The sequence below is a fragment of the Borostomias antarcticus genome (genome assembly GCF_949987555.1).
Source record: "Borostomias antarcticus genome assembly, chromosome: 5".
Lineage (NCBI taxonomy): Eukaryota > Metazoa > Chordata > Actinopteri > Stomiiformes > Stomiidae > Borostomias > Borostomias antarcticus.
In genome coordinates this window covers 21,528,419-21,600,507 of record NC_140238.1, presented here as the reverse complement: position 1 = coordinate 21,600,507, position 72,089 = coordinate 21,528,419, and the positions used below count along the sequence as shown (strand labels likewise).

Here is a 72,089-nt window from a genome sequence, read left to right as displayed (position 1 = left end):
TACCCTTGTACTCAGAGACACACTGAGACCCAGGGGACTGGGTGGAGGCTCCTCTGTCACAGGAAAGAGAGAGAGAGAGAGAGGGAGAGAGAGAGAGAGAGAGAGGGGGAGAGAGAGAGAGAGAGGGAGAGAGAGAGAGGAAGAGAGAGAGAGGAGTCAATTTCAGCAAATTACTGGGAGAAACTGGAGAGTGATAAAGAGGGTGAAAGAGAGAGGAAGAGGGGGCAGAGTGAGGAACCGAGAGAGGGAGGGAGGGAGATGAGAGAGAGAGGGGGAGAGAGAGAGAGAGGGAGGGAGGGAGAGAGGGAGATGAGAGAGAGAGAGAGAGAAAGAGAGAGAGAGGGAGGGAGGGAGATGAGAGAGGGAGGGAGGGAGGGAGGGAGATGAGAGAGAGAGGGGGAGAGAGAGAGAGGGAGGGAGAGGGAGGGAGATGAGAGAGAGAGAGAGAGGGGGAGGGAGATGAGAGAGAGAGAGAGGGAGGGGAGAGGGGGATGAAAGGGAGAGAAAGCGCGGGAGCCGACGGCGTGAGAAACAGCGAGCGAGGGAGAGGTGAGCAGAGAGGAGCAGACGAGGAGAGAGGGAGAACTAGGGGAGGAGGGCGGGGAAGGTGGGTATATTTAGGCTGGTAAAGGGGGAGGCTGGGGGTGGGGGCGGCCACTTCTCCAGGGGTTTTTCCAGGGGAGTAAAATTAGACCGGGGCGTGTAAAAAAACACAGGGAAAGTGAGTGATGTGTCTACTGTATAGGAGTATCAGTCTGATGTAACACTGTGCAAGAAGGCCACGCGCCCGCGCACACACACATGCACAGATACGCTGACACAAAAACACACACACACCCCGATACCGACACACACACACTGGCACCAACACAGATACATACCGATACCAACACACAGACACTGACGCCAACACACACAAAGTCATCCTGACACACACACACACACGCTTGCCCTACTTTTCACAGGGGACACACGCCATTCAAGACTGGAAGCGCGAAACACTGCGACGGACACCGGGGGGGGGGGGGGGGAAGGCGGGGGGGAGGGGATCTCTCGAAGCTTTCAGCGACACCCGGGGCCTCAGACGCCACCGCGTGTGGAAGTGGCGACGCGCACGGACTCAACCGGGAGCTCAGTGTTTTCCCCAAACACTAACGTAGCTAGCTAGCTACCATGGATAGAGTGGAGGAGAGGGGGAGGGGGGTACAGCTGAAAAAGCAACGCTAATAATAATAATAATAATAATAATAAGCCCCAAAAAGAGGTCGGTCGGCCAGTCGGTTGGTCTGCGCCGGTCGCGGCAGCGCTGAGGATAATAGCCGGCCGCGGAGACAGCGAGAGCCGAGCCGCAGTGACGCCATTGTGGTTCTGCGGCACTTCCTGTCTGCAAAGCCGCAGTGTTTGTGTGTCTTGTCTCCATGGCGACTGCCAACACATAAATACCAGAGTGGGAGAGAGAGAGAGAGAGAGAGAGAGAGGGGAGAGAAAGAAAGGGGGAGGTAGAGAGAAAGAGAGAGAGAAAAAAAGGACAAACCCATTACCAGTCAGGATCAAGTGAACCCTGCCTAGGCCTCCCTAGACTGAGCCACAATGGGCCTGACTGTGACTGTGCACTACGCCCGCTTCTGTACACCTGGAGCCACACTGACACTACACCCAGACTAACTCCAGCCCCAGGTGTGGGTCCAGGCCTGGGTGGAAGCTTGGGTCCTAGGGCTGTATCTGGGCCTGGCTGTAGGCCTGGATCTGGGCCTATGTCAGGGTCTGGGCCTGGCTCTGGGCTCTTCCACTACACGCTCAGTCACCACTTCGTTAGGTACACCTGCTCGTTGACGCAAATGGCCTGCTCCTCCAAACAGCCAATCACGTGGCTGCAACTCAAAAGCATGTAGACGTGGTGAAGAGGTTCAGTTGTGACGTGCAATCTAAGCGACGGTGACCGTGGTGTGATTGTTGGCGCCGGCGGTTCTGGCGTCTGAGAAACAGCTGCCCTGTCCGGGGGTTTTCACACACCACTACAGCCTCTAGAGTTTACAAAGAATGATGCGATAAACAAAAAACAACGAAAACATCTTGAGTGTGAAGAGAACGGCCAGACTCGCTCAGGCTGACAGAAAGGCCACAAATGCTGCTGTTTACCACAGTGGTGAGAGGAAGGAAAGGCACCTTGTTGAATACATGCCAGAAAGGATCCAGGCTGTTCTGGAGCCAAAGGGGGTCCTACTCAATACTAGATACAGCAGGTCTAGCTAATAAAGGGGGTCCTACCCAGTACTAGATACAGTAGGTCTAGCTAATAAAGTGCCCACTGAGTAGGTCTGCTGTCTATATCTCTGCCAGTCTGAGTAAGCAGTAGCATAGTATAGTGTAGTATATTATAGTATAGGGTAGCCTTGAGAACCAATGGTTCTGGAGCCTAGTGGCCCATAGGGGCCTGTCTCCTGGTTCCACCCCTTGGACATGACGCTAGTATGTCACAGAGACTTACTCCCAATCCAACCCTTGATGCTGAGTGCCAAGTAGGGAGGTAGTTTATAGTCCCAGGGATCGAACCCCCAACCTACGAATTTCAGGGCAGACACTCTAACCACAAGGCCACTGAGCTGGTTACAGTGTAGGGTAGTGTAGTATAGTATACAGTATTATAGTATAATATAGTGTATGGTAGTGTAGTATATTATAGTATAGTGTAGGGTAGTATAGTATAGTATAGTATAGTATAGTATAGTATAGTATAGTATAGAATAGTATAGTATAGCATAGCATAGCATAGCATAGCATAGCATAGTATGGTATATTATAGTATAGTATAGTATAGTATAGTATAGTATAGTATAGTATAGTATAGGGTAGTATAGTATAGTGTAGGGTAGTATAGTATAGTGTAGGGTACTGTAGTGTAGTATACAGTATTATAGTATAATATAGTGTATGGTAGTGTAGTATATTTTAGTATAGTATAGTATAGTGTAGGGTAGTATAGTATAGTGTAGGGTAGTGTAGTGTAGTATACAGTATTATAGTATAATATAGTGTATGGTAGTGTAGTATATTATAGTATAGTGTAGTGTAGTATACAATATTATAGTATAATATAGTGTATGGTATTGTAGTATATTATAGTATAGTGTAGGGCAGTATAGTATAGTGTAGGGTAGTATAGTATAGTATAGTATAGTATAGTATAGTGTAGTGTAGTATAGTATAGTATAGTATAGTATAGTATAGTATAGTATAGTATAGTGTAGGGTAGTATAGTATAGTATAGTATAGTATAGTATGGTATGGTGTAGGGTAGGGTAGTATAGTATAGTATAGTATAGTATAGTATAGTATAGTATAGTATAGTATAGTGTAGGATAGTATAGTATAGTATAGTATAGTATAGTATAGTATAGTATAGTATAGTATAGTATAGTATAGTATAGTATAGTGTAGTATAGTATAGTGTAGGGTAGTATAGTATAGTATAGTGTAGTATAATGTAGGGTGGGGTAGTATAGTATAGTGTATGGTAGTATAGCATAGTATAGTATAGTATAGTATAGTATATTATAGTGTAGTATAGTGTAGTATAGTGTAGTATAGTATAGTGTAGTGTAGTGTAGTATAGTGTAGGGTAGTGTAGTGTAGTGTAGTGTAGTATAGTGTAGGGTAGTATAGTATAGTATAGTATAGTATAGTATAGTATAGTATAGTATAGTATAGTATAGTGTAGTATATAGTGTAGGGTAGTATAGTATAGTATAGTGTAGTATAATGTAGGGTAGGGTAGTATAGTATAGTGTGTGGTAGTTTAGTATAGTGTAGGGTAGTATAGTATAGTATAGTATAGTATAGTGTAGTATAGTATAGTATAGTATAGTATAGTATAGTATAGTATAGTGTAGGGTAGTGTAGTGTAGGGTAGTATAGTATAGTGTAGTGTAGTATAGTGTAGGGTAGTATAGTGTATGGGTTCATTCACACTGTGGACTGAGGGAGTTCCAGGGTATCTCCTCAAGGCAGGCCCACCAGGAGGCCCACCAGCAGCCCAACCACACCTAGGCTTGTAGAAACCCAAACACCTGCTAACTGGAATTAAACTGGATAAAGGACAAGACTGCCCTGTTCCTATAGATCGCCACCACCACACCTGAACCTATAACCACCTACAGTAGTGTAGTATATTATAGTATGGTAGTAGAGTGTAGTGTAGCAAAATGTATTGTAGTGTAGTACTGTATAGTGTAGTGTAATTTAATATAGTATAGTATAGTATAGTATAGTATAGTATAGTATAGTATAGTATAGTATAGTATAGTATAGTGTATGGGTTCATTCAGACTGTGGACTAAGGGAGTTGTCCAGTAGAGGGATAGTCTCTCCATCTCTCTCTCCCTCTCCCTCTCTCTTTCTCCCTATCTCTCTCTCTGTCTCTCTCGCTCTCTCAGAGGAAGACCGATTTCCTCTCTGGTATGCTTGTATAATTAGATCCCTGCTGCCATGACAACCAAACTGAGTTTTCTTTCCTTTCAGCCCGAGGGCAGAGATTAGAGTCACTTGTGACTCACTGTCTGAGGTTCACATCGCACATGACACACACACACACACACGCTCTGCACTGCACTGTATATACTCAATCTATTCTGACCTCAACAGTGGTGCACAAATTTATTCTGACATTTACACACACACACGCACGCACGCACACACATACACACACACACTTACTTTACAACAGACTCTAAAACTTGAGGTACTTCCTTCAGAGTCTAAATCCATGGCTCTTGACATTTGTACTTCGACCTGTAACTGTTTATAATTATTATTATTTTTATTATTATTATTATTATTATTGTTATTACTGTATATTGTATTTGTTCTGTTGTTATTTGTGTATCTGTGTGAACTCGTCAACACTGTCAATGAGGGAAACCTCAGTGCTTTACAAGTATAAATAAAGCTTTGAATGAATTAATTCAGACACACACACACATACACCATGTGCACTTTGACTTCAACACATATTATTCGCATAATTCTCAACACACTCTGAGCCGTAGGTGCACCCAGGCGGTGATGAAACCACCACATACATTCATCTTGTACTGTGAACTTTGACCCTGGAGGGGAACCACAGGAACACATGCTGTGCTTCAGGTGGGGTCTACAGAAGACGGCGTCCCTGATCAGGCGTGCTGGCATGTGTCTCCACTAGAGCCCTCCAGACTGGGTGTGATCAGAGGACCAGGCTAACAACCCTGCTTCCCACCGGCCTGACAGCACAGACCATCTGACCCACACACACGCTAGCGGCTTGTACAGCACGGAGACAGATGCTCACCGTACACACACACACACACACACACACACACACGAACAGGCATGCACACGCACATCGACACACGCAAAGCACACACACACATTCACACGCGCAGACAAACACACACATGCTCATTGTGCTTTGATTAGTTTTACACTTACAAAGTCAATTCAAAATGTTTTAAACTTTCATGGTTACCAGGAGTTGCAAACAAATAGAACGTCCATGAAGAAATAAATAAAACCCACTTGATTCTATTCTGAGACAAATGGTGTGTGATCATGTGTCTTACCGGCATAGTCATTACATATGCCTGTGTGTGTGTGTGTGTGTGTGTGTGTGTATGTGTGTGTGCGTGCATGCGTGTGTGTGTGTGTGTATGTGTGTGTGCGTGTGTGTGTGTGTTGCTAAGAGACCGCTTGTGTGTACGAATGTGTGAATGTCTGTGTGTGTGTGTGTGCGAGGAATGTGTGACGTGTGTTCAGCGCTCTCCGGGGCGTGGTCGTCTAAAGTAGACTTTTTCTCACACACCCTTGGGCTTGCGGCAGTTGGGGAGGGGAGGAGTGGAAGGAGAGAGGGAGGGAGGGGAAGTCGTAAAGGCTCTAATAGCCTCTCTCTAGTCTCGTCTTACCCCTGGGTGAAGAGAGGAGGGTGGGGGAGCTGTTTCAACACTAGACAGGTGCAGATCAAACCAACATGGCAACGCCCCACCCCCACTTTTCTCTCTGTCTCTCTCTCTCTCTCCCTCTCTCTGTCTCTCTCTCCCTCTCTCTGTCTCTCTCTCCCTCTCTGTCTCTCTCTCCCTCTAACTGTCTCTCTCTCCTTCTCTCTGTCTCTCTCTCCCTCTCTCTCTCCCCCCACAGACCGTGCCTCAAAGAGTCTCACAAGATGGTGTCAGATCCGTTGGTTTCAAAACATCCCCAGAAGCACAAATAAACCAGCAGAACTCTAAACAAGAGCACAAAGCTGAGCGTCCTAATGATCCCTCATTGAGCGGGTGGGCAGGCCTCAGGAGGTCCTTCTGTTTATCTGTGGCTCGTCAATAAACAAACAAAATAATCAAAAACACTACAAAAATGCCCTGCAGATAGAAGTGGCACTTCGATTTCACAATGAAACACAGTTGTAGCCACAGTGCCTATTGCCTTCGAGGCTACTCCAGGGTGAAATAACCTTTCCCTTTTATTAGCAGCTGTGCGGCTAATTAGTTGCCTTTCCTTCCTGCTCTCCGGCCAGCGGGGCTCTGGGTTCTGAGGGGAAAGGGGAGGAGCCTGTCCCTCTGACGTGGTCAAACAGGAATTCCCTGACCGGGGCGGGGCCACGGGGAACTGTGGTGGTGAAAAAGTGGGGGGGGTTGAGGGGGGGAGGTTGAGGGGAAGGGGGCGGGGCTACAGAGCCTGACTGCTTACTCTCACCCCGTCTGGCTCCCAGACGCACACACACACTCACACACTGTCTGCGACGCCGCTGGAGGAGGAAGAGTCGGAGGGAGGGAGGGAGAGATAGAGAGCAACCTTGAGGTTCAACTCGGGCTGTGACACTGGGGAGAGAGAGAGAGAGAGAGGGAGAGAGAGAGAGGAAGAAAGAGAGAGAGAGAGAGGAAGAAAGAGAGAGAGAGAGAGGCAAACAGTCTTTTCTCAGGTACGTAATGCTTCCAGTCTCCGTGCTGTTTTCTCTAGAGCCCTTGTTCAGACAAGAGTTGTATTGATTTATTGTTTTATTGTTTTATCGTCCCGTGGAACTCATTTCCAGTGGAAAGCAAGGACTCGTAAATCAATCTGTGTGTCCCAATAGAAGGATTAACTTAAAACAACAGCAGTCACAAACAACCTGTGGATTCGGCTCTTACAGCCACGGTCTGTCGTCTGCTGGCCTGGCGTTGTTGGGATATGCGAAATATCCCGCTGATCTAAGAGATGAACTCTGCCAATACGCGAGCGCCCATTCAAAGGTCATCTGGAAATAGTTCTGTTGAATGGGACGTCTGTCTCTCTGCTCGTCTGTCACTGTGTCTCTGTCTGCGCTGTCTGTCTACACGTGCGTGTGTGTGTGTGTCTGTCTGCTTTGTCTGTCCACATCCGCCTGTCCGTCCGCCCCATGTCCATCTGTCTGTCTCTCTGTCTTGTCCGTCTGTCCCTCTGTGCGTCTGTCCCTCTGTTTGTTGTGCCCGTCCACGTCCGTCCGCGTGCCCGCGCGCCTTCCGTCCGTCCATCAACCGGGAGGGTGGACCGAATGTCCTAAAAAGTTCTGGAGAAGCAGGCGTAAAAGACTGGGAGAAGTGGGGGTTCCGGGACATTCCGGTCATTGTCCCGAGGCCCCCGAAGGCCTGGGGGGGGCGGAGGGCAGAAAGCCTCCATGAAAGGAAGGGAATCCGACCGTCCAGGTCTCAGTCTGGAGGGGGGGGGGGGGCGGTTGGGGGGGATGGGGGGCTTACGTTGGTCAGGCCTGGCCCCGTCTGTCTCTCAGACCGCGGGGGGGGGGGGGGCACAGCCCCATGGACTCCCCACAGCCTCTATGGGACGAGACCGGGGATAATCCAGGGCCAAAATGGCGCCGGGCTAACGGTCGTCCGGGGCCTCGGCCGCTCCGCTCTTCGGCCAGGCTGCAGTCTGTGATTACCTCCCCAAGAAAAGAGCACCTGACCCGGGGGACCATGGCCGCTAGGAGAGGGGGGGGGGGGGGGGTGAGACCCAGCCCCATGGAGGTGACTGCTCCCCCTCCTCCCTCTCCCTCTCACCGCCCACTATCGTCTCTGGCCGCCGGCGGAGACGAAGGAGAGGAAGATAGGGAGGAGGTGGTGGAGGACAGGGAGGTGATGGTGGTGATGATGAGGCTCTGGGCCCAGGCCCGGTTTTGATGGGTGTGTGCCGGCCGAGTGTCCAGGAACGGGGCCTGGGCTCAGGAAACGCTGGCGTAGTGGAAGAAAGAGAGAGAGACAGAGAGAGAAAGAGAGAGAGAGAGAGAGAGGCGTACTGGGCCAGGGAGGCCTTTGTGTGTATGTGTGTGTGTATGTATGTATGTGTGTGTGTGTGTGTGTATGTGTGTGCGTGTATGTGTATGTTTGTGTGTGTGTGTGTGTGTGTGTGTGTGTGTGTGTGTGTGTGTGTGTGTGTATGTGTGTGTGTATGTGTGCCTGTGTGCGTGTGTGTGTGTGTGTGTGTGTGTGTGTGTGTGTGTGTGTGTGTGTGTGTGTGTGTGTGGCGATGCAGTGTGCTAGCGGCGGGTGACCGTGGGGTAAGTACAGGGCTGGTGTTGCTGCTGGTGGTGCTGGTTTGGCAGGGAGGACAGGCGCAGGGTAGGGTTACACATGCTGGGCCACGGCTGGGCTGGGCTGGTCCTGGTCTGGTCTGGTCTGGTCTGGTCTGGTCTGGGTCTGGGTCTGGTCCTGGTCTGGTCTGGTCTGGTCTGGTCTGGTCTGGTCTGGGTCTGGGTCTGGTCTGGTCTGGTCTGGTCTGGGTCTGGTCTGGTCCTGGTCTGGTCTGGTCTGGTCTGGGTCTGGTCTGGTCTGGGTCTGGGTCTGGTCTGGTCTGGTCTGGTCTGGTCTGGTCTGGTCTGGTCCTGGGTCTGGTCTGGTCTGGTCTGGTCTGGTCTGGTCTGGTCTGGTCTGGTCTGGTCCTGGTCTGGTCTGGTCTGGTCTGGTCCTGGTCCCTGTCTGGTCTGGGCTGTGCTGGTCTGGTCCTTGTCTGGAGAGCCTCTGTGCTTTTCACCGAAGCTGGAAATACATGTTATTTTCAGACTAATGTCCCACATGAGGCGCGTTCCGTCAAGTCCACCAGCAAACTTTTTCCTTTCCCTCGGTTACCGCAGCAAAAACAGAACAAAAAAGGCTCTTGAAATGGAGCCATCTTGAGTCTGAATGTCATTGAATGTCAGAGACTTCTAATTGTGCACTCACATGCGAGGCAATTTTCACACACACACATACATACATACATACATACATACATGCACGCATGCATGCACGCACACACACACACACACACACACACACGCACACACACACACACACACACAGACACAATTCACACGAGAAGGGTGTGGTACTGTGTAAAAGGTGCGGTGGGTACAGTGAAGAAGGTTAGTCAGTCAGACAGAGTTGTGAGGTTTCTGCTGTGTCAGTGTGTGACAGGTTCTTGCTCTAACCCAACAATACTACAGTGTTCGTTTTTGGTCGACTCTTTATTTTTTTTAATCTGTTTTTTATACGTTTTGCTATACATACGTCAAGGCAATGAAGTTATGAAAATCAAACAATTATAGATACAGTACACTTTTAAAGTAAATATATTTTCTGAAGTTCTTCAAAGTAATGTGTGGGCTACGTGCTGCTTGTAACTTTGAACTTCACATCATGGCAAATTGTCAAATTCTGCGATGCAATGAAAACATATTGCTCATAGTTCTAGCGTATGTTTGATCTACGGTAGTCCACCACGGCAGTGTGGGTCAGTGTGGCTGGCCGACAGACGGCGTATTTGCTCCGAGACACCCTTCAGCCACCGGGGTGAGAGTGATGTCAGCCTGGTATGTATTTGTACTCTATTCTTGGTTTATGAGACCGAGGTCAAAACCTCGCAAACGCATTCGCACCGTTTGCTCAGCAGAACATGGTGACAACGCTGTTTGTATATTGATTGTGAGCGTGCTGTGTACGTGGGTGTGTGTGTGTAGGTGTGTGTGCTTATTGGTACTGTAATTGTGTGTGTGTGTGTGTGTGTGTGTGTGTGTGTGTGTGTGTGTGTGTGTGTGTGTGTGTGTGTGTGTGTGCGTACATGTGCGTGTGCGTGCCTGTGTGGGTGTGTGTGCTTAGTGGTAATTGCACTCAGAGTGAGTGTGTGAGTGTTTAGGCCCTATAGGCGCGCTTGGGTAGGCCTGGGTAGGCTTGGGTAGGCCTGGGTAGAGCAGCTATGTGTAGAAGCAACAGAGGTTGTGAGCCAGCTGTCTCAACAAAGTGTTTTCCACTTACTGGTATGCCCTTGTGTAAACGTCCCCGCCGATGCTGATGCTAAACTCACACACAGCAGATCTATCAGAGAGGCTAGACTCACAACAGTGCAGGGCCACGTCTACACAGTCACAGTGTTAGTATTCAGTCTACACACAGTCAGTGTTAGTATTCACAGTCTACACACAGTCACAGTGTTAGTATTCACAGTCACAGTGTTAGTATTCAGTCTACACACAGTCACAGTGTTAGTATTCACAGTCTACACACAGTCACAGTGTTAGTATTCACAGTCTACACACAGTCACAGTGTTAGTATTCAGTCTACACACAGTCACAGTGTTAGTATTCACAGTCTACACACAGTCACAGTGTTAGTATTCAGTCTACACACAGTCACAGTGTTAGTATTCACAGTCTACACACAGTCAAAGTGTTAGTATTCACAGTCTACACACAGTCACAGTGTTAGTATTCAGTCGACACACAGTCACAGTGTTAGTATTCACAGTCTACACACAGTCAGTGTTAGTATTCAGTCTACACACAGTCACAGTGTTAGTATTCAGTCTACACACAGTCATAGTGTTAGTATTCAGTCTACACACAGTCACAGTGTTAGTATTCACAGTCTACACACAGTCACAGTGTTAGTATTCACAGTCTACACAGTCACAGTGTTAGTATTCAGTCTACACACAGTCACAGTGTTAGTATTCACAGTCTACACACAGTCACAGTGTTAGTATTCAGTCTACACACAGTCACAGTGTTAGTATTCACAGTCTACACACAGTCACAGTGTTAGTATTCAGTCTACACACAGTCCCAGTGTTAGTATTCACAGTCCCAGTGTTAGTATTCACAGTCTACACACAGTCACAGTGTTAGTATTCACAGTCTACACACAGTCACAGTGTTAGTATTCACAGTCTACACACAGTCACAGTGTTAGTATTCAGTCTACACACAGTCAGTGTTAGTATTCACAGTCACAGTGTTAGTATTCAGTCTACACACAGTCACAGTGTTAGTATTCACAGTCTACACACAGTCACAGTGTTAGTATTCACAGTCTACACACAGTCAAAGTGTTAGTATTCAGTCTACACACAGTCACAGTGTTAGTATTCACAGTCTACACACAGTCACAGTGTTAGTATTCACAGTCTACACACAGTGTTAGTATTCAGTCTACACACAGTCACAGTGTTAGTATTCACAGTCTACACACAGTCACAGTGTTAGTATTCAGTCTACACACAGTCACAGTGTTAGTATTCACAGTCTACACACAGTCACAGTGTTAGTATTCAGTCTACACACAGTCACAGTGTTAGTATTCACAGTCTACACACAGTCACAGTGTTAGTATTCACAGTCTACACACAGTGTTAGTATTCAGTCTACACACAGTCACAGTGTTAGTATTCACAGTCTACACACAGTCACAGTGTTAGTATTCAGTCTACACACAGTCACAGTGTTAGTATTCACAGTCTACACACAGTCACAGTGTTAGTATTCACAGTCTACACACAGTCACAGTGTTAGTATTCAGCCTACACACAGTCACAGTGTTAGTATTCAGTCTACACACAGTCACAGTGTTAGTATTCAGTCTACACCAGTCACAGTGTTAGTATTCACAGTCTACACACAGTCACAGTGTTAGTATTCAGTCTACACACAGTCACAGTGTTAGTATTCACAGTCTACACACAGTCACAGTGTTAGTATTCACAGTCTACACACAGTGTTAGTATTCAGTCTACACACAGTCACAGTGTTAGTATTCACAGTCTACACACAGTCACAGTGTTAGTATTCAGTCTACACACAGTCACAGTGTTAGTATTCACAGTCTACACACAGTCACAGTGTTAGTATTCACAGTCTACACACAGTCACAGTGTTAGTATTCAGCCTACACACAGTCACAGTGTTAGTATTCAGTCTACACACAGTCACAGTGTTAGTATTCAGTCTACACCAGTCACAGTGTTAGTATTCACAGTCTACACACAGTCACAGTGTTAGTATTCACAGTCTACACACAGTCAGTGTTAGTATTCAGTCTACACACAGTCACAGTGTTAGTACTCAGTCTATACACAGTCCCAGTGTTAGTATTCACAGTCTACATCCAGTCACAGTGTTAGTATTCACAGTCTACACACAGTCCCAGTGTTAGTATTCACAGTCACAGTGTTAGTATTCAGTCTACACACAGTCACAGTGTTAGTATTCACAGTCTACACACAGTCACAGTGTTAGTATTCAGTCTACACACAGTCACAGTGTTAGTATTCAGTGAACACACAGTCACAGTGTTAGTATTCAGTGTACACACAGTCACAGTGTTAGTATTCAGTCTACACACAGTCACAGTGTTAGTATTCACAGTCACATACAGGCAAGCTCCAGGTGCGTGCATGTGTGCGCACACACACACACACACACACATACTAACCCTAGCGCGCGCACACACACACACATGCACACACTAATACTAGCACACATACACACAGGCAAGTGCCAGGCGCGCACACACACACACACACACACACACACACAAGATATTGCTGTTGGTGTACATCTGCTTCTGAGTATCACTCAGTGATCCCATTTCCCTCATGCTCTCCACTCCGCTCCCTCTGCAACTGACTGGCATCAAATCTACGAGCTGAGAATTAGCGAAATCCACATGGGGGGGCCTCCCACGAGAACAGCTTGAGCCCTCAACCGGAGGGGGCGCGAGAGAGGGAGAGAGAGAGAGAGAGAGAGAGAGTGTAGCAACGCAAGAAGTGAAAGATATTAAACTGCGGGTTGCGAGTGTTTGAGGTGAGATGGCACGCGTCACCGCCAGCGCTGTCATTCGACGAGCAGTGGGGAAGGAATGAGCTCATAGGTGGCTATTAATGATATAGCCACCTACGGGTTCGATCGGGGAAGGAGTGAGTGAGTGAGGGAGGGAGGGAGGCGACAAGCGCCAATGGAAAAGATGAAACGCGAGAGAAAATAAGAGATGAGCAGGCGACTGTGATGTGGCCCCTGGGATGAAAGCAGAGCGAGGCAAAGGGCGTTGACTTGATGGAGGACAGGAATTACGCCTCCGTCTTTGATGGGCGTCGAGACCTCGAATGACCCTCTGGTCTCCAGGAGACCGGAGCTTTTGGTCAGTGTTATGGACGTGCTGGATGAGCATTCTGGGAAAACAGTCGCACATAAGTGTACATCGCTGGCACAGGCACGTATCAAGTCCAAATCAACAGAATTTGTGAGAGAGGCCCTTCAGAGAGAATTTCTGTTTTCAATCTGCAGCCGTGTCCATGAACAGGCCGAGCCAACAGTGTCACGGTTTGTGAGCAGAAACGATGTGAAAATGATAACTCAATGTAACTCAATATCGCTCTAAATTGGAGTCAGTCAAAGCTCCCACCGCAAAAATGCCTCTGATACACTAAGCTTAAGGAGGAACAACAGGGGAGAGAGAGAGAGAGAGAGAGAGAGAGAGAGAGAGAGAGAGAGAGAGAGAGAAAGAGGGAGAGGGAGAGGGAGAGAGAGAGAAAAAGAGATTCAGAAGAAACTTCTTGTGTCTCCGGTTTCTCGTAGCACCAGAGCTGCAGGCTGATATAGCTGGGTTGTTAATGTGGTATGATTGGTTAATTGACCCACAGACTCAAAGGCAGAACATTTGCCTGGCAGAGAGGTCAGGGGCCTAGCACACACACACACAGACATTAGCATTTGCCAGTGGTGTATTTGTATGTTGCATGTTAGTCTTTGTTTCACTTCACCGGATTGTTGATGGGCTATATTCTCAATGATTTGACACTTCACAATGAGTTTCTTCACTTTTGAAAGCTACTTTCAGCAAGCTAGCATACAGCTCACACAGCTAGCTAGCATAAAGTTAACACACCTAGCTTTGATGGTAGGCTCTTAGACAACAGTGATACAGCATAAGAACAGACTCCAGACTAAACGTATTTAGAGCCTGGAATTTCCCAAAAGTGGACTGACTCATCTTGTGTGTGTGTGGTCTGGGAATACATAATCTTCTGTGGATAAATATATAAGCCTTGTAGATGATGCAGAAAGTAGCAGACAATAAAATGTGGAGTTCAGTTAGAGGAAACAAAATGAACTTTCAACTCTGTAATGTAGCTTTTGGCAATGTATTGTCTTTTTTTCCCAGCACAAGTCAGATGGTTAAATATTATATAATATTTATATTGTGTGTGAACATGTGTGCTATTTTCTGTTTGTTTATTTCATTCAGTTTATTGCCTTTTTCCATAAATATAGAGCCTACCTCAAACCCAAACCAACTGCTATTTGAAGGTTCTATTCCAAAGCCATCATGGTTTCCTGGGGTCCGCCAGGGGGTTTCAGTGAGATAGACTCAAGTGAGGAACCATGGCCCTGTGCTCCAAGACCGTTTCCCCAGACGGGGGCACGGAGAGGGGCAGAACAAGGCTCAGGTCTGGCTGGGAGGAAGCATCACTTGGCTGGACTTCCTTCTGCTCTGACTCTCCATGCTGTCATTGAAAAGCTATTTTTATTTGAGGCCACAGGAAGTCGAGTCTCGGAGTAGCACACGCTCTGCCCAAAAAGGGCCATCGACCTGCGTGCCACGACGCACGTGAGGACACACGCATGCTTTGTCTGGCCTCGAGTGGAAGTGAGGAGACTTCACAGACTCCACATGCAGAGCAGACACAATCTGCACAGGTCTTTTGTGGCACAAAAACTAAGTGTGACATGATGGACCTCACCTCTTCCTCACACTCACACACACACACACACACACACACACACACACACACACACACACACTGTCTAGTGCTGTTGGCCAGCGGAATTCCTGGCAGAGTGATTTTTTGAGACTAAAGACTGAATCACATTGCCAGGGATTTCCAATGGCTGGCATGACGTGAGCAACCAGAAGCAGAGGGTGTGGACCCGTACACACACACACACGCACACACACACGCACACACACATGCACACACACGCACACACGCACACATACATTGGCTCATACATTACATGTTATTGCATCTGCATTCTCTCTTTGTCCCTCCCTCTCTCTCTCTCTCTCTCTCTCTCCCACCCTCCCTCCCTCCCTCCCTCCCTCCCTCCCTCCCTCCCTCCCTCCCTCCCTCCCTCCCTCTCAGACGTAGCACACCTGGTTGCGTGGTAGCAGGACTTAGCCCACATGTGAGCACTGTAAGTTTCCTCTCTGTTCACAGTGGTTAAGTTCTGCCGCCATGGAGCCAAAGCCGGTCGTGCTGGACTGGTCATCCCTGGAGGAAGGGATAGGGCTGGGGGAGAGACCAGCATGCCACGGCCCCCCCCCCCCCCCCACCAAACCCTATTTCCAGTGTGTATCCACTACTGGTCTCCTGGTTGTATCTGCTGGTGTGTGTGTGTGTGTGTGTGTGTGCGTGCGTGCGCGCGCATGTGTGCATGAGTCCACGCATGCATCTGTGCCTGTATTCAATTTTTGTGACTGCGCTTTCTCATAACGATTATGTCGGTTTCTCAATTTCCTCAGTGGGCTGGAGTCTGGCGGTCTGTGGTGTGTCAGGAGGGTGTGTAGCTCCATGCGTTTCATACCCAGTCCAAGTATTCTAGCATCTGTTTTACAGAATACTTGCTAATGTCTGGACGCTACAAACCAACATTTCCTGTGACTTGCTACTGTTATTGAATGCTTTGATCTAGTTAGTTAAGTGTGCATATGTTGTGATCATCGTTTGTGGGGGAATTTTAAACAGCTGTTTTTCAAAATGTTGATGGAAAATGTTATTTAACCCTTTATTTAACCAGGAAGTCTCATTGAGATTAAGAATCTCTTTTTCAGGAGACCTGGCCAAGACAGTCATCAACATCATTAAAACCACCTAGTTATAGACAGAAAACACATTTAACAGAGCTGAAAAACGCATAGGGAACTGTGTCTGTGTGTGCGTGTGTGTGTGTGTGCACGTGTGGGCACCTGTTATTAATGTAGGTGCATGCATATCTGTGGTGTAGGTCTAAATGCATATTTTGTGTGTGTGTGTGTGTGTGTGTGTGTGTGTGTGTGTGTGTGTGTGTGTGTGTGTGTGTGTGTGTGTGTGGGCGCCTGTTATTAATGTAGGTGCACGCATATCTGTGGTGTAGGTCTAAATGCATATTTGACTGTGTGTGTGTGTGTGTGTGTGTGTGTGTGTGGGGAGGGGTCTCTCTCCATCCCGCCGCTGGGCTGGTCTCCCGTGCCTGCTGTGCTGATAATCAGTGTGTAACATTCGCTGGCTCAGTTCAGCAGGAACAGGGGCCTGGTCTCACCTCCGTACGTAGAGGGAGGGAGAGAGAGGAACAGAGGGGCCTGGTCTCACCTCCGTACGTAGAGGGAGGGAGAGAGAGGAACAGAGGGGCCTGGTCTCACCTCCGTACGTAGAGGGAGGGAGAGAGAGGAACAGAGGGGCCTGGTCTCTCCTCCGTACGTAGAGGGAGGGAGAGAGAGGAACAGAGGGGCCTGGTCTCTCCTCCGTACGTAGAGGGAGGGAGAGAGAGGAACAGAGGGGCCTGGTCTCTCCTCCGTACGTAGAGGGAGGGAGAGAGGCAGAGTAGGAGAGAGAGAGAGAGAGAGAGAGAGAGAGAGAGAGAACCACACCCAGAGGGACCACTCTGCCGGTAAGAGAATATCAGCAGATTCAGAACATTGGTCTAGTAGTTAGTAGTTAGTAGTTACTGCTGCCCTCTCCAGGGCATATGACCTCTGGCAGCAGTGGTTTGAATCCCACCGCTGTACTCTCTATCTGTGCCCCCCCCCCTCCCTCCCCTCCCAACACCTCTACCACCTCCTCTGAATAATATCCAAACCCACTCACATTAACAAGATGAGCCACCACTCCCTTCCTTCCTCTGCCAGCTGTGTTGATACAAGAACAAAACTTTTTTAAATGGACTTAGACTTTAGTGTCCTCAAGGAGGCAATTTGTTCACCCATTAAAGGCTGAAATAATAGTGTCTGTTTGATGTTATGACAAAATGTGATGAAATGTGTGTTAAAATGGCAGCACCAAAATAAAATATGAAACCTAAAATGCATCATGAGTGTCTGTGTGATATTTAATATGTCTGATATCTTCTGTAATGTACTGTATGTATACAGGTGTCACATCACACACAAAATGTGTATATAGCCCAGTGTTCTTTACTATATTTACGTCTCTCTCTCTCTCTCTCTCTCTCTCTCTCTCTCCCTCCCTTTGTCTTTCCTCCTGATTTACAACCATATTGTGTGGGGTGTGAAATCTCTGTCACCTTTCAGAATGCAGTGTGCATGTATTGGGCAACAATGGGCTAAAACTGTCAATTCCACAGAGGCTACAGAGCAGAATGTAACTAAATTACTGTTGCGCAACTCAGGTCCAAACGGCTTACTTAACACTTAGCCCTTGTGACCTAGTCTGCTGTCGGCTGTAGTAGACCTATTATTCAACTACACATTAACCACACACTCCTAAGGACTACAGAGAAAAGCATCAAGTGACAAATATCATAGCAGTATATATTATATCTATATATATTGCATATTTTAAGTCAATAAGCACTGAATTACTATAAATTTGTGCCATAAGGATTCACTGCAACAGGCCCCATAAGCTACTGTATCACACGGTAGACTGGACTGGGTTCAATACACTCTTTAACGGTAAACACAGCAGCAGTAGAGGAAACAGACCCTTGAACAGTCACAGTGGCCTGTCTGATTGTATAAAATGTTATGAAGTCATCCCAGTATCAAACAAAACCACACACTTGCAGATAAGCGCATGTTCAGTTTCACAATGTGTGACAGTGTCAGTGTGTCAGAGTTCACCGCTAGGCAAATTCACGGTAGAACTACTGTGCGTCAGGGCTTCAGAGCACCGCACGAGAAGATCTGTGTCTACGTATGAAACAGAGGGGTGAAGCAAAGCTCCACGCGTCTCATCTCCCTAGATGTAGATTATACGTGCGTCTCATCTCCCTGGATGTAGCCTATACGTGCGTCTCATCTCCCTAGATGTAGACGTGACGTCTGGATGTGCTTCATGACGGGAAACCGACCAACATCTCACAGGTCCTCGTCTAACAGGTGGAACGAGGGCTCTCTCCCCCTCCCTCTTTCCTCTCCCCCTACCTCTCCCCTCCCTCTCTCCCTCTTTCCTCTCCCTCTCCCCCTCCCTCTCTCCTCTCCCCCTCCCCCTCCCTCTCCCTCTCTCCTCTCCCCCTCCCTCTCCCCCTCCCTCTCTCCTCTCCCTCTCCCTCTCCCTCTCCCTCTCCCTCTCCCTCTCCCTCTCCCCCTCCCCCTCCCTCTCCCTCTCCCTCTCCCTCTCCCTCTCTCCTCTCCCCCTCCCTCTCCCCCTCTCCCCCTCTCCCCCTCCCCCTCCCTCTTTCCTCTCCCCCTCCCTCTCTCCTGTCCCCCTCCCTCTCTCCTCTCCCTCTCCCCTCTCCCCCTCTCTCTTTCCCTCTCCCTCTCCCCCTCCCTTTCTCCTCTCCCCCTCCCTCTCTCCTCTCCCCCTCCCTCTTTCCTCTCCCTCTCTCCTCTCCCCCTCCCTCTTTCCTCTCCCCCTCCCTCTCTCCTCGCCCCTCCCTCTCCTCCTCTCCTCCCTGCCCGTCCCACCGTCAGCCGTTACCACGGCAGCCATTATGACAGCGGCAATAACGGGCGGCCGATAAAGAGATCCGCTCGTCCGGATGTTTGAGCTCCCCGGGTCGTCGCCATGGCAACTGTCCGTCAGCGGCGGCAGTCGGCTGCGTCAGAGGGGAAGAGTGCATCAGAGCTCCACTTCCTGCTTCTGAGAAAGCAGGCGGCAAAGTTGAACCCCCCCCCTCCCTCTCTCTCTCTCCGCCTCTCTCTCTCTCCGTCTGTCTCTCTCCACCCCTTTCCTTAACCCCGTTTCTCTCCCTCTCTCCTCTTTTCTGTCTTCTCACCCTTTCTATCTTTCCTATCTGCCCTCGTTCTCCTCCCTCCTATCTCTCCCTTTATCCTTTCTCTTCTGTTTCTCTTGCCCTTACACTTCCTCCTGAGCGGCCGTGGCTCAGTAGTAGAGCGGGTCGTCCCATGGTTGCAGGGTCGGCGGTTCGAATCCCGGCTCCTCCTGTCCACATGTCGAAGTGTCTTTGGGAAAAGACACTGAACCCCAAATTGCTCCCAATGAGCAGGCTGGCACCTTGCATTGGTGTGTGTGTGTGCGCTCTGGATAAAAGTGCAGTCCATTTTTACCGTTCCCTCCTCAGTCCTCTCCCTCCTTCCCGCCATCCCCCTCTGCCTCTCCCTCCCTCCCTCCCTCCCTCCCTCGTCTCTGCTACCACTCCCACTCTCGTCCTCCTCCCTCACCTATTGCCACCTCCGCAGGTGAGTCTGGCAGCACGCCACGGCGGGAGTCGCCATGGATACATAACAGGTAAACAGACCAGATAAGGACCCAGGACATTGCTCCTTGACAGAGAGAGTAGTACACGCGCACAGAGACAGACAGACACACACACACACCACGTATGTACACGTATAAACACACACACCACGTATGTACACGTATAAACACACACACCACATATGTACACGTATAAACACACACACCACGTATGTACACGTATAAACACACACACCACGTATGTACACGTATAAACACACACACACAGCCAACACTTCCACCCCCACCCTACAGCTGTGCAACCAGCCGGTCATCTCTGCTTTCCCTCACTCTCTGAACTCTTTCCATCAGTCTTCCTCCCTCCCTCCCTCCTTCCCTCCCCCTCTCTGTCCCTCCTTCTGTCTCCGTCCCCTCCACACTCTCTCTCCCTCTCCTTCTCTCCCCCGCCCCCCTCCCTCCCGGTCTCTGGCGGTAGATGGCTGCCAGTCAGGCTGTAGCGCTGGTGTAATCTCCATTATGACTGGCTGTGCCACATCTCACAGTGTGCTGATTGTTCCACAGGAAGAAGGGGGCAAACACTGCGGGCTCTGTACAGACGGCATACAACATTATCATAGCGTGACTACAACTCCACACACACACACACACACACACAGACCTGGGCAGCACAACACTGCCACACACAAAAGGCACACACACACACGCACAGTGATTATATTCAAATGACATTCACACACTGTCCTGGGCAGCACAAAACTGCCCCCCCCCCCCCCCCCCCCACACACACACACAGTGATTATATTCAAATGACATTCACACACACGTACATGGGCATGGAAATATACACCCACACACACACACACACACACACACACACACACACACACACACACAGCCACTACCCAAGCCCAATCTCCTTTCTCTCAGGCTATCCATCTCCCTGTACTCATTCAATAGAGTTGAACAAACATAACGTCCATAGGTGATGAAAATCTATAGTGTGGCCTTTGTGTCGTCAAGCCTTGGGTAAACACACACACACACACACACAGCCATAGACACACGGCCAATAGGAAATGAAAGGAAGATTGAATGGAAAAGCAGTTTGTGAGGAAAGAGGAACGCCCAACTGGAGAGGGACACGTTGGGCTGAGGTTTTTGGGGGGGAAAAGTTGACCATGTCCCATGAAAAAAAAAAAGTATTCCCTTTTTGCCTGGGTGCCAATCCAGAAAGGAAAAGGTCACTCGAAGCCTGATGAAAATGAACCGTTGACAAATAAAAACCACCCGTAGTTCAGGCGTCAATGTACACACGTTTGGCCGCGACGTCATTGTCACTCGGGAGGCCGCTGAGGTAATCGGTCCTGCGAGGGTGACGTGGCGGGGGAAGTCAGAGTACGGAAACCGTGATGAGAGACTGGAATACCGGGGTCCCATGGGAGGGGGGGGGGCACGCGGCTGTGTAGCTATCTGTGAGGAGGGAAGCGTGCTGTTCGTTCATCGCTATTCCAGTGGGAGATGTCGCCGAAAAGTTCACACGGTTTTGAGAGCGTTTTCATCTCATGCGTACTCTGTATTCTGCGTAGTGAAGGGAAGTGAAACGTTCAATTGTTTTTAAGGCAGGTGAGCGCGAGTGTGTGTAGGCCGATGTGTGTGTGTGTGTGTGTGTGTGTGTGTGTGTGTGTGTGTGTGTGTGTGTGTGTGTGTGTGTGTGTGTGTGTGTGTGTGTGTGTGTGTGTGCTGAAGGAACATAAAGAAAGAACAATACAACAATGACAACAGTCATTACGACAAAACAAACCACACATCTGATACTCTTGTTCTCCACATGAACCCGAGAGAGAGGATCCCTGCAGCCAAGCGATTGGTGGAGTCATCGCCTGACGACCTTGGGTCGGCATTCCGCAGAACCCGCAGTCACACACAGCACACAAATGGAGAGCACTCTCACCTACACGACAAGAGTGATGGTGGTGGCTAGATGGCATAGGCCTACAGGCCTGTGTAGAAGGCTAGTTCCCATAATGCAGAGACCTGTCAAACCCCTACACCCCAACCCTAACCTAGGGTGAGCAAACGTCCTCTTTTACCCGGACATGTCCACTTTTCACGTCCTGTCCGGGGCGTCCGGGGGGGGGGGGGGGGGTTATAAATTGATGATAATGTCCGGTTGTCCGTGTGTGTGTGTGTGGGGGGGGGGGGGGTTCTTTTCCTCCGGTTGTCCTTGTTTGTGTTGGTGTGTGTGACGTAATCCCCGAGAGGCTGATTTGTGTGCGGATCTCCAACACTCACAACGAGGAAGTAGACCCCGAAGGAGGAAGCAAACACAGCCTGGCTTACCCTAGCCCTTCTCAGTCCCGTTGTCGCATTCCGCTCGCTCATGCCAGACAACAGTCCTTTGCCGGTCCATTCACTTTGCCGTCAAAATAAATCGGTGTCGGCCTATTTAGGAGAGACGCTCATATTTACAAGTGTCAGATAAACATGAAACTTCACTAACTAAGCAAAAGGGTCTATTTTAACAAATGCTTGGTTTTGAAGCCTCGGCGCTACCATTAAATAACTTATTTAGACGCATCTTTTTCTGTGGTGTTGGTGGCGGTGCTTTGAAGCTTCAAAGCACCGCCACCACCACAGAAGAAGACTACCTCGGAAAAATAATTTCACTAGGACAGAACGCATCTAAATAAGTTATTTAATGGTAGCGCCGAGGCTTCAAAACCCAGCATTTGTTAAAATAGACCCTTTTGCATCACCAGCATATTGATATGAGACGACGAACACAGGATCTCGCTTTATGCTGACGATGTGCTTCTGTATGTCAACAATACAGAGATGTCCATTAAAGCTGTACTTGAAGAACTATCTTCATTTAGTAAGGTCTCAGGTTATAGGATTAATATTGGCAAGTCCATGTGATGCCCCTGAACATTCCATCCAGTACTAACTTAAGTGTGATATGCCCCTTCCATCTTACTAGTACACGCTTTAAATATCTTGGTGTCTTTATTCCCCCTGATCTAGAACAATGGTTTAGCTTAAATTATTTACCCTTGTTTACCAAAATTAAGCAGGATTTCGACATTTGGTCTAATTTACCAAACACCTTTTTTGGTAGGATTAATATTTTAAAGATGAATATTCTCCCCCATTTACTTTATTTCTTTCAAAATGTCCCCTGTTATCTATCACATGCTTTCTTCAAGAGATTAACTGCTGTTATCTCTAGATATATTTGGAATACGAAGAAGCCTCGGCTTCAATTTGATTTACTTGTTAAACCAAGAAATATGGGGGGCACCTCTCTTCCGGACATGCGACTTTATTACTGGTCGGCCCAGGTCAAACAGATGATCAGCTGGTGTACGGACAGACGTGATCGGGATCGAGAGTTCTGCCAGTCATCCAAGACTACTCCGGTCCTTACCTTTCATTCATGATGTCAAAGGAATCAAGCCATTACATGATAACTTTGTTGTGTATAATATTTTGTTGGTATGGAGGGATGTCAAAAAATACTTAAAAATACCTAGCTGTCTGTCCGTATGGTCCCCCATTGCTTTAAACCCAGATTTCCCCAAACAGCTCAGTTCTATTGGACTCTGATTGGCTCACGAAAGGCATTGTCAGTATATCGCAGCTGTTAGAACGGGATAAACTCAAATCATTTGAACAGGTCAGGTCTGCCTATAGTATTTCTAATAAGGAATTCTACAAATTTTTGCAACTGCAACATTTTCTAGAATCAGTTTAAAAAAAATGATAAGATACGCTTTGAGACCTCCGCCTCTAGCATAGAAAAACTCTATAACACCTCCTGCTTTACAGGGTGCCCTCTCTCATATATACTCAACTCTGATATCTACTGGCACCTCTTCATATGTCACTTTGAAGCAGGTATGGGAAAGGGATCTTGAACGTGCATTTGATGAGGATAAGTGGCTGTCCATCTGTGAAAGGGTTTTCCCTAAATGTACATCCATAAGTGTCCAAGAACAGAACTATAAATTTATGTATAGGATCTATTTGACACCGATTCACCTTAACAGGATTTTCCCCAATGTATCTCCACTATGTTTCAAATGTCAGGCCTGTGTGGGCACTACCATTCATTTATTTTGGCACTGTGGTAAAATTAAACTGTTTTGGAAAGGAGTCCACTCTGTAATTGAAAAGGTTTTAGACAGAACATTTGATATGTCTCCATCACTATACCTTCTGAATTTTGACCCTGCGATTGACTTTGACTATGACTCAGAACGTCTTCTGAATGTCCTCATATATTTAGCAAAAAAAATTATATTAGTTCTGTGGTCTAAGCCAGACATATCTACTGTCAATATGTGACTCACACAGGCCTCTACCATATTGCCTTTAGAAAAGTTAACATATGATTTGCGGAATAGATCTGATGAATTCCAGAAAATGTGGATACCCTTACAGTCATTTTTGTAGAAATGTTAATGATTATGTGAGATTAGTTGGACCCTGCCTTCATTGTATTGACCTAAATAATGTGTATGGAGAGTATATGGCTGGTTGTGAGACAACTAAAATGTATGATCTTGTTATCCATTTTCATATTGATTTGTACTCTTTGAGGCCTGAACCTAATAGGCTCTGCTGTGAGTGAAGAGATTTGATTGTCTGGATTACATGTACAGTATATTGTTTTGATTGTAACCGTGCAACTCAGAATTCAATAAAAAGATAATACAAAAAAATAAAAATAAAAACCTTTTGCACATTATAAGACGTTAAGATAACTTTGGTGTAATTCGGAGCCCTATAGAAGAAATTTAAAATCCAGCGCGCGCGAGCCAAGTATATCCGGCGGATGGGGCACTGAGGATGCAGCTTCTAAAAAATCTACTTTCTGCCGCGAAACGGTTGTTTTCAACAATCTGTTTTTATGAATCGCTAGTTGTGCTTCCATAGAGCGTAGGCTTGTTGTGGTTTTCACATGCCTCTGTAATATGATCTTTAGAAACTAAATATAGCTTCCCCACTTGCTCCAGCACGCATGCGCACAGCGCGCAGACTGGCTATTCTCCGTCTGTAGGCTACACTCGCGGCTCACATTCTTTATGCTACGATCAGCTTCCATCATATTCTAAGTCATCTTCTATATCCTCAAAATCTGATAAATATTCAGCCATATTGCACACAATATTGAGGCACCAACAAGCCGATCGTAGCTATATAGACTGGCTCTGGGGCGTCTTGCCCCATTCCAACTGTGAGTCCGAGGTTCTATTGGCTCTGCCCCTTTTTTGGCTTAAGTCTGGCTCTGGAGCCTGCTCTAACCCGGTCATTGAGACTGTTGTTTTTTGTTTGGCTATGCCTTTTTTCCGGCCGTAAGTCTGGCTCTGGGATGGCGGTCCTATCCCAGCTATAAGTCTGCGTTTTCGTTTTTCCGGCTGTTAAGTCTTCTAGTGCAGTGCACTGACCGGCTGTAAGACCGTGGTATAGTTTGGCTTGTGCCTCTTTTGCGGCTGTAAGTCTGGCTCTGGGACGGCTGTCCTATCCCAGCCGTGAGACCGAGGGCTGACGCCTTCCTTTGTTCCGGCAGTAAGACTGTTGCTGTTCCAGCAGTAAAACCGGTTTGTTACGTCCTTATTCCGATTCAGCAATATGTCTGTCTCTACTCCGGCGGTTAGCCTGGTGTCAGAGTGCCCGGTGGAGAAGGTGCTTCTTTACCCCTTGCTGCTCTCAAGTCTGGCTCTAGGGTGGTGACCCTACCCTCGGCTTTGAGGCTGAACCTGTTCCTAACAGTATGGCTGTGGTCACGGTTTGGTACCCATTGACCGCGGTGGGTCTGGTGAGCTGACTCTGTAGTCTCAGTTACCCCTGATGTGGTCAGCGTGGCTGGCTCGTTCAACTGTGTGGTTCTTGGAGACTGCGGGAACTGACGTACTCTGGTATTGTCATCCCATTAGAGTCTGGGCTAGTATAGTCCCTATAGTGAAATAGAACGAAGGTTACTGTCGTAACCACAGTTCTATGAACTAAGGGACTATACTAGCCCTTCCTTGACAGTTCCCTTGTGGCCTCGGGAAGTGTTTGAGGAAGTGGGGGTGATCCTGCGCAAGCTATATAAGGGGGATATAGCCGCATCACCCCCTCGCTGCGAATTCTTTGAAATTCATAATTTTTGCGATCCGCCGGTAGGCAGAAGATATCCCATTAGAGTCTGGGCTAGTATAGTCACTTAGTTCATAGAACCGTGGTTACGACAGTAACCTTCATTTCTAAAGACGTTTCTAAAAGGTATAATATGTAATATGTGGATTAAAATAAACATTTTTCCAAAAATAATACATCCATAGGGCGTTGTGAAGGCTGCAGAGTAAAAGTATTGCTTTTTCATAAAAAAATTATATTTTGTCTGAGAATATTACACTCTGAAATTTTGACGGCCCAACAATGACACTCTGTTGATATCATACCAGCCAATAGTATTACAGCGCTGGTACTGCGCGCTGGGTTGCCAGGTACTATTCTAGCTTCACCACTGTGAGATTAGCAGTAGCCAGCTAACGTTATACCTCCATGAATTAGCAGCATTATAGATGTTGGTTAGTGTGTGTGCCACTATAAAACAGCAGCTTTTCCATCCACTTCCGCTCACTCTTTTCAGCTAAACGTTTGGTAAAATGGCCGAGTTTCGTCATCCTGCGTCTCCGCCTGAGCCCCGGCGAACCGTGCGATACGAATCTCAAAAGCTCAGTGACCGAAGAAGGAGCAAAAGTCGGATAGATATAGCCAGCCTTTGCTCATGGGACGGAGTTTATGGAGTTTCATGGGATAAAGTCGCATGGTGACATGGCTACTTTTCTACTAGACCGGTAAGCTAGCTAACTAGCTATCGTTATCTTTCTTGGAATCTGCATAGCCAGACCTAACGTTATCTCCACACTACAGCATCTAACGTAACTTATTACATGGCACTCTGAAATATTTGATTGTGATTAGCTACTGATTAGTGTAAAGTTATGTTCCTCTAGGAGTGAAGATCTTATCACAGCATGACTGAAACAGTGCATTCTCTGGCATTTTGGCAACCAATACATTGTGTTGTTGCAGTTCTTATCTTTAGACACTAGATAGGGGAAATAATCTACATATTACATATTATACCTTTAAACCATGGATGTATTAATAGAACTGGATAGAGTCACTCCCAGGCCCCCAGGATTCGAAATCTAACGTGAAGCCCTATAGGACCGCGCCATCTTTGAAAAAACGCGTCATTGGTACCTTTGACATGCGCAGTCAAAGGTATCAATGACGCGATCTTGTAGTACATGAACAGATGTGAAATGTAAACGCGCGTTCATGGGTCTCCCCGCTCTGAGTTAGCAATGAAAATCGGCTTACTTATTAATCTACTTTCGTCAAATATATCCATTGGAAAACATATAATTGTATCCAGGCATCTTAGTTTTAACAGTATAATTGTGACTGGACATGTTTTGTTTGCTAGTAGGTGGTATTCATTCTGTTCACAGCGCGATGGGCAGCCAGGCGAAATAGCTTCAGGGGACCTGGTCCCAGGCGAGTTGAACAGCTGTCCACCCAGAGAGGAGATCGCTCGTTGCGGCATGAAGTTCGTGGCTAACCCGCCGAGCTCGGGGGGCTCACAGGCCAGTGCGGAGATGTATTAGGCTACCAGTAGGCTAATTATAGTGGATTTGCTGAATGACAGTTTATCATTTCATCTTTATGCCTACACAACATCGACTCATTTTCATGTATGTGAATAAAGTTAATTACAGTTATTTACTAAATATCACGTCTCTGTCCATTTCTGGAAAAGGCAAATCATTTCTGTCAAATGATCACTCAAGTTTTATCACCAACCCCACAACTATTTTGAGTGACTATGTGAAAAGCGCTATATACATGAAATGCATTATTATTATGCATAGGATGTTGTGCTGTGGTCATTTTCATTAACACATTTGATTAATCAGCAATAGTATTAAGCCCTTTTGGCTCGTTTTTTGTTTGCAGTGTTAAGTGTATTATGCAGCCTACTCCAAAATGTAATGGTTACAGCAGTTAAACTGAATGTCTTCATGTAGTTGTTTGTTCCAAGGTCCATCTCACAGTTTCACAAAATTTGCTTGGAAACACTGCAATATGTACCCGTTTAGCAGATGTAATAGTTATACACATAGCCTACTGTAATTTGCACAGACAGACGAGCGTACTTTACCGATAGTTTTAAGTATTTATTTATAATGGAAAAAAATATAAAAATAAAAGTAAACAATTATGTGGGGACTCATGGCCATGGAGCACACAGAACTGACAGATAGTGTAGACCCCACTGGGACAGCTACATCCACAATAGGATATAGGAGAGCATAGAACAGACCCACTGGGTGGTTTGGCTGAGGAGGGAGAGGAGGGGGGTGGGAAGGGGATGAGGAAGAACAGTGAAATTAATGAACAATGTGATGGCAACAAATATGTCTTGGTACAAAAATGTACTTGGCCTATGTATACTAAACTAACAAAAAAGGAGCAACAGCAGTATGTTCATCATCACATAAAAATAACACTCTGATTTATTTGAGCTGTTCTAATTAAAAAATAATGCTTAGTTCGTTGAAGTTGCAATCCAGAGGAGGTGTAGGCCAAAGCAACTTCACCCACTCCGGATTGTGGCTTCAAGGGCCCGCAAGATGTTTCTTAAAAAAAAGGTCATCATCAGGCTCAAATAAATCTGAGTTGTCATGTTTTATTTGTGGATGCCCAACACTGTTACCGCCCAGTTCCCTAATAAATGTGACCATCACATTGTTCACGAATTTCCGAGCTTTATTGAGTCTCGCCGGCTTGACAGGGATCCTCCACTTGCGTCTCTCGTTGATGAGGGGGATATCTTCATCGACGGAAACCGCTCGTGGAAGTCCTGCAGGTCCCACTGCATCACACTGGCGAGGTCCACACTCAGGTTGGAGCCTGAGCAAGCAGTTCAAGCTTCATACTACTATAGTTTCTGTCATTTTCTCCGCATTACGCAGTCTCCTACTGGCATAAGCTATCACTCTTTTCTTCTCGCCCTGCTGCTGATATAGGACTGAGCCTAGCCCTAAACTACTGGCATCTTCTCAACAGTGGAGGGAAGAGAGAAGTCAGCGTAGCCCAACAACGGAGCACTGGTGAGTTTCTCTTTCAGGAGCTCAAAAGCTTCCTGACACTCTGGGGTCCATAAACTTCCAAACAGCTGTTTAGACCTGGACGGACTGGTGTTCCTGAGGCATGCATTCACTACATCATGTAAAGGGCCCGCCAGCTGAGAAAACCTCTCTATAAACCTCCTATAGTAACTGCAGAAGCCTAAGAAGGACCTCAAATCCTTTACCGTACTGGGGACTTCCCACAGTTTCACTCCAGCTATTTTATCAGGGTCGGTCCCTATACCCTCGGCTGATATCTGATGACCAAGGAAACGTACCTCCGACTGCAAAAAGTTACACTTCTGTACCTTGACCTTAAGTCCAGTCTCCTTCAACCTCTGCAGAACTCTCTCAAGCCTCACTAAGTGATCTTCAAAAGACTGTGAGTACACCAAAATATCATCCAAGTACACAAGTATGGTTTGCAGCACCAAGTCACTCATCGTCACCTGCATCAACCTTTGGAACGTGGCTGGTCCGTTGCATACTCCGAAAGGCAACCAAGAGTACTCATACAACCCAAACGGTGTTGTAAAGGCTGTCTTATGTCTATCATCCTTGTGTACTGCCACCTGATGATACCCGCTAGCAAGATCTATAGTGGAGAAGAACTTGGCACCATGTAGGGCATCGAAACACTCATCGATGCGGGGCAAAGGGAAGGCGTCGCGTCGGGTCTTAGAGTTTAGTTTCCTATAGTCCACACACAGTCGTAGACTACCATCGTCTTTCCTAACAAGAACAATCGGTGAAGCATAAGCACTAGTGCTTTCCTGGATAACACCCTTCTTTAGAAACTTGGTTATGTGATCTCTAACCTCGTTATACTGTGTGGGAGGTATACGGCGGTAGGGCAGCGCTACGGGTACGTCATCTACCAGGTGGATCTCGTGTTTGACTCTGTCAGTGTAACCTAGGTCCTCATCCTGGAAGGCAAACACATCTGCATACTGAGAGAGAAGCACAGCTAACTTAGCCTGCTCTTCCTCCGTGCCACCTACGTGTAACTGGTCAAGTATTGATGAAACATCACTGTCTGTTGTCTGTCTCCCTATCTGATCAACCCTCACTTCTTCCTGGTCAGCAGAGATCCGCTGAAAGCGCACCTCCATCTGGTCATTGTCAACACACTCCACCGGAGACAATATGCCTAGTCTGGTCCGGGGATGCAACCATATGTCCTCCTGAGCAAAATTAACTACTATTAATTAACTTAATTAACTATTAACTAAATTAACTGGACTGGGAACACAGGTCTAGTGCCCTCCACTAAAGTGGACACTACAATAAGATCACCTGGCAAGGGTATCTTAGTTGGCTCCAACAACATACAGGTGCTACTGTCAGATGCTGTTTTGCTTCCTCTTGCATATACTGTGGCAACAGAACAAGCTGTTATGTGTACCATATATTTTCCTGCTATTCTGACTTAGGACGTTTTTCCTACTACCTCACAGGTCTGTACTCGCTGGAAGACTTCTCTACAGTCTGGATCTAGTTCTCCTCCAAGGGTCACGTCAAACTCTGCCATAACCAACTGCTTGCATCTCTTTATTACATTCATGCCAATGAGACCTGGCACTAGCTCCTGAAAACTCTTTTCCTGAGGTTGTTTCAACTCTTTGTTCTCCCTCACAGACTCCTCTGGGGCTAGGTCTTTGACAACTAAGAAGCCACACTCAGGTATGTTTAACCCCATGGCCTCCACATCCAGTTCAACATAACCTATATAGGGAATTGGCAAGGAGTTTGCTGCAGTCAACTTGAGCCACTTGGCTGTGGGGATCACATCCTCCTCCTTCCCTAGCAGGTAGGGACTCAGAAAAGGTGCTTACCTGGCTCCCTGTATCTAACAGGCACTTAATGGCCACTCCACCAATCTGGACTCCAACTTCCGGACACTCACCCACCACCCGCTCAAGAAACCACTCATGATTAAGGGTCTTGGAGCCTTCAGTCTCACCTCGGATGGCCCGGCTCTTGGCCTTCGAGGTTGCTAGTTTCCCTGAGTAGATGCACTTGTGGTAGTAGGCTGACCTTCTGGTTTGCACTGTGTACACTCCCTTGCAATGTGTCCCACCCCTTTACATTTGAAGCAGATAGGTTTCCCATCCTCTGTAAACTCTGGCTTTCGTCTAGTCTTCCCACCCTTGTCTTTGTTGTACCACTCCTTGCGAGCAAAACGCCCTTGCAATGCAATAGTTAGCTCCCCTATGGCCTTCCTCTGCTCTGAAACCACCTTAACTATGTCCTCCAGAGTGGCAGCCTGCCTCTCCGGTGAGCTACCAGAGCATTGACCCTCTCCCCGGCTACTGTCTCAAACTACCTGCCTGCTCTTAGCAACCTTGGTGTCACAGGGCTTGTCTTCCAGGGCCCAGGCAATGGCCTCCTCACGTACTGTACATCCAACAGAGTGCTCGGGCCTCTCCTTCACCATTTTGCGTAGTTCTCTCCTAAGGGAGGAGTCTCTCACACCCTCAATGAATTGGTCTCTGACTGCCATCTTAGTATTGGATACAGCATCTGATCTCTGTTTCAGGGCTAACCATAGGACCTGGGAGAGTACATGTGAGTACTCCTGAAAACTCTCACCCTCCCTTTGCTGGCAACCATAAAAGGCTTGTAACAGCTGAGCTACGCTATGTTTTTCTGCATAAGCCTCACGTAGTAAAATCCTCAGGACCGAAAGGCTCTCCGCCTGTGCATAGCCTGATTTCCTCTAACGCAGACCCTCTTAAGAGAGATAGAATAAAAGCTACCTGATCCTCAGTACTCTGACCTCTGGCTCTGATTACACGATACACCTCTTCAATGAACTCATCAACTGAGCGACCATCCTTGCTTGGATCTCCGCTAAACGGCTGGATCTGGCGCTCTCTAGGAACATAAACATATGACCTATTTGACCCTTGAGTTAAAGTGTCAATTTTTCCCATGGCCTCTTCATGTTTCGCACTCAGTTCATCCAGCTTTGCCTGCAATTGTTCAATAGGACTCGCCTCTTCTGACATGGTGAAATGTCCCTTTGCAGACTTAGCCCAACCCAGTCACTTGAAAGCCTGCAGACTTGAGAAGGGCGATGCTGCAAAATCTTCTCCTGGGACGATCCTTTTCCCTCGACGTTCTCGGTGCCGTCTGGATCTCAGCAGTCTGGGCACTGGTTCTCCACAGCAACTCCAGGCAGGCCTCACCGTGATCACCACACCCGGACACCCGGACTGCACGTTACCGCTACAGTTATTTATGCACCTCTCAAATCTGGTCTAGCCTAATCCAGCTAATCTACAAATCTGAAAACTAGAGAACCCTACTCCTGGTACCAAAATATGTAACCTGGTGTATTGAATACCACAGGACACAACTAAAAAATATGGGTTATTTATTCTCGACCACTTTGCAAAGAAACAAAATGGCATTAAATGAAAGTGTGGTCTTCCCAAAGTGATAAGGCTAATATAAACTCCCTAGATCTGAGCTGACTGCAATAAACAAAATTACTAAAGGTAATGTAAGATGCATAAATAACTGTAGGGTCGTTCTTGTACTGTAGGCTATCCTATCTTGGTGCTGCTAGCTAAATTGCACGTGATGGCAGGTCCTTGACTCTACTCAGGTAGGAGGGTCCTCACAAGCTGCAGTGCATGCAGTCCTCAATTTCCCGCACGCAGCCCAGTGCATGGATATACAATCACTTTTATCCAGACTCCACGAAACATGCGGCAATCTCTCCACGAGAGCACATGCGACCTGGTCAAACAGACGACTCTCTTCCAGATACCTCATGCGCTACTTCTGCTAGTGCATTTCTCATGCTGGGGAGGCCCAGAAAAGCACAGCGCCATCTAGTGGCTTTGGTTCACATCTATTTTCCACTTGGCTACACAGAAATGGACAGAGACGTGATATTTAGTAAATAACTGGAATTAACTTTATTCACATACATGAAAATTAGTTGATGTTGTGTAGGCATAAAGATGAAATGATGAACTGTCATTCAGCAATTCCACTATAATTAGCCTACTGGTAGCCTAATACATCTCCGTACTGGCCTGTGAGCCCCACGAGATCGGCGGGTTAGCCACGAACTTCATGCCGTTACGAGCGATCTCATCTCTGGGTGGACAGCTGTTCGTTACGAGCGATCTCATCTCTGGGTGGACAACTGTTCAACTTGCCTGGGACCAGGTCCCCTGAAGCTATTTCGCCTGGCTGCCTATCGCGCTGTTGTGAACAGAATGAATACCACCTACTAGCAAACAAAACATGCCCAGTCACAGTTATACTGTTAAAACTGTTGTGTAGGCATAAAGATGAAATGATAAACTGTCATTCAGCAATTCCACTATAATTAGCCTACTGGTAACCTAATACATCTCCGCACTGGCCTGTGAGCCCCCCGAGCTCGGTGGGTTAGCCACAAACTTCATGCCGTAATGAGCGATCTCATCTCTGGGTGGACAGCTGTTCAACTCGCCTGGGACCAGGTCCCCTGGAGCTATTTCGCCTGGCTGCCCATCGCGCTGTTGTGAACAGAATGAACACCACCTACTGGCAAAAAAAACAATTAATACTGTTAAAACTAAGATGCCTGGATAAAATAATATGTTTTCCAATGGATATATTTGACGAAAGTAGATTAATAAGCAAGCCGCTTTTCATTGCTAACTCAGAGCAGGGAGAGAAATTTGTTCAACTACAAGAACGCGTCATTGATATCTTTGACTGCGCGTGTCAAAGGTATCAGTGATGCGTTTTTTTTCAAAGATGGCGCGGTTCAATAGGGCTTCACTTTAGATTTCGAATCCTGGGGGCCTGCTTTAAACACATTTTGTATTGTGCCATATCGCTTCATTTTCATCCGTGTTTAGCGTTTTGTAGTGCTCCGTCGCGCCCTACAGTCCTCATGAAAATACAGTCCACGTTACGGTCCGTTGACAGCTGTCTTAGCTCGTCATTCACTCAACATTGTAGGCCAGGTAAAAGGATTCTGGCTTACGGAAATCAAGACCAAATGAAAAATCAACCAATCAATTTAGCCCACACATACAACTTATTAATTAATAATACTTATTTGTCCAGTAAGACTTGAAAAGAGAGCTATAATTTTGTTACAAGTTGATTTTTCTTATACATTAGAGCCATTATTATTATTATTCTATCATTATTTTATTCCAGAGATTTTACAGTTATTTTTGTACAATTGAAACTTCAATCAAAGGGATATTATTTTATGCATAATAAAGCACGTTGAAACCTCCGAGAAGCCTATCTGTATTTCTGTCTTTGAGAGATATTTTGCAATATAACAGAATTTTCTATCCATACATATAAACTTTAAATATATAAAAAGTATAAGGCATCTTTGAGTAAACTGCGAGTATCATTTAAGTAGGCTCTCGTGGCTGGGCCGAGTGTCATATTTGTAATCAAAATATGGTCACCCTACCCTAACCTAAATGACCTCTGCGTTTATGGGAACTAGCCTTTATATGCCGGCCGTAGCTGTACTCTAACCACAACTCCGGTGTTAGCGCCAGGCCTCTCGCCACACCTTAGCAGTGTTGTACAGTAGCAGTGGAGGGGTGTGACGTCAGGGTACGCACACTGTCACAGTCTGCTCCCTCTGACACTGGAGAACTATTGCACATAATCTACACTCCCCACCCCCCCCATATTCATCCGGCAGTCATGCTACTGAATGACCCCCCGCCCAGATCTCCCAACTCAGCAGAAGGACTAACTGCACAGACTATGTAGAGAAGAGGACGAGAGTTTCATGTTCAATTGGGTAATAAAATTAGGTGTTAGCACCACCTTGTGGATCTTTTTAAGTACTACAGCATTTGGCCAACATCCACACACACACACACCCCACACCCACACACAGGAATCATTCCAGTATCTTTTATTGTATTTACCGGTACAGCCATATCATTTGTCATCCATATTTGTCAGCCCAGTGCAGGTGAGGATAGGGTGAAGCAGAGGCCATGAGGTCGTTACACTGATCCACAGGGGACCGCACATGGTTACTGTACGTGGTTACCGCACATGCACGCACCCTCAAAATGAGTTTATCTCGCCAACTTAAAAAACTAAATATATAAACTGAAACCTATCTGGAGTCATGATCTATACCTCACTCCAATGATTAAATACTGTATCTCTCTCGCATGCGCGCACACACACTCAAACTCACACACGCACTTTAGTTACCCTCACTCACACACTTAGACACACACATCTTAGTTATACTCACTAACTTTCTTTTCACTCACTCTCTCACTCCTTGCTAAAACAGATTACATTCTACTGTACTGTCTTTGGTGCACCATGCTATTTCCCGACAGAGTTCATCCATACGGTACATAGAAATGAGACCTACGCAGCTCAGCCAAACCTAACAGAGACGCTAGGGTGGGATCTCCAGGTAGACTGACCGTAGTCTCAAACCACGCGTCTCTTCCACCCTACCCCTGGTAAGAGGGGAGGGGTCAAAGAGCGGATTCAGGTCACACCCCCTTCACGCCCTTCCCAGCCATCCCTCTGTCAAAACGCAACAAAAACTAAAAAAGAGTGAATTCTCCCTCTTAGAAACAAACGGCCTGTCTATGAACGTCCAATTCAAACAACACAGGAGAAGAACAGAGAAGACGACCGAAGAACCGCGTCGAGACGGAACCGAAGCAGAGGGTTCCTCATGTTCCCGGTTAGTCCTTCTCGACGATCAGCCGGTCGGCGTGGAGGGCGAACGTCTCGGCCACCAGCAGGGGGAACACGATGGAGGCGTCGGCGTACACCTGGATAGGGGGGGAGCAAAACAAGTGCACTTGCTTCACGGTACGACACTCCATGAAACATAGACACCACATTCAACAGACAGGAGCAGCAAGAGCCAGGGGGAAAATGCCTCCGGGCGGGAATAAGGACGGACGGTTATACAAGGAGCAGTAAGAGTAGCTGACAGGGTTCAGTCCTCATCAGCTAGTCAGAGCAGGGTTCAGTCCTCATCAGCTAGTCAGAGCAGGGTTCAGTCCTCATCAGCTAGTCAGAGCAGGGTTCAGTCCTCATCAGCTAGTCAGAGCAGGGTTCAGGACGGGTTGCGGTAAGCCTCTCTGTGACTATCTTCAATCTCACTAGAATTCCAGGAAATCAATCTCTCTCTCTCTCTCTCTCTCTCTCGTGCGTGTCTGTCTGTCTGCGTCCCGATTCGCTCGACAACCGGGCGCCGTATGAAGTCGATGCGCGGAAGGTGTGTCGCTCTCAAGTCAGGACCCACGGACGTGCGCTGCCGTGCGCATAGTGGAAAATGGCAATTTGTCAATGATGCCTCTTGCTAATCAAAAAATTTAATATTTTTTTTAAAGCAAAGTGAACGCGATGTCTGTCCCATATCCTTCCATTATTGGCTTAGATAGTTCTGTGGGAGGGGCCCCGAAATATTGTGCTATGCCACTGAGTGTCGCATGTTGAGTTGTTTGGATCAGCGCTTCGAGAAATCGGTTCCCAACAGCACGGACACGTGTTAACTGTGTCGCCATGTGTATCCATGTGTATCCTTCACATAACATAGTCTACCAACATAGGGATCCTGCAGGTTTCAACAAGTTAAATCTAAGACTTTTTAAAGACCTTTTTAAAGCGGCAATAATCGATTCCCTACTGCTAGTTGGCAGTAAGAGACTTGTTTCCAAACAAATGGCCTAAAACGTATAACATGTACATTTAAGGCACGGGGACGTAGCAAAGTTACGGGACATAATTTGACAACAAAGGCAGAAAAGATGTAATAACAAGACGTGGCAACTGGTAGGGTTGAGACACTGAAGTGAAACCTATCAGGTTTACAAAATGTGAAAAATCTATTATTGCAGTTTTAAGAAGTATTTAAGACCTATTTCATGGCCGTACTAGCAAAAAGTATTAAGGAAAATTACTGTGAAAGAAGAAAGAAGTCCGACAAAACACATGAGAAGTAACTTCCTAAATCCAATACATTTTTAAGACCTTTTTTTTTTATAGACTTTTCAGGGCCTAAAATTATTAAATTCACTTTTTTTAGAGGCCCAGGGTTGGTAGATACAGGCCACAGGGTTGGTAGATAGAGGCCCGGGGTTGGTAGATAGAGGCCAGAGGGTTGGTAGATACAGGCCAGAGGTTTGGTAGATACAGGCCAGAGGTTTGGTAGATACAGGCCAGAGGTTTGGTAGATACAGGCCAGAGGTTTGGTAGATACAGGCCAGAGGGTTGGTAGATACAGGCCATAGGTTTGGTAGATACAGGCCAGAGGGTTGGTAGATACAGGCCAGAGGGTTGGTAGATACAGGCCAGAGGGTTGGTAGATACAGGCCAGAGGGTTGGTAGATACAGGCCAGAGGGTTGGTAGATACAGGCCAGAGGTTTGGTAGATACAGGCCAGAGGTTTGGTAGATACAGGCCAGAGGTTTGGTAGATACAGGCCAGAGGTTTGGTAGCGGTACTGTACCTTGACGGGATGGGCGTCCATGCGGATCTTCCCCCAGGACACGGCCTCATCTGGCCGGGCCCCCGAGTCAGAGCCGTCAAACTCCTGACCCGTGTTGACAAACACGGCGTAGTCCGCTCCGTTCCTCTGAGAGAGGGAGAAGGGGAGGAACAGGGGGGCAGAGAGAGTGATGAAACATGATTTGGCAATTCTCTAAACATCAGAGCGCATGACACGCGATCCACGTCAAACACTGTTTTTTACAAAAACAAGCATAACCACTTTGGAAGCCATGCTGAAACAGCGACAATGAAACAAAATAGACATGACAAATATGGTGGGAAAACACAAGACAAGTACACCTGCGCTAATGAACTGTTGAGTATTTAGGGGCTAAGCAGCGGTTTACCATCAGATTAGCGTTGGCAATGTGGTGTTTGATCAGCCCTCCGCCCAGAATGATCATCCCGGTGCGCTTGGCAAACACCGCCTTGCTGTTCAACCTGCGGATATCTGAGACACAACAGAATGGTTTGGCTTGGCTCTAACAAGCAGCCTGCGTGATCGCTGGTGCACAAACTTTAGGGCCAACGCACAACGCACACCTCACTCTGTCAACAGAAACACAAAGCAGCTATTGTTGGGACGTTGAAATGTGGGGAAGCACTACCTTGTGGTAGCGCTTTAATTAAGTGGTCAAGTACACACAGGTTCACTGCATAAATCCTGCAGGAACCCTAAACAAGACAGCCCTGCTTGCCACATTTTCTCTCACCGTGTCTGACTATCTCTGTCTCTGTCTCTGTGTGTGTGTGTGTGTGTGTGTGTGTGTGTGTGTGTGTGTGTGTGTGTGTGTGTGTCTCCGTGTGTGTGTGTCTCTCTCCATGTCTCTGTCTCTCTCACCCTCCACTATGTCCAGCACCAGGCCCGGGTTCTTGTAGGAGTGGAAGTAGATCATGTCCCCCAGGGACCCGTCCGTCAGGGCTGGGCTGAACACGGGGATGTCGTTCTGAACAGACGCAAGGTCAACCGCACCATCAGTAACAGAACCAGAACAGGGACTCACTGACAGACGCTTTGATCAGAGTGCAGCTCGTCCCCTAGGTCTCTGCTGCTGCAAATGGGAACAGGTTAAATAAAGGTGAAATCAGAAAGGTGCGGGGAGTTGCTCTGTGATGTGGGGGGCAGGTAGCCTAGCAGGTCAGAGCGTCTTACAGAGTAGATTAAAAATCTGTCAATGTGGCCTTGATCTGACAGCCCTAATTGCTGGTCCAGGACACGCTCACCTTGTAGGCCCAGTAGTAGACAGTCTCACCTTGTAGGCCCAGTAGTAGACAGTCTCACCTTATAGACCCAGTAGTAGACAGTCTCACCTTATAGACCCAGTAGTAGTACAGTCTCACCTTGTAGGCCCAGTAGTAGACAGTCTCACCTTATAGACCCAGTAGTAGACAGTCTCACCTTGTAGGCCCAGTAGTAGACAGTCTCACCTTGTAGGCCCAGTAGTAGACAGTCTCATCTTGTAGGCCCAGTAGTAGACAGTCTCACCTTGTAGGCCCAGTAGTAGACAGTCTCACCTTGTAGGCCCAGTAGTAGACAGTCTCATCTTGTAGGCCCAGTAGTAGACAGTCTCACCTTGTAGGCCCAGTAGTAGACAGAGTCGGGGTTGTTGATCTCCTTCCCCAGCCGCTGGATCATCTTTGAGGGTGTCCAGCATGTCCCCTGTGGGTGGAGCGGAAAGGTCAAAGGTTAAACCTGCCGTGGCGCAGAAAGACAGATGAAAAAGATGTTGGGAAGTCGGTGGAGCCCACCTCAGTCCTCTGCTCCTCCACCATCTGGTCCAGGATGGGCATCAGCCAGTCCTCAAACTTGCAGTAGTTATCATTGGGCACCAAGAGGTTCCCTATCCTGCAGAGAGAGAGAGAGAGAGAGAGAGAGAGAGAGAGAGAGAAGGGGGAGAAAAGGGGGGTGGGGGGGTTGGGAGAGAGATCAGTGGTGAAACACGTGGCAATTCTCTTAACATGTGAAGGGAACACCACACATTCCACTTGAAACACAGAGTTCCCTCCAACACATTGTTTCATGCCTTAACACTGACAGAACCAAAGCAGTAGCAGAGCTGAACCAGCAGTCCCAAAGGGGGTTCAAGCCCTGGTCCCTGGTGGGAAGCTGAACCAGCAGTCCCAAAGGGGGTTCCAGCCCTGGTCCCTGGTGGGAAGCTGAACCAGCAGTCCCAAAGGGGATTCCAGCCCTGGTCCCTGGTGGGAAGCTGAACCAGCAGTCCCAAAGGGGGTTCCAGCCCTGGTCCCTGGTGGGAAGCTGAACCAGCAGTCCCAAAGGGGGTTCCAGCCCTGGTCCCTGGTGGGAAGCTGAACCAGCAGTCCCAAAGGGGATTCCAGCCCTGGTCCCTGGTGGGAAGCTGAACCAGCAGTCCCAAAGGGGATTCCAGCCCTGGTCCCTGGTGGGAAGCTGAACCAGCAGTCCCAAAGGGGATTCCAGCCCTGGTCCCTGGTGGGAAGCTGAACCAGCAGTCCCAAAGGGGGTTCCAGCCCTGGTCCCTGGTGGGAAGCTGAACCAGCAGTCCCAAAGGGGGTTCCAGCCCTGGTCCCTGGTGGGAAGCTGAACCAGCAGTCCCAAAGGGGGTTCAAGCCCTGGTCTCTGGTGGGAAGCTGCATCAATCTACCAGTGCACTAGACCGCTACGCCACGGCGGACCCCGCCTCAAAGATCTCTAAAAACCTAAAAGCGAATCCTGTTCTTTAGTGTCCCACTAGGCCAGTGCTTCCAAAGACGTTCTTTTGAAAAATATTTTGTGTGTGTTGGGGGGAGGGAGCATGTATTCCAAGATTCACACTCATCAAGAGGGGACCCCCCCTCTTCAAGCCCCCCCCACCCCCAACAGAATTTTAAGCCAGGACTTTTTTTTGTGCGTGGCTGTAAGACAGCGCACCTAGGATAGCGTTTGTCTGGTTATCACTCCCTCCCTCCCTCGAATGTTGACCTGCATTTCTCTGTTGGCACCACAAGATACGATACGATACGATAGCCTTTATTGATCCCCAAAGGGGAAATGTGATTTCTTTCAGCAGCATACAGACATCATACATAGCCACACAGAGAGTATGGGAGTAGATAGGCAAGGATAACACAGTATGTGCAGTACTAAAACACAGGCAACCGTCCATCTCTATAAGCCCCAAAATAAAATACAATCTACAGTCACAATGCATCAAATACATAATAAATACAATAATAGGCCATAAATATAAACATATACTCAAGTTCTATTTTTTTTTATTTTTTAAATACACACTACGATCCATAGGTCCCTCAATATAGATCAATAAATATAAACATAACTATACATACCTCAATATGAGCATGTACCAAAGTGCAAAGTGCAAGTTAATTGTTGCACTTGTTAAACCATTTAATGTCTGCTGGGACAAAGGAGTTGCCGAACCTGTCAGTAACCGGGTTTCCATCCACCTCTTAAAATTCGCATTTTCCCAAATTGCGAAAAAAAAACTTGAATGGAAACGTCAGAAATTCGAAAAAAGGCCGAAATATCGCAAAAAAGTTTTTACGCTCGGATGAGGTGGAAAAGTCAGCGTATCGATAGTAGGAAAATTCGACTTTTTGCAATGGAAACAGATTTTGCGAATAAATGATGACGTTCCAGCTATTTCCGACAGTAGCCTGGTCATTGCATTTACTCTTTCTCGTCTCTGCATCAAGACGATGATGTAAGCTGACAAAACAGAGTTCTCCCAAGAGCCATCAAGTTTACAAAGAATCTGTCCATCTCGTCGTAGTTCAGTACAGACCTGTGAGTTGACCAAAAGTTATTGACATGAGACGCCCTCTTAACACTACAAAGACTTATTGGACGATTGTGGGTTTTCATTTGCACATAACTAGGCTATATTTTAATAAAACATTGAAGTCCGCCAGTCAATGACTTTTCCTAAAAGGGTGTTATGTTGCACCCCCTATTGTTAAATATATTCAAGATCATTCAAATAAAAACAATATTGTGTATGTTTTTAATTTATACCTATATCAGCCGCCAGCTGTTCAATGAACGGCTATAGGGTATGCGCAGTTTCGCGCTATGTACAGCCTATTATATGCACAGTTTTGCGCATTGTAGGCTATTATAAATAAGTATTATTCATTGGGGGAGCTTGGACTCGCTGGGGACTGGTGGAGAGACGCATAGTCTACAGAGCCTCTCCAGACGCGACTTCATCCTCCAGTTGGCTGAAGAGCTGCGCGCTCTGGTGTCCAAACAGCCACCGGCGGCACCCCTCGCAGTGTCCACAAAAGAACACCCCCCAAAAAATACCTGCATGGTGAAGACAAGCTGCAGCAAGAACAGAACTGTCTACTAATGCACGAAGTGCACCAAAGCTGTCTGTGGCAGTTGCACTGCCAAGGTGCAGAGGATATGTGCGAAGTGTATTTGAGCTGCCGCCTCAACCTCAACGTAAGAGCAGAGCGCATCAAGTCGTGTATAGCCTACAACTAGTGGCCCATAGTCAATAAAACGGCTTATTGTTTTATTCATAGCCTATATCAACTAGATAATTAGATAATTATTAATTTCATTAGATAATTATTAAACATCTAAGTTCTATGCTGCATCTGTGATCACAAGACGCATAGGCCTAGCCTACCGTAAAAAGCGATCCGTTCTCATATATTAACTTGGATAATTATTAATTAGATAATTATTATGTATCTACGTTCTATGCTGCATCTGTAGGCCTAAGTAGGCTAGGCTTCTGTTTTATTTGGATCCTTGGCCAAAATGCTGTTCTTGTAGGCTAGCCGTTTCATCGTTCATCATCGTTCAAGTGTAGGCTATACTGTTATATTGTTAAATTGTGAAAATAACATGTTGTTGTGTTATTTTATTGCCATATAGTCATTGTGTTAGTAGTATTAAAGGACAAAATTAAGCCCTGAGTTGTACAGTACAATCCTAAGACCGTATATATATACAAAAAACTATGCGTTCTTAGGCATTCAACGGCTACTGGCCGATATATATAGTGAGACGCGGCGATTCTAGTGTTAATGATGTTATTTAATTGCGCCCTCTTCTTCTACAGGTGTTTTTTGCATTTTTATTTTCATTTTCACGAGAAGCGCCACCATATTGGGAGTCAGCAGCTCGACCTGCTGACTCCCAATATTCGCAAAACATAACTGAATGGAAACGTGCGTACATTCGCATTTTCTTTTGCGGATTTTCACAAAATTCGCTTAAAATTTGCGATACATTTGGATGGAAACCCAGCTAGTCTTAATTTTAGGCAGGATCATCCTGTGGCTGAAGCAGCTCCTCCTCTGGCTCAGCTCTTCAAAGAGGGGGTGAGAGGGGTTCTCCATGATGGACAGCAGCTTGTCCCCCATCTTCCTCATTCCCCCCTCCTCCAGGCTGTCCAGTTTTCCCCCCCACCAGCTTGTTAGCTTGTTTAGTCTGTCTATATCACCCTTCTTGGCGCTGCTCCCCCAGCAGGCCACAGCGAAGAACAGTGCGCTGGCCACCACCGACTGGTAGAACATCCTCAACAGTCTGTTACACACGTCGAACGACCCGAGCCTCCTTAGAAAGAACAGTCTGCTCTGCCCCTTCAGTAGTCCCAGCACACCAAAATAAAGAAGGACACCAAAATCATGTGAATGAAATTCAAGTCTCACCAATGTGTTACCCTAATTTGTTATTTTCTTTGTTTTCCTACCTGACTGTTGTTCTTACTTTGTAGTTCGTTCCTCTAGAATCAGTCTGTTAAAACTACAAATTGTTCCTGTGTGACACTTCACTTCCCTGTCCTCTTCATCCTGAAACTGTGTCACTTCCTTTTTCACGTTATAAACTATCGCTTTCGTTCCCCAGTCACTCACTCTTGCCTGGATTCACTTCCTGTGCATTGAGTCCGGTTTGCAAATCGTAACATAGAATAAACTTATTGTCTTTGTTTGAAACCAGCTTGACCGACCACTCAGCGTGTTCTTGAAATCTAAACTAAACCAAGTAAGATTTTCTTTCATAATCAACCCACCGATCTCCACTGCACAAGTAGGGTAGCGGTGAAAGCAATGGACTCCCACACAGGAGATCGGGGTTCAAGGCCCCAGTGGGGATGACTTTATGGGACTATACCCGAAACCTCCACATGTTCATCCTTTCACTACAATATTTTATCCCTTACCTTTGTCCAGAAACAGAAGTTGAACTAATTGCAGCAAAATAGCTAACGTTACAGGAATCATCAGTGTAACTGCTTTAGCCACTGACCGCTACCTTTAATGTTATGGAAGCTGCTGCTAGTTGTTGTGAGCTCATGAGCTAACTGGCTATCCCACTCTTATTGTGCTGGATTAGCATGGAAGCATTGAAACTGATGTGTCCAGGCGACAAGACTTATCTTAATCTATCAGACATTATTTCATGTCATTTCAATTCACAATTGAAAACGCTATTTCAGTGGCATGACTAGCTTCCGTCCTACCAGTCCTGAACAGAAACAAGCCAGCCACGCACATAAGCCAGGCTTGACCTGGCCTGGTTTAAATAATGTAACCACGGTCTTAAAACCACCTCATATTTCAATATAACCTTGGGTCAAATACGTTGGTCAAATATTTGAACATACTGAAGTGGCACCTATCCTACCAACACACAAAAGCTGAAAACAAATATTGTTTGCATGGCTCTATTGAAAGTGGAATGCATGTGCACTCATATCCCATGTTTAGAGAATTGCCTCAGGAAATCCACATCCCACTTCAATGTACTTTTTTTTGTGTGTGTGTGCACTTTACGTAATGTAATGGCAGGTACAAAAGTGTGTATATAAAAGACTTGTACACGAATTAACTATTTACTCTGTGAATTAGTTGAGTGTAGATTACAGTAGTATTGTCATGCTAGCAGGAAGGAGTTTGTTTTGTCTGTATGCATTTTTCACAGGACAGTAAAGCTGTATAGGAAATGCTTGAAAATTGGAAAGTGCATGAAGGACGTATGGAAAGTGAATTTTATTTACTAATGTAATTCATGCCACCGCTGTAACAAGTCAGTTTGGGGAATTTCTTCCCTCCTAGATATTCCACGATCAACTGTGAGGTTGCTGTGGAAGAACTTGACTGGCCCACACAGAGGTGGAGGGGGAGGTGCAGTCAGTGTGCAGCTGAACTGAGACACTATCCAGATGTTCCTAGTGTTTACATCTAACCAGGGAAGTCAGAGTGAGATGAACACCTCTCTCTCAAGCGAGCCCTGGCCCAGAGAGAGCATGGCGTGACCATGCTGGACCATCCAGAGGTGGCGGCACCGGGGGGCGGAGCTTGTTACCTGTTGATGCCTCTCTGGCGCAGCTCCTTGCCTGATAGGCTGAACTCTCCCAGGAAGGTGGGCGCCAAACACTTAATGAGGTCCTCCTCCACACCCCCAGCCGTGGTCACGATCACGTCCACCTGGAGGAGAACAAGAGAGGGATCATCACAAGATCCTCCATTACATCACAGTGGACGAGATCTCCTGGAACATTAACTCGTACATACATGCATGGATGCACCGATATGAAAATGTTGGCCGATACCAATAACAGATTAACATTGCTGTTATGGCCGATAACCGATATTCACTGATGTCGATATGTTCTTTATAAAAACGTTCTACGATAATCAAATGTTATTCATACTGAAAAACACATGGAAACACTATTTCCAAAATATTTGGAAAAGCCAATCAATCATAGATTTACTGCATTGTTTCCTCTTGAAAACAACACACACAACAGTAGCTAGACAGACAAAATTATTGGCTGTTCACATCGGCCCTGTTTTGCACATCAGACCGATATCGATATATAAAAAAATGACTAACTTAGGCCAATACCATTATGATTGCCGATAAATCGTGCATCCCTGATACATGTCATACATTTGAAATTGAAAGTTTATGTTTTTGAATGATTTTTCACAGTGCCCACCCACATCCATTGTATGACCAAAACGGTGGTAGAGCAAATATCAGACTTTCTCAAAAGTGCTAGTTTTGTCAACGTTTTGATCTGAACCATTGAAATGATCATAAGTAACCTTAAAACAGGGCTAAACATGCATTTTCCCTTTACTACTCCTTTAACAGCAAATAAAGTTGATCTATCTAAAGCTCAGTTGGATGAAACAACTCTAGCGAGTGCCATTTGAAAGAGATTCTGGGAGAGTTAAAGACCTGTCAATCAGCCATTACAGACAATAACACAGAACATGAGTTACACACTAATATACAGAAATAAAGTCGTGTTCATTCCTCTGGGGAGTAAAGGGGTAGAGGGGCACTAGCCCAGTGTCCATGCCTCTGTCCATCCCGTCTGGACTCCCCCCTTCACCATGCCTCTGTCCATCCCGTCTGGACTCCCCCCTTCACACCCTTCTTCTTGGGACCGCGGTGGATGGCACAGTGCCTGACGGAGACCAGGTGGCAGCGATCTGGACACTGGGCAAGCGGAGCATTGATTGTGTCTCTTCACACTCTCCACCCCTGGAGTGACCTCCTGCCTCTTCATAGGAGACCTGAACCTCCCCGTGTCCAGCCTGCTCTGAGATCTGGCAGCAAACACCACCCTCTGCTTGTCACAGTCCAGCAGGTTCTGCCACAGAGCGAAGCAGAGAGAGAACATAACAGCACATGAGAAAACTAAAACATGTGCACGTGTGAACATGTATGACAGAGCACAGAGAGAAGGTAGCAAGATAATACATGTTCCTCCTGACCTGCTGGTTGGTTAGGGCCAGGGAGGTCTGGCTCCTCCTGACCTGCTGGTTGGTTGGGGCCAGGGAGGTCTGGTTCCTCCTGACCTGCTGGTTGGTTGGGGCCAGGGAGGTCTGGTTCCTCCTCACCTGCTGGTTGGTTGGGGCCAGGGAGGTCTGGCTCCTCCTGACCTGCTGGTTGGTTAGGGCCAGGGAGGTCTGGTTCCTCCTGACCTGCTGGTTGGTTGGGGCCAGGGAGGTCTGGTTCCTCCTGACCTGCTGGTTGGTTGGGGCCAGGGAGGTCTGGTTCCTCCTGACCTGCTGGTTGGTTGGGGCCAGGGAGGTCTGGTTCCTCCTGACCTGCTGGTTGGTTGGGGCCAGGGAGGTCTGGCTCCTCCTGACCTGCTGGTTGGTTAGGGCCAGGGAGGTCTGGTTCCTCCTGACCTGCTGGTTGGTTGGGGCCAGGGAGGTCTGGTTCCTCCTGACCTGCTGGTTGGTTGGGGCCAGGGAGGTCTGGTTCCTCCTGACCTGCTGGTTGGTTGGGGCCAGGGAGGTCTGGTTCCTCCTGACCTGCTGGTTGGTTGGGGCCAGGGAGGTCTGGTTCCTCCTGACCTGCTGGTTGGTTAGGGCCAGGGAGGTCTGGTTCCTCCTGACCTGCTGGTTGGTTGGGGCCAGGGAGGTCTGGTTCCTCCTGACCTGCTGGTTGGTTGGGGCCAGGGAGGTCTGGTTCCTCCTGACCTGCTGGTTGGTTGGGGCCAGGGAGGTCTGGTTCCTCCTGACCTGCTGGTTGGTTGGGGCCAGGGAGGTCTGGTTCCTCCTGACCTGCTGGTTGGTTAGGGCATGTTCTTTGTCTCCTCTGAGTCAGGGTTCCACCCTCCAGCCTGTCCTTTGTCTCCTCTGAATCGGGGTTCAATCCTCCAGCCTGTCCTCTGTCTCCTCTGAGTCGGGGTTCAATCCTCCAGCCTGTCCTCTGTCTCCTCTGAGTCAGGGTTCACCTTCTTCAGGGGCCTTACAGTCTGACTCAGTAGGTAGTCAACACCAAGACACGGGCACGCACACGCACACGCACACACACACAGCCCTGTTAGTTGTATTCAAAGGTCATTCATTACCTGTTATTGCATTCATTAAGTTTGATTTTAATATCAAAGTTATATCTGCACCATCTTATTAGTGAGCGATTTGCTTTGGCAATGGGAATGATACAACTAAAGCCACAAACTAAAAGTAGGACTGTATGTAGGCAGATATCAAATAAACATACCAGTGTATTTGGCAGGTGACCGAAGGTTGGCACAAATGCCCAGCCAAACCTTAAGGCTGTTGGTGTTGACACAGTGGACCTTGTAGCTCTAGGTTTAGTGCTCATCTAAAGATAACATGGAAATAATAAGAATAAAAATACAAGTATGTATCACAGCATAAACATGGTATAAGCAAACTACACTGATTTGCTTTGCATTTTTTGCATTCAGATACAGTAATGACATGGATATATCTACAACCATTAACAGCTGTCATTCTTATCTAGGCTTCAGGTGGGGTCAAATATTGCGTTCTATTGTCCATCCTAATAAAAGGCATACTTAACACCATCCGAGAAGTTCACAATTACGCATGGAGCGTGCCTAGGAGACAGTTATCCATGTGGCTTACTAACATTACACCATACATATTACACACTGGCTAAACGTTGGCTTATAACCTACCAATTTACATCATTTGAATTTAGTAATTTATAAGCTTTATAGGGTACCGTACTGTATATTGGCGTGGCAAACTATTCTGATTGCTACCGTGCTGTAGTTGACCCGACAGCAAAATGATGAAATGACTGTCATGAGCCAAGTAGTGCTAACATTAGTTAGATCTTGTCAACAGCGCTTCTTAAATTAGTCTAGGTAAGCGGTCTAATGACGTCAGCACCAAGCTATGACTGATGTTGGTTGTCGGTGATATGATAAAATGACTGTCATTATTAGATCAGTAGCCTAAGCAAACCGACTTCGCTCTTGTCGACACAGCTTCTTATGGTACAGCTGTTGGTTGTCAGTTGAAGGGTTAAAAAATTATGAAATGACCTTGTGCAACAGATGGAAATAGAATGTATGTAACTATTTAAGAAGGAAATAAAAACACTGAATGATTACTTACTTTGATCTGCTTTAGCCCACTGCTGTGCCGGGAGACGAAAAAGTTGCCGAGCGAAGGGAGTTTGAGCGTTGTTGTAAGGTAAACTTGATAGAAGATGTAAAAAAAAAAGTGAAGGGAATTGGTCCAAGAAATGGCCAAGTTGTTTTCAATTCGTGTATCCGCCCCGTGATTCAGGTAGCATATGATTTATATGTAGTACCACAGGATCCAGTCTAAGAAAATGTAACTTTTCATAATACAGTGTTTATCTGATTTGTTTCTCATGAATCCGATATGATTTTGTTTTACATGCATAGAAACATAAGATAATATTGGTTGCTTAAACAGCAAATCATTCAAATTGATATCCAAAATGATATCTTAGCTGATTTAACTCCTCCTCATTGTAGGACGCCAACCCAGGTCTACAGATCACTAGAGCAATGCCTTGACCACTCGGCCACCGGGCAGTACGGTAAACTTGGCAGAAGAAGTAAGGATGAAGAGAGATGGTCCAAGTATGGCTAAATTTTGTTTTCTTTTAATTCGTGTATCCGCCTAATGATTCTGATCCACTCCAAAATGTAATGGGTTCTAAGTTGGCCCATGCTACCTCCCTCCACAGAATTTCATGAAAATCGCTCTGGTAGTTTTTGTGTAATCCTGCTAAATAACGAACGAACGAACACACCCGACTGAATCTGTGCTTGCGGTCAGAGCGGAGGCAATTATATCGATTGATTTGTATTGACAACAACGCCAGAGATGTTTAGATTCATCCGCGTCCCATATCCGTTTTGATCAACAAACACTTCTACCTACAATAACACTATCAATGAAATACCAGCTGCAAAGCAATCCTGGACTTTAAGAATTTATAGTGTTTTTGAGGGATTTTCTCAATGTACCTTTTAATCCATCATCCAGCAATGACAGGTAATATCGAGAGTACAACGTTTGTCGAAACTTTGATATAAGCAGTTGTATATGATCGTAAATAGCTTTATAACATGACTTCTAATGCTAAATACCAGACCTATCCTTTAAGAAGCAGAGCGTTACATTTTGGCCTGGAGAAGGGGTCATTATTAAGAAGCGGAGCATACCATTTTGTGCTGGGCCAGGTAGCGGATGGATTCCCTCACTCCAGAGCTGATGAGGTTGGAGGTGTAGCCCAGGAAGATTGTACAACCCGTGCGAGAGGGGGGGGGCTCTGATGACACGTCCTCACTTCCTTCCTCTTCCTCCACCGGCTCCAGCCGCTTCTCAATCTGAGGTTTACAAGAGTGGATGACCAGGCAGGACCATGTTAGAACCTAAATCTGAGGTTTACAAGAGTGGATGGCCAGGCAGAACCATGTAAGGACCTAAAGCTGAGGTTTACAAGAGTGGATGCCCAGGGAGAACCAAGATTCATTAGTCACATGTAATGTATGTGTACCATGTTAGAAGTGTGACATCATGGGGTGTGTTTGAGACATTGCTGCAGCTGCTGTGAAGTGTGGTAAACACAGTTGTTGTTTGCTGCTGTACTATGCATTAAAATAATCATTTAAACATATAAATTAGTGCGGATTTTCCTATTTTTGAGCCGCTGTGCAGCACACAACAAACTAATATATGGATGTAGCTGATCTTTGGGGCAGCTGTATAATTCAGGAGGTAGAGCGGGTTGCCGCAGGATCGGCGGTTTGAATCCCGGCTCGTCCTGTCCACATGTCGAAATGTCCTTGGGCAAAGACACTGAACCCCAAATTGCTCCCAATGAGCAGGCTAGCACCTTGCATTGCAACTGCCGCCATTGGTGTGTGAATGTGTGAATGAGAGGCCTTCATTGTAAAGCGCTTTGGATAAAAGTGCTATGTAAGTGCAAGTGTTGTTTTCAACAACAACATCCCAATTATAGCCATATCTGCAGTACAGTCGCAGAGTACAATTCAATGAAAGGACTTTAAAGTGGCCAACCGGCTTTGTCCTCCACCCACCATCTTGTTGATCTCTAGGACAGCCTGCCCCACGCTGCTGGCCTGGAAGCCCGTGGTGATGAAGGAGGCCAGCAGAGCGCGGTGGTCCACCCCCTGGTTGAAGTCGTAGCCCCGGATCTTTAGCATGTCGTCCGGCAGGGCGGAACTCGGCTTCAGCACTGCCTCCATGGCCACGGAGGGGGCGTGGTCTGCCATGTCCTCTGTCAAAAACAACAAGGAAGTCAGAATCAAAACACAGCACATTCAGTCACAAGACACAGAGGAAAAAGGTTGAGGTTCTCTTGATTGGTGTCTGAAAGTAGTTTTCAGTGGTTTTTCACGCAGAATCACAATGCACTTATTTCACATATCACAAAATGCTACTCTTAGAATCATGTCATAAATGGCTAAGATAACATGCTTAGGTTTCTCTCGGAGGCCAGTTCCAACTTCCACCGAGGGAAGAATCCAATCCGGCTCGTCGATGTGCAGTAGCCTGGCTTGACTAAACATTTCTCAATGCAAAGGAGACCTCTCTACGGTGAATGCCAACTCAAGATCCAAAAGACTGCCCTCCATCCCAATAGAATGGGGCGTGAACGGAGCCAGATGTGGCCTTACGAGTCGGCACTGTGAGGTTTGGATCCAGACTCTGACAGAACCTCCTGAATGACGGACTCTCCAAGAGACTCAGGGGCACCATATTCTCAGCTATGGCGTTGGCCAAGAGACTGGGGCTTTGGAGCAGGCGAGCCTGGGGGAGGCTGGGTTTCTTCACCTTAGGCATAGACTCAAAGAGGGCAGGGTGTACTCTCTGGAACACAGAAACAAACAACTTGGTCATAACATTTGGTTAGACTCATTCAAGCAATCAAACCAATACTCAAGACTCGTTTTGAAAAGGCAATATATTAGCAAAGGCATGACTTACCTTTATATGCGCGTGCAGGTTGGAGAGAGCCTTCCTTGAACACGCTATTGCCCTGTTGCAGTGCTTGCACACAGCTTTGAAATTCCCCTCAGTGTCTTCAGGCATGGTGTAGTGCTCCACAATCTTGGATCTCCCCGGTGCCATCGTACCTTGCTTTTTACTGTACTCTCTAGAACTAAGTGTACTGGAGAAACCTCAGGCCAACAGAGGAATAGAAACTCGCAGTGTTCCACGTTGATTATCTATCTATATCTAGCTAGCTAGCAAGTTAGCAAACCTGGGTCTTCAATTATAGCCAACAACAGCCAAAACTTGCGTAGCCCGGAACGACTGGTTTACGAGATAGAGAATAGATGTGCCCAAGCCCCCCTTGAACCTCCTAAACTGTTTGTGGCGGAGTAGGGTCCACTTTTGGGTCGTATTACTGGTGGATCTCGTCTGTTTTCGGAGCAAGCTAGCAGAGGGAGACATAGCGGAACCGCCTACTTCTCCCAGAGGGGCAGTCGGAGCGAATTTCATTGGACACGAGCACTGTCAGCATCCGGTGTCTCACTGCTACATTAGCCTCTGACTATTTGAGGTTTTATATACCATATAAACAGCGACAAATAAACCAACATACCAAATGTTGAAGTGCAAGTGGTTGTCGTCTTTAATCAGTGGATGCTGGTTAGAATTTCCATTGTGTGGCCAAAGGAATTAGGATAACTAGAGTGGCTACAAGTGAAAACAGAAGCAACGCATGGGCCGGTGGGCACTGTGCAAAAGGAATGCTTGCTACGGAAAGCGCAAAGGGAAAAAGGCATTTCAGTGAACCCCTTGTCAAACGCCCCAACCGATACATCGGGTGATTCATGCTGTATCGGGTGAACGCCCAGGCATGGAAATGAATGGGCCAGTGTTCTGATATGTGTTAACTATCGATATGTGCGAGCTAGCGGTTCGATCAGTGACCCATCCAATAGTAGGCTAATAGTAGCCTAGCATAAATCCAATCCAACCCATCCAATAGACCCATCCAGTAACCTCAGAGCCGGCCTTAACCATCTGGGGGCCCGTTTCAAAAGCAATTATAAGAAGATTTTTTTTTATTAAATAAAAGACCCATATTCAATGACCATTGACCCATATTCACAACAGTGTGGTTTCTTTTAATTAAGGCATGCATTGTTATTATTCATTTAGTTCAAACAAATTATTTTTTGAACTGTAATTCAGATCACACAAGATGTTTTTGATGTTTGAAATGTGTTTATTCAACTTCGCAAGTCGCCAGGCCATTGGCTGCACGCATTGACAAGTGTATGCGGCCGATCAAAATAAAAATAGATATTCAAAATACTCAAACTAATTATTGAACTAGATCTGTCGGAAAAACGTTTTAACCTTATAGATTAAATTGTGCTCAATTTAGACTGTTTTCTTTGCTTATAGACAAGACTTGTCCGACTATTTCCGAAATTCCAACAATTTACTAGTTCATATTTTTGACACCGTCAGTCATGTTCTTAGTGAGAGGAAAGTGGTGACTATCGAATTATAGTCGGGGGCCCTAGTGAGGGCGGGGCCCGTTTCAGTTGAAACGTGTGAAACATAGCAAAGGCCGTCTAACCTTGAGGGTCGTTGTAATGTACTCAAACACGTGAGTGCGACACTGCACAGACAACACAAGTCGCCGTTGGAATTTGTCCTCTGCATTTCACCCATCCAAGCTGTCTTCCTCCAGAGGCAGCCAGGGACCAAGTCCTGGTATCTGTTAGTTCTTCTGCATGTTTTTCATATTGGGGTTCTATGTGGAGAGAACCCAAGTGAGCAAGGGGGGTGGCATGCAAACGCCACCATGCCACTCATGAGGAATTTGGGGTTCAGTGTCTTGCTCTAGGACACTTCGGCACACTGACGGGAGCTGAGATTGAACCAGGGGCCTTCTGATCCCCAGCCGGCCGCTCTACCTCCCAAGCTACGTACCGCTAACGTTACCTGGAAAGCTATGACTGATATGGAGCATCTGGATAAGAAAAAAACCTACGTCAGGATGCTATTCATTGACTACAGTTCTGACTTCAACACCGTACGCTTCATCAACCTGGTCCCGAAGCTGAGAGGTGCAGGTCTGAGCAGCTCCTTGGTGCAACTGGACCCTGGACTTCCTCACAGGACAGACCACATGTGGTAAAAACAGGCATCAACACCTCATCCACACTGAAGATATGCACGGGTGTCCCCCCAGGCTATACTCACTGTACACCCACGACTGCTCAGCCAAGCACAGCAGCAACCAAATCATCAAGTTTGCGGACAACACCACTGTGATAGGCCTGATCTCCCCCAATGATTCATCTGAATCAGCCTGCCTCCAGGAGGTGTCAGATCTAGTAAAATGGTGTCAAGAAAACAACCTGACCCTGAACACTAGCAAGACAAAGGAGATGATTGTAGACTTCAGGAGAGGAGAAAAAATCCCCTGCCCTCATCATCATCAACGGAGAGGAAGTGGAGAGGGTGAGCCACTTTAAATTCCTAGTGATGCAGACCTCAGATGACCTTACTTGGACACACAACACAGAGGCACAGCAACACCACCACCCATGACAGGCATGCCATCCAGAGGGTGGTGAAGCGCAGATGATCATCGGTGTGGAGCTCCCAGCCATCGAGGATCTCTACAACATTACATTACATTACAGTCATTTAGCAGACGCTTTTATCCAAAGTGACTAACAATAATTGCATTTAACGTAGGAAAAGCCAATGTACTACTACTTGCCAGAACTCACAAGTGCATCTTCTTTCTAAAACAAGTGACTAAGAGCATAATCTAGTGCTGAAGGCAAAGTGCAAGAATAGCAATCTAAAAGACAATAAGTGCTTAGGAGGGAGGATTGTTGTAGTACTTCTTGAAGAGGTGAGTTTTGAGCCTGCGACGAAAGATGGGCAGCGGGGCACTGCGGGGCCAGGACCAGGCCAGGACAGAGAAGAGCCGCTGCCGCAGGAAGGCCATCTGCATCACAAAAGACACCAACCACCCAGCTGTCACCTGTTCATACCAACTCACCAGAGAGACGGAAGATGGCTGAGCATCAGGACCGTGAAGGAAAGGTTCCACAACAGCTTCTTTCCTGACACGGTCCGCAAGCTCAACAGCCAACAGCTGCAGCAGACTGACAGTGAAGACACCACCTGGTTAGACCCCCCCCCATCCCCCCTCGCAATCCATTATCGCCCCCCACCACCCCTCTGCCTGGATAGATACCCCCCCTGCGACTGATCTGTTCTGACAGATTCAACTAATGGCTCGGCTTACCCCCCCCCCCCACTAGACAGAGCACCTTGCACCTTGTCTATACAATAGACAACAACGGACTCTGCAACCAACACCTGACAACACTCCAACAATTGAACACTATGCACAGTTGTAATGAACGTTATTTAATATAACATCATGGACACAGACACATGGACACTAGTCATCCATGATCGGATGGGATGAGTAGATGAGGATGATACTGATAGACTGATAGACGACGGAAAGTATAGTAAATTGCCAGTTTGGAAACCTTTCAATGTCTAGCTGAGTACCTAGGATTGGAATGAGGAACTGATTAGCACTGATAAGATAAGGACAAGCGATTACAAGAATTCCAATGTACCTGTACTTGTTACACATGGCAAATAAACCTTATCTTCTATTCTATTCTGTTATATAATGCTCATCCAGAGAGGTGTCACAACTGCGCCTGAAGACCAGTGGCAGCCAGCAGAGGGCAGCAGAGGAGGGCTTTGCCATACTGATGGACTGATGCGTATCACCTGTGCCAAGTGTCTGGCCTGTGCAGATATATACAGTATACTCCTGTGTTCAGAGGCTCAGTGTTCGAGCTTGCGTGTGCAGAGCACCTCTCTCCCTTCTCACCTGTCTGGACAAACGAGAGAGAGAGAGAGAGAGAGAGAGAGAGAGAGAGAGAGAGAGAGAGAGAGAGAGAGAGAGAGAGAGAGAGAGAGAGTGGTTTATGGTTCCTGGGGACTTCATTAGTGATATAGCCTAGAATGCTGGACTCCCGTTTACATCACCAGCATCTCTAACTATTTAATCTTAAGATTCAAGATCTGTTCATTAGCCATGTATACGGTTCACACATACTAGGAATTTGACTTGGGTTATGGCATACGCTGTTGCAGATGACCTACAGGAGGACAGGGTGCAGGACAGGACAGGACAGGGTGCAGGACAGGACAGGACAGGACAGGACAGGACAGGACAGGACAGGACAGGAGAGGAGAGGAGAGGAGAGGAGAGGAGAGGAGAGGAGAGGAGAGGAGAGGAGAGGAGAGGAGAGGAGAGGAGAGGAGAGGAGAGGAGAGGAGAGGAGAGGAGAGGACAGGACAGGACAGGACAGGACAGGACAGGGTGCAGGACAGAACAGGACAGGACAGGGTGCAGGACAGGACAGGACAGGGTGCTGGACAGGACAGGACAGGACAGGGTGCAGGACAGGACAGGACAGTGCAAAGACATGGCAAAGACGTGACAGTGCAAATACAAAAAACAGTGCAAACAAATTATGATATACTGTAAAAAAAAAAAAAAAAAAAAAAAAAAAAAAAAAAAAAGGGAGGTACAAATGCAATTCAAAGTGCAGTGTGGTAGATGAGTAAGGTGAGGGGGGGGCATCGGGCGGACACAAGCCTTGTTGATGAGTCTCATGGCCGTGGGAAAGAAGCTGTTTTTGTGGCGTGTGGACCCGGTCCCAATGGCCCAAAGATGTTCAGCTCCCACTTGAGGTTCCGGGAAGTGGTGGTGCCCAGGAAGCAGAAGGAGTCAACAGTGGTCACTGGGATGTCAGTCAGTGTGATGGGGGTGGGGGTGGGGGGCAGGATTCTTTCTAAAGTCTTCATTCATCTCCACTGTCTTGACAGTGTTGAACTACAGATTGTTTTAAGGACTTCGCTGTCTTAAATATTGTTTTAAATACAGATCAGTGATTTGTAGAGATGTGTGGATCACTTGTTTATTTTATGCCTGGCTGCAAAACACATTTATCCTTGTGAGATAGGCCAAATAAAGATGACCTTGGGTGCCTGTTTCTCAGAGTTCATGTTCAGATGGGAATTTCTATTAATATGTGTAACAGATTTTACTTAAATATAGTAGTTAAGGACACATCTCACTGAATCATGATAGTGGAAAGTCCTACATACTATTCATACATGATAGGTACAATCCTCTCATTTCTAATTCTATAGCCAAATATCACCAGTAATTTGAACTGTTCCACTAATCGCCTCTCCTGACCCCATCTTCTGCTGCCCTCTGCTGTTAGAAAGCATGTACGGCATAGTGATGGCATCGCCATCCTGATCACAAGAGCTAACATTCTGATTTCCACGGTTCATGTAGCCAAAGCAAATTATTTTTGCGGCGAGGAAGACTGATTAGAGGCTACATCTTTCCTGCATCGTCCACAAACCTATTGGCTCTGTAGGCGAACTGAGGTCCCGTCCCAGAGTGGGTCCTATTGGCTCTGTAGAACTGAGGTCCCGTCCCAGAGTGGGTCCGTGATGGTTTGAGGTGGGACTGAACAAGCGCTCAAAAAGCGATAGGATCGAAGGCCAAATCAAGTACTTCTCTAGCCAGCCACGGTAAGCTAAAGCTGTCATTGAAGATTTCCTCTTCAATTTCATTGTCTGTTGTGTGTCTCTCTCTCTCTCTCTCTCTCTCTCTCTCTCTCTACCTGCCTCCCTTTCTCAGTGTCTGTCGCAGACTATGATGCAACACGGGTGTGCACACACACACACACACACACACACTCACTAATGAACCACACCATCTCTCTCTCCTCAGTTGGGTCTATCCTGATAGTTGAGCCCAGACCAGTGATAGTGGACACAGACTCTGACGTCACCCTCAACTGAATGTGGGCGGGAAACCCTCCTCTCACACTCACCAAGAAGAGCTCCAACATAGAGAGATCTACCTCATCTCACACTCACCTGGACCAAGAAGAGCTCCAACATGGTGAGATCTACCTCCTCTCACACTCACCTGGACCAAGAAGAGCTCCAACATGGTGAGATCTACCTCTGTCTCCCTCACCTGAACCAAGATGAGCTCCAACATGGTGAGATCTACCTCTGTCTCCCTCAGCTGGACAAGAAGAGCTCCAACATGGTGAGATCTACCTCCTTTCACACTCACCTGGACCAAGAAGAGCTCCAACATAGTGAGATCTACCTCCTCTCACACTCACCTGGACCAAGAAGAGCTCCAACATAGAGAGATCTACCTCATCTCACACTCACCTGGACCAAGAAGAGCTCCAACATGGTGAGATCTACCTCCTCTCACACTCACCTGGACCAAGAAGAGCTCCAACATGGTGAGATCTACCTCCTCTCACACTCACCTGGACCAAGAAGAGCTCCAACATGGTGAGATCTACCTCTGTCTCCCTCACCTGAACCAAGATGAGCTCCAACATGGTGAGATCTACCTCTGTCTCCCTCAGCTGGACCAAGAAGAGCTCCAACATGGTGAGATCTACCTCCTCTCACACTCACCTGGACCAAGAAGAGCTCCAACATAGTGAGATCTACCTCCTCTCACACTCACCTGGACCAAGAAGAGCTCCAACATAGAGAGATCTACCTCCTCTCACACTCACCTGGACCAAGACGAGCTCCAACATAGAGAGATCTACCTCATCTCACACTCACCTGGACCAAGAAGGGCTCCAACATGGTGAGATCTACCTCCTCTCACACTCACCTGGACCAAGAAGAGCTCCAACATAGAGAGATCTACCTCCTCTCACTCACCTGGACCAAGAAGAGCTCCAACATAGAGAGATCTACCTCCTCTCACACTCACCTGGACCAAGAAGAGTTCCAACATAGTGAGATCTACCTCCTCTCACACTCACCTGGACCAAGAAGACCTCCAACATAGAGAGATCTACCTCCTCTCACACTCACCTGGACCAAGAAGACCTCCAACATGGTGAGATCCACCTCCTCTCACACTCAACTGGACCAAGAAGAGCTCCAACATAGAGAGATCTACCTCCTCTCACACTCACCTGGACCATGAAGAGCTCCAACATAGAGAGATCTACCTCCTCTCACACTCAGCTGGACCAAGAAGAACAGCATGGTGAGATCTATCTCTCCTCCTCCTCCTCCTCTTTCTCTCTCTTTCCCCCTCTATGTCCTTGTCACCTCTATTTTTCATTTTACTGCCTTTACCTTTCTGTCTGTCTGTCCTTCTGTCTACCAAGTCTTCTGTCAGGTCTCTCTCTCCCTACATATTTCTAGCTGTGTCTCCTCATTTCTGTCTATTTCTCTCTTAGTCTCCTCTCTTCCACATCCCTCTCTCCCTCACCTATCTATCACTTTCTCTTGTCTTCTCATTAACTCTATCATTACCTCTTTCTTTCTCTCTATCATTACTTCTCTCTCTATCTCTCTGCTTGCAGGTGTTGAGTAACAACGATCAGTTGTATGTGAAGCACAAGTTGCAGCAAGTTGGCAACGTATCCTGGGCCAGGCTGCCGCATCGACTCCAACCCACAAAGAGGAAATGTTTGGAAATGTTTGTTCGAAATGCGCGCCCTGTGGCTGGAAATAGGCTTGCATCCCAGGGACCACGCCCCCCCAACCGATGCCACACCTACCCAGACTTCACCTGGCCACAATAATGTCTGTGTGTGTGAAGTCTGTATGCATACTGTAATCGCTTGTTCTCACTGCAAGAAATGGATAAACCTAACAAAACACACAGCAGTAGCCATAGTCCTATTCTTGGACATAGTCCTATTCTTGGACATAGTCCTATTCTTGGACAAGTGTCTTCTATTCTTGGACAAGTGTGGTGACTTTTCTTTCCTCCTCACATTTTTTCTTTCTTTATCCACCAAATCTACAAAGTGGTCTCTTCCAAACTACCACACATACACACCGACCCCACAACCCAACACAGCATACCACTCATATCCAGTGTTCAACCCAACACAGCATACCACTCATATCCAGTGTTCAACCCAACACAGCGTACCACTCATATTCAGTGTTCAACCCAACAAAGCGTACCACTCATATCCAGTGTTTAACCCAACACAGCGTACCACTCATATCCAGTGTTCAACCCAACACAGCGTACCACTCATATCCAGTGTTCAACCCAACACAGCGTACCACTCATATCCAGTGTTCAACCCAACACAGCGTACCACTCATATCCAGTGTTCCACCCAACACAGCGTACAACTCATATCCAGTGTTCAACCCAACACAGCGTACCACTCATATCCAGTGTTCAACCCAACACAGCGTACCACTCATATCCTCTGTGGAGTGTTCAACCAGCTTCAGTCCCCGTGCTCCGTCCCTGAACTATGACTCACCAGAGATCTTCCACAATCTTCCAATGACCCACACATCCAATAAACAAGCCTAACTCTAATAGTGATCTCCAGGGTCTTTATTAGCCACACGTGATAGACCCATATAGAGATAAATCTATTTCTTTTCTAGCATTATTTTTAAGCTTCTTTTTCCTCCTGGTCCACTGTGTGTAGCTCATTCCATCTCCCTCCAGGCTCTTTCATCTCTGGTCCAGTCTGGTGAACGTCTGATGTTTGTAGTCCAGTCCAGCCGTCTGGTGAGGGATGTGTGATGTTGCTGTGACATTTCCAGGCCTGTGTGTGTGTGACCTTTACACCTGCTGACACACTTCACAGGGGCTTTGAAGTGGCCTCTGCAGGGTCCAGGGAGAGCAGAGGGGGAGAGGGGAGGTTAAAAAGACAGAGACTACTGTCAACCTCACATACAGCAGGTGTTCTGTGCTTTTAGTAAATCTATATGTGGGACTTTTGGCTGCTGTTCTCATATTCAAGTATTTTGCGATTTACACTGATTCTCCTTTTATCTATATAGAAGAGGAGAGAAGAGAGGGAGGAGCGACCTTGTAACCAGAATCCTGTCGGCCGGAGGAGAGAGCATGTCTGGGAAGGTGTGCAGCAGTAACAGTGTGTTACAGGCACGCAAGACTGTGGAGCAACTACGCGTGGAAGCAAGCATGGACAGGATTAAGGTTAGAGAGAGAACGAGTGTGTGTGTGTCTTTCTTTTGATTGGGTAAACAATGAGTAGTTTCAGGTGCCTCCAAAGTTAGTGGGCAGCGTGTAGGTAGTGTATAATAACAGCTTAGTAAGTGGGCAGCGTGTATGTACTGTATAATAGCAGCTAAGTAAGTGGGCAGTGTGTAGGTAGTGTATAATAGCAGCTTAGTAAGTGGGCAGCATGTAGGTAGTGTATAATAGCAGCTTAGTAAGTGGGCAGTGTGTAGGTAGTGTATAATAGCAGCTTAGTAAGTGGGCAGCGTGTAGGTAGTGTATAATAGCAGCTTAGTAAGTGGGCAGCGTGTAGGTAGTGTATAACAGCAGCTAAGTAAGTGGGCAGCGTGTAGGTAGTGTATAACAGCAGCTGTGGGCAGCGTGTAGGTAGTGTATAACAGCAGCTGTGGGCAGCGTGTAGGTAGTGTATAATAGCAGCTTAGTAAGTGGGCAGCGTGTAGTTAGTGTATAATAGCAGCTAAGTAAGGGGGCAGCGTGTAGGTAGTGTATAATAGCAGCTAAGTAAGTGGGCAGCGTGTAGGTAGTGTATAATAGCAGCTTAGTAAGTGGGCAGCGTGTAGGTAGTGTATAATAGCAGCTGTGGGCAGCGTGTAGGTAGTGTATAACAGCAGCTGTGGGCAGCGTGTAGGTAGTGTATAACAGCAGCTGTGGGCAGCGTGTAGGTAGTGTATAACAGCAGTTTAGTAAGTGGGCAGCGTGTAGGTAGTGTATAACAGCAGCTGTGGGCAGCGTGTAGGTAGTGTATAACAGCAGCTGTGGGCAGCGTGTAGGTAGTGTATAATAGCAGCTTAGTAAGTGGGCAGCGTGTAGGTAGTGTATAATAGCAGCTTAGTAAGTGGGCAGCGTGTAGGTAGTGTATAACAGCAGCTGTGGGCAGCGTGTAGGTAGTGTATAACAGCAGCTTAGTAAGTGGGCAGCGTGTAGGTAGTGTATAATAGCAGCTAAGTAAGTGGGCAGTGTGTAGGTAGTGTATAATAGCAGCTTAGTAAGTGGGCAGCGTGTAGGTAGTGTATAACAGCAGCTGTCAGTAAGGGTGCTTCTCCCATGGCTGCTCCATCCTCCAGATCTCCATGGCTGCAGCAGAGCTGGTTCAGTTCTGTCAGGACCAGCAACGCAGCGACCCGCTCCTCACCAGCATCGCCGCCTCCTCCAACCCCTTCAAGGACAAGAAGACCTGCGCGCTGCTCTAGGACCCACCGTACGCGCGCTGCTCTAGGACCCACCGTACGCACGCTGCTCTAGGACCCACCGTACGCGTGCTGCTCTAGGACCCACCATACGCGCGCTGCTCTAGGACCCACCGTACGCACGCTGCTCTAGGACCCCACGTATGCGCGCTGCTCTAGGACCCACCATACGCATGCTGCTCTAGGACCCACCGTACGCACGCTGCTCTAGGACCCACCGACCGCGCGCTGCTCTAGGACCCACCGTACGCACGCCAACGCCACTCCAACAGCACGTCACATGGTTAGAGAGGAATCATGGGAGTTGTGGGCACCGGCTCTGTGATCTGAAAAGAACAGTTCTACCGCCAAGTCGAGCAGAGTGGCTTCGCTCCACAATCAGGTTACAACTCAACAGCCTGACAAGAGTTAATGTATTATCGTCCCCCACCCGGCGACAGCTGAAGGGGGGGGACTTTAGGTTGGCCGGTGTCACGTCATGAGTGAGTGAGTGTGTGAGTGAATCCACCACAAAAGGGGCACCTTTCCAATGCATTTTTCCATTGACATGTACATTTAGATTTTTACATCAAAAACTATGCTTGGTGTCTCATTGTAGTCTCAGACAAGTTTACTCTTGAAAACATGTACTTTCCACATCCGCAGAGAGTAGAGGTTGAGGTGTTTAGTAGTGCTGGATATGTCTGTATTTCAACATCCATTAAAGGACTTTAGACCATACAGGTGCATGGACTTGTTTGCCCACTAGATGGAGACGTTATTGTCCTCTAATTCGCTCTACCTTGGTTTATAGAGAACCAATGTCACATCATTGATACACATTATGTGACATTAGTAGCACTAGATATGTCTGTATTTCAACATCCATTATGGGACTTTTGACCATACAGGTGTATGGACTTGTTGGCTATTAAAGCGGTGCTCATCCGTCGTTGCTTTCCACACAAAAACCTGTAAATGTCTCAGTGTCTGCACAGTCCATTCTAGCCAGGGGCCTTTTTAGCTCGACCAGCATCTTCATCCACGAGCTGATTAGAGCTCACATAGTAGTACTCGTTATAAGAGTGTGTGTGTGTGGGGGGGGGGGGTCATAAATAGCAAATATCAAGCTTTTAATGATCTATCTATCTTTGAAATTAAAGTATGATTGATTAAATACAATTCTAACACTTCGCTTCTCAATCCTATGCTGTGCTGTTCCACCCTGTGCTGCATCTCTAGCTACTACTGGGTTTGGTGACCCAGTCCTAGAATATATAAAACACTGCACAGTAGTTGATCAAACTCAGTTTTGATAGATTAAGACATGATCCTAAAGATAATTTAACTATCTAAATAATAACTTCTACATTCCTTAAGCATCTGCAAGTTTTCTCCTTTTAACTCCACCCTGTCTCATTTCTGTTTTCGCTTTTAAAATAATGTAAATTAAGAAATGAAAGGAAATAGGCGGCTTGTTTTAATGTATATCTAGCTGGCTAAACGTTAGCTAACTATAAAGCTTGCCAGCGATTCCTGGCAGACAAAAATATCGGTGTTGTAAGAGAAACCATTGTTTTATCGGAATATCAAACTAACTCCAAGGTGCATTAATACAGTAATCTGGCAACTGACTGACTGGCAAGCGGAGCGGAGGAAAGTGAACAGCATGCAAGACCCACCATGGAGGTATCGGTTCCCACCTATATATATGCCCCGCAGGGCCGTCTGGATATATGCGAGGCCCTGTGCAAAATAGGCATTGCGAGGCAGCGCTAGAATAAAGTTAGTTCCTGCCTGCTGCGAGGCCTTCTACAGCTACTCCCCCCCCCCCCCCCCCCCCTAGCGGCTGCCCTACCTGTCGCGTCAAATGGGAATGCGAGATCGCGAGAACAGAATGGTCTCACGAGGCTAAGCAGGTAAGTCACCTAAATTATGACGCAGCAGCTAGCTTTTGTGGTTTCATTTCATTAGATGCTGACAAACATTTTGGATGTATCAAAGTTGATGCCATATTTCTTCATTTAATTAACTGCTTGCAGTCTCCAAGTTGCTTAGCCAATATTAGACATTCTCTGATTCAAAATGCACAAGTTGCCCATCCGTTTAACTATGGATGCATTTGCGCTCTGTGTGAGTATTCAAACCCCTGACTCATTCTTGAGGCTTAGGAGAAAAAGCGGTAGCCTACAAAGACATCCTTGATTACACTTTTTGAACTTTACACTTGTTGAACATTGCTAGTGCTAGTTGGCTCCAGATGTGTTCTTATGATCTTAACTTTATATAGGAGAGTTGATCAGATGGTCTCCACTCTGGTAAAGATGTGAACCAGCTGACAGGAGACCACTGGGGTAAGAAAAACTGCTGGTAGGTCAAATGTTTGGACACATTCCTCCAATGAGATGGGGATAACGCTCTCCTCTCTCTCACACAGGGGGGTCCGGTTTAGACCCAGACTGTCCCGACTACTTCTTCTCTGGGTCTCACCTGGGAGGCGGCTGTCGGCCCACCCTTCATCTCCCCCCACAGACGGTCCACAACCTAAAAACCACCCTGTCTTTTCTGGCAAAGCTCCCCCCCCCCGCTCAACAACTTGCCGACAGTTTAAGCCAGTTCATTTCACTTTTACAAAACGAAACTGAAACTGTACCATCTCAACGCGTCGGCTCGGGGCTGGGGGGGGGTTCGCCCAGGGTGACATATAAGCTAGAAACGCTACTGGTTATAAACGTCAGAAATGACGTCAGTTATGTCACTAGTAACACACTTATAATTACTAATAATTATAATGGACTTTCTTAAGAAATTCTCACTCACTCACTCACTCACTCACTCAATTACATTCAATTCAATGCGGCTTTATTGGCATGACCATACATAATTAAGTATTGCATAGCAAAACACAAAGCACACAGCACAAGGTAGTGCAATTGTATAATACAACCAAGTAACACTCTATAAAATACATATAACAATTGATAATAAAAACTAAACGTAGAACAGGAATCTAATATTGCTGGGGAAGTGTGTGTGTGTGTGTGGGGGGGGGGGGCATCACATTCTCACATATAAACAATAGATGGCATAACCAAACCAAAACAACAATAATAACCCTAAATATAGCAACAGTGTGTGTGTGTCACTCTCACACACACACTCTCTCACACACACTCTCTCTCACACACACAAACCCTACCTCCCCCACACACACGCTCTCTCTCTCACACACACCCTCATTCACACACTCTCCTGTCCCAGTACCTGCAGAACATTTTCTAAGAGTACTAGAGGAACTAAGACGAATACATTGTAATCAAATAGCGGAATGGAATGTTACTGACATTGTCCACAGTTGGAATGTATGTGATATACATTCCAACTGTGGACGATGTCAGTAACATTCCAGTGTCACAGTTGGAATATATATCACTGGTGTCACAGTTTGAATGTGTATCTCTTATCATCACAGAGTAACACAAAGAAACCCCTTTCTCTACTGATCTGATCTAGGAACAGTTCAGAATTGTCTCCCAGAATGGTTGATATATGATTGAGGGAGAATAAAACTGGGTCCAGATCTGTGAAATAGTAGCTCCCCTCCCCCTTGGTCAATTCGAACAGAATTACCTTTACAACTCACTTGAAACTTGAAGTGGATTAAAACAAACTCAACAAATTAAAAATTGCACATTACCCATGAGGATTTCTTGACTCAAGAATTACATTTCAACTGACTTCAAAGCATTTCACTCCAAGTACTGAGTAAATCATAATGTTAATAGAAATGGACTTGACTCAGACCGCTGCTTCTGAAGAGCATCTGTCTTGTACCTCCTGGTCTACAGGTCAGAGGTCATAGTAGTCTAAGTGAATGGTCTACAGGTCATAGTAGTCCAGGTGAACGGTCTACAGGTCATAGTAGTCCAGGTGAGCGGTCTACAGGTCATTGTAGTCCAGGTGAGCGGTCTACAGGTCAGAGGTCATTGTAGTTGGGGTGAGTGGTCTACAGGTCAGAGGTTATAGTAGTGGAGGTGAGCGGTCTACAGGTCAGAGTTCATAGTAGTCAGGTAAGCAGTCTACAGGTCATAGTAGTGGAGGTGAGCGGTCTACAGGTCAGAGGTCATATAGTAGTGGTGGAGGTGAGCGGTCTACAGGTCAGTGGTCATAGTAGTCCAGGTGCGCTCCGGAGGTGAAGCTGTCCTCCAGAAGCACCCTGAGCAGCTTGGCGCAGGAGGCGTGGCAGGTGAGCAGCTGGCCCTGGGCGTGCAGCGCCGTTAAGGACTGCCTGAAGCCGGGGTCGGCGGTGCTGGTCCAGGCCGCTACCTGGAGAGAGACGGCACAGGGGAGAGAGGGGAGATGGGGGTTGGGTACTGATTCATATTCATATTAAGCCATTTAGCCCAAACTTTACTGATCCAGGTTCCAATCTCAACAATCCATTTTTGAAATACAGGATGGAATCACTTCATGTCAGTTTGTCCAAGAAAGCATTATTAACCGTTGAATGACCCCTCTCCACCTTGCCTCGTGAGACTAGCGCTAGACTAGAGCACGCTGTTACTCGCAAATCAGTCTGGATACTCTCCATAGAAAACATTTTGAGCCTGATTGGAAAACAATCTCGCCAACCAGTGTTGGTTCTGAGGAATGTGAAATACAAACAGCTACGCTGGCCGGGTTTATGACAGTGAGGAGCGGTTGAAGTTAGAGTGTGAGATAATACTTTATTTGAAGGGGTGTGCATAATACTGACATGACGCTGTCATGACACTGTCATAACAACGACATGACACATGAAGAATATTTATGAATATTGTCATTGAGTGTCATTCGGTCAGTTATGTCATTGTTAATGCAAAGTTGACATTGCTTGAGATGTCTTTGTAATGACAACTTGACATAAACCAAAACAATATAACCTGTCATAAACATGACCTAGCAGGCCTAATTATCCAAAAAGGGGTGTGCATAAGACATTATGTGACACAGTCATGACACTGTCATTGCAATGACATGATACATGAAGGAATCTTTAGGAATGTTTATGACTGTTGTCTTTAAGTGTCATATAGAAGTGAAATAGCAGGCCTTATTATCAAACTTGAAGAAACTAACTAGGGATTATCATACACATTAAACTGTCCTATGTGGTTGGGTGTGACATTGGCTGTCATGAGTCCATTATAATCATGTCATTAATATTTCCCTTGACCCCAACTGCGAGATAGAGATGTGTCCCAATGTTGTAAAATTGCCCCTTACGTTACTTTAAGAACGGTCGTTGGACGAACTACGAGCTAGCTAACATAGTTACACTAACATAGTTACATCCAACTGCCATTTCCTACTACAGTCTTGTAAACCTCTTTGTTATAAGCTAGCTAATAAATACAACCATGTCCACAATGATAGTCATTTAGACAAAATATTGTGTTGTCATAACATCGATATTGGTATAAAATAATTGAAAATCTCGATTGTGGTTTAGCTGTTCTCAGCCGTGAAAGCTGGCACTAGCCTAGCCAAGTTGCATGATTAGCAAGTCGTTTTTTGGAATGAAAGGCTGCAATTTCAACATTGTTAAATAAAGATTAAATGAAGAAGAAAAAAAAGTTTGTAAAAAAACAAACCGTTTGGAAATCGGTCAGAATGTCAGCGAGTTATGAGTATTTTTGTTTGTGCAGATCACTTACCTTACGTTATTGTATCCAGAGTGATCCAGAGCATTACATCTTAAAGTCTCTCAACACCATTTAAGATGTAATGCATCATCCCCGACATGGGCGGCAGCAGTGAGTAGGCTAAACAAAGCGGAGAGCGCCGATTCGCCGGTAGAAGGAGACAGTCGATGCGCTGTGGATATAAAACATTTAAGTGTACAAATTTGCCTTTTATTTGAAAGGTGGGGGACTACAAACTGTAGCGACTTAGGAGAAAAGGCTTTCATCTTTCCAACGATGTGTTTACTTTGGTGAGTAACGAAACGGTTTTGTCTGTAAACTCGGACGACCGGGCCGATGAAGCGCTTTCATAGGCAAATTGCATTGAGAGTAACAGGGCGTTATCCGTAGGATATCGCCCTGGCCCAGGTCTAGGTAGGGGCTAGACTGGAGGCAGGCGCTGCGCATGACGGCTGGCTTGTTGTTGTGCGCATAGCCAAGATACATATTCTTTTTCTTTTTTACTTTAATCTTTATTTGCATTTTCCATCCATACAACGACAATACAATAAAACATAAAAACTAACAATAACAGCTTATGGGTACTTCCATCCATGCAGCTTTTTTCTCTTACTCAAATATTACAATTTCAATATTAGTGGTATCATCACACTTCCTTCTATAATCCATCCATTTTTCCATCTCCCTTCAAACTTTCCTTCCTGCATCCTCAATGCATGCGTGAACTCCATAACATAAATCTCCTCCACAATACCCAGCCACTGCTCCTTGGTTGGGGGTTCCACCTTATACAAAGCCCTCATTATTGTCTTTTTACTAGCAACCAATAGTACTTTCACTAGGTATCTGTCCCCTCCTTGTACATCATCCTGTGTTATGTTTGCCAAGATATATATTCAAAGCTGATAAGAATGAGAACCAGTCAAGACCCCACCACAAAATAAGGACCCAAGCCGTCAGCCCCCTCCCCGTCATGAGGGTTACCAGAGGGGACAAAGGGCCCGCACTGAGGTCATGCGCCAGCTATGAAGACACAAACAAGTAAGGTTCACATTTTTACCATTTTATTGTCTGTTGGTGGGTGACTGTGTGTGAGTGCGTTTGTGAGTGAATGTGTGAGGTCCGTGAGTGTGGTATTGAGTGACTGTGTGAGGTCCGTGACAGCATGTGTGAGGGAATGAAGTGCAGTGAGGATGTCCTGTTGGCTCTGGTGGTGTAGTGTGGTGACCTCCACCAACTGCTGCACAACTGCCCCAATCCCTTCTGCCATGTCCCTCTGGGCCTCTAGGGTCATGAGCCTCCAGCACAGTGTCTGAGAGGAAGCCCAGCCCTCAGGGACCCTTGAGGCAGGGACGCTGGCAGCCGGAGGTGGAGGCGTGGGCGGTGGAGACGGAGACGGAGGCGCTGGAGATGGCACTGGAGGTAGAGGCCGGCGCGCTGGAGGTGGAGGCACTGGAGGTCGTGGCGCTGGAGGTGGAGGCTACAACCGGCAGGGGCACGACCGTCAGGTCAAGGACCACTGCAGACTCCCCCTCCTCTGAGTCCCACCCCACGTCAGAGTCTGGAGAAACAATTTCAGTCATTTTCTTTGAGTTTGTCTGTAAACTTTATTATGCATTAAACATTTCATTGTGTAGCCATATTCATTTGATATGTGTTTCTGTTGGCAGCCAAATAAATGCTGTGATTTACCGGGTGATTTAGATGAGTCTTAATTTCCCAGAGGGGAAAATGTTTAATGTGGTCTAACATTATGAAGTGATCATCTGTGTTATCGTTCCCTGTTTTTGGTCCTAAATCAATCATAGCCTACCACAGAATGTTTGGAATGTTTGCTTTCCTCACAGCCACATAATACAGCATGTCCGTGTAGCCTACGCCAAATACAGGATGCACGAAACGTACAGTAGGCTACCTAAACTGTAGGAGCAATCAGACAAAGGTAGGCTAGTACAAATACCTTCCGAAGATGATTTTTTTCCTCGCGTGGACCTCACCAACAAGCACATGCACCTCCGTCTCCGAAAAGTTGCTCTTCTTTCCGCTTTTTTCCATAAACATAATTGTCTTGCCTTTGCTCCACGCTATATTATGTCGGTTCCTTCCGGGTAACCACGTTGTGCACTGTCATAGTTTTGACCATATATGGTTGAATTTGGGCGTGGAGAGGGCGGAACATGAGGCGCGTGCACGTCCGCTGTCTCCTACGACACCGTGGGATTTATCACTGAGAAATTGGCACAGCAGCGTGTACTGTGATAGTATTTTAAAACTGGTCTAGTCAAAAGATTTACCAAGATACGTTCAAAAGGTTAAGTCTGGTTTATTGTGAAAAACAATACGTGCGCAAGGACTTCCTAAAGTCCTTCTAGGATGTGATTGGCTAACTCATTGCACGTCATGTGAAATGGCAGGCGTGGCCAAGAGTACAGACATGTGATAAACAAAGAAAACAAAGGTCTGAAGACGAAGGTGTGGCCCTTCTGACTTAAACAAAGAGATGAGGAAGAGCGAGGCATAGGGGGTGTTTATAATTACAAAAGGGGGAGAGTTGAGGTGTGCGAGGCAGAGGGGGTGTTTATAATTACAAAAGGGGGAGAGTTGAGGTGTTTTACAATTACAAAGGGAGATTGAAACTAGGGGTTTCAGGGGACTTGAGGACAAAGGTTTAAGGTGTTTGGATGTAAATTCCTGGACAATCCCCCATTTGTGCCTGAACAGGTACACAAAAATAAAATATAAAATCCAAACACAGTGTAAACAGTCAGCTATGCTATACATGTGGAAAGGAAATAATCTCTCCACTAGGTGGAGCAAAAAAAAAAAAAAAAAAAAAAAACTTTTTTTTTTTTTTATTATTTTCTTTCCACGTGCAAAATCACGCACCAAAACCCCTTGTTTCAGAAATTTGACAGGAAACAAGATAAAAAAGATGACATGATTATATACTATTTATAGTCTAAGAGTGGACAACCATTCACCAAAAAAATTGATTTAACAAGGCAAAAAAAATAAATGGTTACCAGTGTAAGAAAGGCAAAAAACCTCTTGGTCAATTTAGAGGAAAAAACCCAAACTTATTTATCAACTCATGTTTCAACCATTGTAACTCTTGTAAACAAATATGATATTTTTCAGATTATTTCAAAGTTCATTCATTCTTGTGAATAATCGCATGTGATGTCCTATGGAACATAGCTTCCATGTGTGCGTCTCTGAATGTTTAATGTAGGTTCCAGTGTGTGCGGTCCATGTTGTCATACCACAACCACAAGAAGGAGGTGACCGGCAAGGTCAGTCTCCGATTGCTCATCAGAGGAGAGGAGAGTGTGGCGGTGGCTGTCAAGGTCACTCTTGTTCACAGTGTATCCAACAGTCATTTAGGTGACACTTCTCTTTTGGGCAATAGAATGTCATTTGGGGAATGCAGGGCGTCTTCTCTTCTAGATCGCAACTTCAATGTCGCGTTGTTTGAAATCAGTTATGTTCAATGTTAGTTGCAGTGTGTGCAGGTGTGTGTGCGTGTGTGGTGCATCTTGTGAGTTTCTCCATGTTGCCATCATAACGATCATGAGAAGGAGGTGACCAGCAAGGTCATTTTTCCTCCGATTCCTCGTCAGAGGAGAGGACAGTTGTGGCAGCTCATGGCTTTGGCCTCTGAGCCCTCTGGTTCAGCTGCATTCTGATCTCCTGGTGTTGGCGATCCCCTGGTGGACCGTCCTCTGCTGCTTGGACCCGTCGGCAATGGCTTGCATGGATCCACGAAGTCCTCTCAGATCGCTGTCTGCGTGGTGAGTAGAACCTGGTACGGCCCGAGCCACTTCGGCGAGTTCCAGCTCCTTCGTCTGTGGTCGTGGACCAGGACCCAATCCCCAGGAGAGATGTGATGCAGGAAACGCTCCTTAGCCTCAGGAATGGCGGTCCTCACTCGGTTCGAAGACATCCCTGGCATGGAGAGAGTTCAATAAAATCCATTATTACATGTTCCCATGGCCCACTTGGCCGAGGATGTGCTGACAGTTCCATTTTTGACGGGTAGGTTCCTCCCGCAACATCTACTTCTCTTCCATGTTTTCTGGCCTGTTCTCAGGCTACTTATCTGCTCCTGGTAGTCTCTTGTCTCCCCACTGGGCAGGTCCACATAGAGTGGTCAGCCAGCGAGCTCTCGGAAGGTGAGGAGGGAGTCCCTGTCCTGGTTCAGCAGGGTGAAGGTGCGGTGGGACACCACACAGCCAGGGCGCCAGCAGCACGTACAGGCTCTTGAACTGAACCCGGTCCATCCCTGTACTGCTCCACGTAGGGCCGGCCCGGGTCGTGCTGCTGGAGGGCTCACCTCGGCGCTCCCGCTCCCCCAGTACAGGCTGATGAAGTGCTCCGTCTGTGGATCCACAGATGAGAGAGACAAACAGAGACAAAACAGAAGAGCAAAAGGAGAGTCCTCTGGTCTCCCTGTTCCCCTCCTTGGTCAGGAACGGTTATCAGCAGTCTGTTGGAGATACTCAGAAACATGGTTAAGCGCAAGCTCCTGCTTTGGGGAAAAAATGTTGTTATTCAGTCAGGAAAACTTAAAACAGGGTGTCTGTTCCAAGTGTCATTTAGAGCCAGTCTGCAGTACCCACATTCTCGTCTCAACAAAACAACACCCCCTAAGGGTGAAAGCAAAAATTTCCTGAAGTCAGGATAAAAATAGAGATGGGGCAAAGAAAATGACACTAAAATGAACTGGCTTCATTTACAATTAACTAATCAAAAAACTCCATCAAAGCTTCATTTGTATAGCTAAAATTTGTATATCTAAACCCTCCCTCTTCTGCATTTGAGGACAGAGTATTTGGGCACTGCTTCGGACAAAATGGTCTCTTCTCTGTTTCATACTTATCTGTCGCTCACAGTGAGTTGGTGACATGGCGTTGGCTTTGCATCTCACGAACCCCAGATCGCCCATCTGTAGGGAAACAGGCCAGTGACCACCATCTCCACCTCCGGTCC

At 46.7% G+C, this 72,089-nt stretch overlaps 2 protein-coding genes across 3 annotated transcripts; one reads left to right on the top strand and one right to left on the bottom strand.

The window, feature by feature from the left end:
- Positions 1-34,789: 34,789 nt before the first annotated feature.
- dhps (deoxyhypusine synthase) lies at positions 34,790-51,877 on the bottom strand. Of its 2 annotated transcripts, XM_084439177.1 has the most exons (11): positions 51,121-51,461; positions 50,811-51,003; positions 50,211-50,410; positions 49,332-49,496; positions 44,690-44,811; positions 39,136-39,232; positions 38,960-39,046; positions 38,228-38,333; positions 37,734-37,837; positions 37,346-37,471; positions 34,790-35,660 (listed from the first exon to the last, which is right to left on the bottom strand). In XM_084439177.1, exons 1-11 carry the CDS (start codon positions 51,262-51,264, stop codon positions 35,571-35,573), a joined length of 1,434 nt encoding a protein of 477 aa, XP_084295303.1. In that variant the 5' UTR covers positions 51,265-51,461; the 3' UTR covers positions 34,790-35,570. The 2 variants fall into 2 exon arrangements, with proteins under 2 accessions (XP_084295303.1, XP_084295304.1); XM_084439178.1 differs by lacking the exons at positions 50,811-51,003; positions 51,121-51,461 and adding an exon at positions 51,743-51,877.
- An 8,238-nt stretch (positions 51,878-60,115) lies between these two features.
- Positions 60,116-61,440, top strand: LOC311308739 (guanine nucleotide-binding protein G(I)/G(S)/G(O) subunit gamma-12-like; the record flags this gene model as incomplete). The annotated part of the gene is made up of 2 exons (XM_084437763.1): positions 60,116-60,208; positions 61,315-61,440. 2 exons carry the CDS (start codon positions 60,116-60,118, stop codon positions 61,438-61,440), a joined length of 219 nt encoding a protein of 72 aa, XP_084293889.1.
- Positions 61,441-72,089: the final 10,649 nt, after the last annotated feature.

What these genes read in the sequence shown, in the direction of transcription:
- dhps (XM_084439177.1), bottom strand. Translation starts at nt 51,264, where the DNA reads ATGGCACCGGGGAGATCCAAGATTGTGGAGCACTACACCATGCCTGAA. An exon ending in ACCTGCACGCGCATATAAAG is followed by an intron (nt 51,004 to 51,120) that starts GTAAGTCATGCC and finishes TCTGTGTTCCAG; the next exon opens with AGAGTACACCCTGCCCTCTT. An exon ending in CGCCAGAGAGGCATCAACAG is followed by an intron (nt 39,233 to 44,689) that starts GTAACAAGCTCC and finishes CTCTCTCTGCAG; the next exon opens with GATAGGGAACCTCTTGGTGC.